Below are 72,089 nucleotides of genomic sequence, written 5' to 3'. Positions count from 1 at the left end.
TGGGAGGTACTCTTCTAGTTTATGAGACATTCTCTCCATCCCTTAAAGATTGCTCCACTTGACTTTTCACGTCTCCAAGACACGACTTAAAACGTAAATATCTCCACTTCTATGTTTTACATCTCCAAGACACAACTTAAAAAGCAAATGTCTCCACTTCTACACGCGTAAACTTTTTAAAAACTTGATGTTCTAAAAGTATACCTTGAAACATACTTCCTCTGTTTTTTGGTTGACCCGTTTTCCTCGGCACACATGCCAATGCACTATTTAGAACCTTTATATCTCTAATTATCAATAAGCAAAAATTACAAAAAGTTGATATTATGAAAATATACATTGAGACGAATCCAACAAGATGCCACGTGATTATATTTTTCCTTAAGTACAAATCACAAAAGGTAGTCAAAGTTACACATGTGAATAGTGTCAAAAGTCAAAACAAGTCATCTTAAAAAAAAAAACGGAGGAAGTATCTAATAAGATTGCACATGACTACATTTTTTGTTTATAGGTTAGTGAAATTGACAATTCTTGGCCAAAGTGTCTAAAGCTTGAACCAAAATAATACTATGGGGCAATCTTCAAGGGACTGGGGAAGTATTCTTCAAGTGCATTTTGTTTCAGTTTACTCATGCGTGTATGTATAGATATATTCAGGTGTTACTTCATTTAGTCTTTGTATCTACCTTTTGAGGACGTAAAATACACTCTCTGATTTTGACTTATATCTCTGTGACCCAGTTCCTGACCCTCACTGTGTGGTGGGCAATTCCAGTAATATGGCTTCCAGTTGTGTGCTGCTGCATCTCCATGTCTGTACGCATGGGTCATACTCTTCCTGAGATAGTGCTAATGGTGATTTTTGGTGTTTTTCTGTGGACATTGATTGAATATACTTTACATCGTTTCCTCTTCCACATCAAAACAAAAAGCTATTGGTTAGTTCTATCTCTTGGCTACATCTTCTCACTGTTCTTAATGGAAATAATGAAACTTTACATCATAGGTTTGTATTTTTCTGCTCTTAAATAATATTGTAACATATGTTAATTTCAATGGAGAATCTGTACAGGGGAAACACTATCCATTATCTTATTCATGGCTGTCACCACAAGCACCCTATGGATGGCCTGCGTCTTGTTTTCCCTCCTGCTGCAACAGCTGTCCTATGTTTTCCGGTTAGTTGCATTCTATCATGTCTACTCTATGTTTTGAATTTGGGCATATATAAGGTTTCTTTTTGACCTTTGATACTTAAGACTGTTGTTTATCATTTATGCAATAAATTTTTAAATCACCCATCTTGATGAAAGTACATGTGCTAAAGAGTACAGGAAATTGCAGTTACTGTTTTTTTGCTGGGAAGATATTCACATCTAATTATTGATACAGAGATGCAACGTTTATTGTTGGGGTAAATTTAGCTTCACAGCAATTAGTTATTTGTAGTGGGAGGACTCCTGTTTATTCTCTCATTACATTTCCCTCCTGCACTAATTTTGTCCTCGCAATGTTTCTATGACTAAGTTTTCCGTGGATGCCCGGGTAGATCTGCAATGATATAGGAGTTTGATGTGATTTTCGTGGTTGTTTCGAACTCTTTTTATGGTTTTGTGATTTATGAACGAACTAACTATTAAACTAAAGGGATATTACTCTTAAGTCGCGGTTAAGAGCATAGACAAACAAGTCTCGGTTGTTTGTTTTGGTTTAGTACTTGGAAACCAATTTGTTAGCTTATGCTCAACATATGCAATTACGCACTTTCTTTTACTAAAAAAAACTGATTTTGTTCATGAAGCTCATGTACTATATACACACGCCTAACATAAAATCCTAGCATACTTTAAATCCTATCACAATTAATAAGATAAATACAAACTAAGAAGATAAACAACAAAACTCTAGCACACGCCTAAGATAAAGCTTATCCACGTCTAGGATAAGAATTACCATATCCTAACTCACTTAGACTCCTAACAAGACTCAATGACAAAGGAATTAGACTCCTAAACATAATAGGATTCCTTTATCACTTAAACACCTAAAATAAAAATAAAGACTTATAAATAAAATAAATAAAATACAAAGTCTCCTAACAGAACTAGGACACTTCATAAAGAATCCAAACAGAACTAGGATTTATAGAAAATGACCATATCCCATATGTATCAGAGTTTAAAATATTGATCTTAGAAAAGTTGGATCTACATGTTCTTACTTTTCTACATGCAATTTTCGATGGTTAAAATATAAATCGTGTAATATTGTACAATGTACATTACTTGGGTCATTCGTCTATTTTATGCTGCAGATTGTGGGAAGAACATTTATATTCCATATACATCTGACTTATAAAGTAATCTGTTGTACATAGATATCGTACAAAGACAAGTGTAGTTGAGATACCACTACAACTCTGATTTCGTGTATGGATACCACTTCCATTCTCTTATGGTTGCAACACTTTCCTTCCGGACGTTCTATAATAGTTGCAACATTACTTTTTTTTGTTGGCTTGTGGTTCATATTTCTCTCTCCTATCACATGGGAACTTTTGCCATCTCTCTTTTTTCTCTCGTATAACATAGGTCTACTTATGTACCCCCTCCCTCCCTCCCTCCCTCCCTCCATGTAGCAACTATTAGAGAACATTCAATTTATAACTAGAAAGTAACCCCTCCTTTTTATAGGGCACACATGATTAAAGACGAATTTTGATCGTTTTATTACTCTCAAATGCATATATATTTGTAAGACAAATCAAATAATAAATAGGAAAATGTGTCAGAAACTAACTAATAGAAAAAATGCTACCTAGTAAAAAAATCTTGGTGAAAAACTACCGTATAAATTTTTTTGGTTATTGAAGGATACCAATGGCCGGAAACACAATATTTAAAGGCGAACTTTGATCGTTTATTACTCTCAATTTATATTGCTAAAGAATGATAAGAAAATAATATTATGAATATATATTTGTAAGACAAATCAAACAATAAATAGGAAATTTGTAAAGAAACTACCTAATAGAAAATAAAAACTAGCCAATAAAAAAATCTTGGTGAAAAACTTCCTTATAGATTTTTTTGGTTATTGAACGATACCAATGGCTAGAAAAGGAAGTTGACCAAAAAACCCGGCGTTGACCCAATACGTTCCCGTCACGTGTGTTTTTTAACCTATTCACCCCTTGTCCTTGTTTCCAGTGTTCTCTTCCCTGCCTCCGAATTTTACACTCTCTCTTCTCCATCTCTTCCCCCTCTCGAAAATTCTCCATTAATTAGCCTCTCTAATCCATAATTCTAGCTCTAAATCCATCATGTAAATCCTTTTAACACCCTTAAATTCAAACTCCATAAATCCGCTGTTACCCCATGTTTCTCTCTCCTCTGCTCATTATTGTTGTTCTCCCTGAGCTAGCGGTGTTGTATTCTGCTGCTGCCTTTCCTTTTTCCCTCTAGCTGCTCCATCTTCCCTTTCTTCAGCTTATTGCAGTTATGGTCAGGTGGTGCTGCCCGCTGCCACCACGGTTCTACTGCTTTTGCCGAAATTGGGTTCCCGCCCCATTCTTTCTCTCTCCCATGTTTCCATTGTTGATGGTGTGTTGGTTATGCCATCAGACTATTGGCGGTTCAGCCATCATGAGCTTGCTGGAAACCTTGACCACCCTCTGCTATGTTCTGTGCTGATTTTGTTTCTTATTTCTCCTTTGAAGAAAACCTGGATCAGTTTTTGGGAGCTGTAGAAGATCCCCCATATCAATTCCCGGTGGCATCAATGATTACAGGTAGGAGGAGAGAATTTGCTTGTATTTATCGAAGTCCCGAACAGCAATGAGGCTGTCTTATTGGGGTTATAATTTGGAAGAGAGAGGGAGAAGAGATGGAGGAGAGAGAGTGTAAAATTTGAAGGTAGGGAAGAGAACACTGGAAGCAGAGAAAAGGGGAAGGGGGGATGGTTAAAAAATGTGAGGGGCACATGCTGGTAACTTGGTACAACGTTGGAGTTTTTTGGTCAACTCTCGTTTTCTAGCCATTAGTATCCTTCAACAACCCCAAAATGTCATAAGGTAGTTGTTCACCATGATTTTATTATTAGGTTGTTTTTCACAAAAACTGTTTTTTATTAGGTAGTTTCTAAATTTTCCTAATAATGTTTTTATATACTTTTAATTTGTCATGTTATAAGAGATATTGTGGGTCAAAGCATATTGTTGAGAAGCTTTCGTGCCTCATACTCAGAAGCAGAGGGAGTAGTGAGGATCAATAAGTACATTATATATAAGTGGGCAAGACCCTACGTGATGTCTTGATGATATTACATTTTACCCCTAAATAGACTCTTCAATCTGAAAGAGTGAGAAGAGACTGAGAGAGGGATTTAGAGAGAGATACTACAGAAGTAAACTTAAAATTTTAACAATCTTAACTATTATAGCTCATATGTTAGTTGTAGCGTTCTTCACCGACAGCTTTTCGGCTTAGAAAAAACAATTAAGAGGGAAAATCTATATGGATTTGACTATTTATGGTCATACAAAGTTGGAGAACTACTGTCTTATTATATTTTTCCTTAGTATCATACTGCTTTATGTAAATTGAATGTTATATGGTATGCACTTTGGACCAGCGTTAATTGTCTAATTTTTGCTTCTCTTTCCAGTTCTGGAATTTGGTCAAGGTTTTTGCTACACCGTCCACTACTCCCGCTCTTTTTGGAGGTGGCTTATTGGGATATGTGATGTATGATGTCACCCACTACTATCTGCATCATGGACAACCTTCTAGTGATGTCCCGAAGAATTTGAAGGTATGCTTGCTTTTATGCTGTAGGGTCCAATAAACATGCAACTAATCAATCTCTAGCATGTTCTTTTGTGCGGAATTTTTTATAAAAAGGAGTCACTTGTTCTAGTAATACTGTCAGTTGTCACCTTAAAAATGTTAAACTCACCAAAATGGGTTTTTGATTATTGTGGAGAATGCTGAAAAGGAGTCACTTCCGGCTCTTTTCTTGTTTCATTGGTCAAGCTGACTATTTCCTATGACGACATGTTAGCCGACCCCGAATCATTTTGGGACTAAGGCCTTGTTGTTATTGCTGTATGGAGAATGCTGAAAAGTTTCTGCTACTCTACCGAATTTCAATTCAACAATCCAACTCTCAAGTTATGGGTTGAATATGTACTTGGGATTAAAGGCTGCTAAAAGGATTGGGATGAATTGGTATTTACTATTTAGAAAACAGCCGGTAATGCATTGTTTGGGATTCCCCTGCGCTGTGAATAATTTCTTGTTTGAACCTAGCTTTCTTTTCAGTATTGATGGATCCATTGGGGGAAAAACCATTATATGATTCCGACCTCTATTTTACTGCTTCAATATTTACTGATAAAGTTGAAGTAAAGCCTCAATTACTTGCTTTTTTTCCTTTACTCAGAGGGATGTTTTGTATCTATGTAGTGTGCTTTTTTTTTGTTTGTTCCCAGAGGTACCATTTGAATCATCACTTCCGCATCCAGAACAAGGGCTTTGGCATTACTTCATCAATCTGGGACAAGGTTTTCGGAACACTACCTCCTTCAAAATCAACTCAAGAATGTAGATGAACATTAATTTGAATCTACATTGATCGCCAATACGACATGATCACGCGTATCATTCTTCATCTTACTGGCCTTGGATTTTAGTTTGTTCTAGGTTTAGCATCTTCTGGACAGCTACGAAAAAGTTTTGATGCGTCTGTATAAACGAGTGAGGACTTAGCAGTCTTTATTGTCATTATTTATTTATTGGAAAAGCAATCATGCTCTACATTTGTATCTCTCAAATCCTTTGGCGGTGGAAGCTTGAGGTTAGGATCACGTAGTTCGTGTTTTGGATGCTGAATAGCTGTACCTACAAGAAAATGTAAAGCAAATTAGCGAGTAGTTTAGATGAATATATGTTAATAATTGGAGAAACGGCTCCCTTGCCCTTTTTTGTTATTTTGTATTTTTGTTTAATTATTTATTGTTTAACATATTGGCGTTGCTTGGTTGATGGCATTTCGTTAGCACCCACTTATTGGAGAAAAACTAAGCAAGGTTTGGCATAGTGGTAAAGATTTAGCTTCATAACCTTGAGGGATCCCACTAGGGGCTCTTTGGGGTGAGATTTCTCTTATCATCCCTCCTTTTCCAATGAGTTTGACCTGTCAACTTGAGTGGTTATACCTGTGCGAGGTGCTAGTTTAGTAGAGCCCATCTTACCAACTTGTATTGGACAAAAGGCTCAATTACTCCCTGTTTTTTGGATTATTTTTCTAACCATATTAGCCTATGCCTATCCACCAATTCGGGTAAATTGTTTTCTTTTCCTTACAAAAGCATGTTTCAGCGTTTTTTTTGGGATGACATTTGACGCTTTATCCAATTTTTACATACTAAATTCAACAAATGATTCATTGTCCCATTTAACAAATGATTCATCGTCACATTATGCTTTATTTGCTAAACATGCTTTAACTAATGATGTTTCTGCTATATATCTGAAACTTGCAGTTTTGTTGGACGAATTTGATGATGTTTTTCCCGAGGAATTGCCTCCAGGGTTGCCACCGGTGAGACGTATTCAACATGCTGTTGATCTAGTGTCGGACGGACCATTCACTAGTACAGATTTAACAATTTGTGTCGGACCTGGGACCACCATTTGTGTCGGACATTGGTTCGACAACACAAGTCTCGACATAAATTTGATAGATATGATCTGCGTCGGATTAAGACACGACGCAAATTTAGTGTTATTTGAATCGTATGTATTGCATAGTCCGACACAAGTGGCCCTTTTATCCCCAAGCCCAACAACACCATCTGCGTCGCATGGTAGTTTGTGTGCAACGCAGATCATCCATTTTATATTAAAAAAAGTCAATCTGGGTCGGACTTTGAACACCATCCGGCACAGATGACTGTTTTTTTTATAAAAAAAAAATTAATTTTTTTCATCCATTAGTGGATCTTTATTAAAAGAACCAACTTAGTTTTTCATTCAAGACCTACTTCCTAGTTCCCATATCCAAATAGAATTAGTGTTCATTGCCTTACTATAGAAAATTAAATTTCGTTCATCCATCAGAGGATCTTTATAATACCGCAAACACTAATTAAAACAATACAAAAATTACAGAAAATAAAAAAGATAAATTATAAAATTTTAAAAAACAAAATAAACGACTCAAATCTTCAATTCTTTCGATAACCCGAGATAACTCAATTGAAAGTTCAATTCAAACGAATTAAACTCTAAAATTGATAAGAAGTTGAATCAAAAAATTACCAAACTTATGATTTCCGAAAATTCTACAAAATTGCATCAAAAAGTTGCGAAAACAAAATCAATCAAATTTAATTTAACATACCAAACCAGCAATGATTAGGTTGAGTACGAGTGGAAGGCAATTTAGAAGACTGAAACTATTGGCTCAAAATCTTTCCGCCCACTATTCCTTTTAGGGCGAGTTTTGTACATTTTGAACCGCCGCACAGTGGCGGTGCTACGACTCGTACTACTACTCGCATTGATTTTGTAAACGTTGTGAGAATGTTTAGGCTTGCTTTCTTTCTTCTTCACTGCTCCTCTGTCGAATCTATAACCCTTTTACTTTCTTTCTCTCTCCTCCCTTCGTCGAAACCGCCACATACGCCACATAACACTGCCAAAGAGAGATGTGAAAGAGAGATGAGAGAGATGAGAGATGAAGGTGAGAAAACGAGAGATGAAGGTGAGAAAACCAGAGATGAGGAAGATGAGAGAGATGAAGATGGAGGTTCCGAGTGTGAGTAAGAGTACATGGCTGAAGAAGGTTGGGAAAATAAACCCTAAATCGCACCTTAAATTATGGCAAACCCATGATTTGCATTGTATCTCTTGGCCCATGCGACGCAAATCATGGCCCAAAAATTATTTTAAAACCCATATGCGTCACACACTCGGGCCCATGCAACACACATTATTGGATCTAAAATCTTGGGCTTATTTAATTTCCATATGCATTACACACTTCGGCACGTCCGACACACATTGTTGGATCATTTGTGTCGCATTCTCTAGATGGTCCGACGCAAATGATCTTTTTGTGATTATTTGCATCAAATCTTTTTTAACATTCGACGCAAATCATCTGTTTCTGAACATTTGCGTCAGTCTTTATTTTGTCCGACTCAAATAGGGAGACATAGCTTATCATTTTTCTACTAGTTATTACCAAACAAACCAGCTTATAGATGTGATCTTGTAGCTTCTAAGGAGCTACAAAGGCAAATAGAAGAGTTGATTGATCGAGGCTATGTAAGAGAAATCATGAGTCCATGCGCCGTTCCCACTTTGCTTGTTCCAAAGAAAGATGGCACTTGCAGGATGTGTATTGATAGTAGAGTCGTCAACAACATTACAATCAAGTACCGTTTTCTTATGCCTAAATCGGAAGATATACCGTTTTCTTATGCCTAGATCGGAATATATGCTTGATGAGTTACATGGAGCTTCCATATCTTCGAAGATAGACTTTAGAAGTAATTACCATCAAACGAGAATTCGTGAAGGGGATGAATGAAAAATTGCTTTTATGACCAAACAAGGTCTATATGAGTGGATGGTAATGCCCTTTGGTCTTTGCAATGCTCCTAATTCTTTATGAGACTTATGAATGAGGTACTACGTCCCTTTCTTAACAAGTTTATTGTTGTCTACTTAGATGATATTCTTGTTTATAGTACTATTATTGAAGCTCCTTTATCTCATATAAGATCTTTGTTTGAAAAATTTTGAGAACAAAAATTGTATGGAAATATGAAAAATGTAACTTTATTGTTCCTAGTATTGCTTTTCTTGGCTATATTGTGTCTAGGGTTGTCGCCTATAAGTGTGCATGAATGTCGAAGTTTCCATGGCCTAGCTTCCTTTAATAAGAGGTTCATTCGAAATTTCTCAACAATTATGTCACATATCATTGAATTGATGAAGACATGAGAGCTTTCATGGAATACTCATGCTCAAAGGGAGATTGGAGAGGTGAAAGAGAAGCTATGCAACACTCCTATTCTTCCTTTGCCAGATTTCAACAAGTTGTTCGAAGTTGAGTGTGATGCTAGTGGAGTTGGTGTTGTGATCAAAGTCAGTTCTTTAACATCAATGGGTCTCTGACCAAGGAACCCATGAAGCCTCCTTAAACTAAACACATGGAATAAAACGTGAGAAGACCCAAGTTCTGGTTGGGTGATTGAAGATGGACATGACAGGGTCCAAGTTCTGTTTGGGTTTTCAAAGATGGTTGTAATAAAGGAAGCCCGAGTTGTGTTTGAGTTCTTATTTTTTTCTCGTTGTTTATTTTCAACTTTGAAATAAAGCCTATTAATTACTACTTGTAATATTTAAGCTCCTACTCATTACGTTTCTTTAACTTTTCTTATAGGTCTTTCCAAGGGGATTAGTAGAAACGTGGATGTTACTCATTACGCAACATTTAGTGATGTATGTAAGCTAGCCATCAAGTATGAGTCACAACTAAAAGAACAAAAACCTAAGACTTCAATGGGTTTTAAAGGGTCTTACAAATCTAACTTTTCTTTTAAGTAAGTCCTTTCAACAAAAAATTCCTCCATCTTCGTCTAGTGCCACAAAGCAAGACAAGGGAAAAAAAACTGGTGGTGAAAAAGGAAGAGTATGATCAAAGAAGGAGGTGTTTTAGATGTCAAGGTAGAAGGCATATTGCATCTGAGTGTCCTAGCAAGAGTGTTTTGACCACAAGTAATTGAGAGTCATGGAAGAAGAAGAAAAAATATTTGAATTTATTCCCAAAGTAGAAAACAGGAGAGAGTGACATAGAAGAAATAATTCTGGTAGAAGAAGAAAATATGATTGGCGGGGTAACTAGGAGAATGTTGTATGGTGAAACAAACTGTGAATCACAAAGGGATAACTTGTTTCGAAGTCGTTGCAAGATTGGGAATAAAACTTGTATTGTGGTCATTTATAGTGCGGCTCAAGTTGATGTTATCTCACCTGAGGTAGTCCAAAGCATGAAACTTCCAACAAGATCACACGAGAACCCTATAAGCTTACTTGGTTGAATGAAGATTCTCATGCTCGAGTGAAGCAACAAGCATTGGTTGCCTACTCCATTGGCAACTTTCAAGAAGAGAGGTGGTGTGATGTTCTTCATATGGATGTGTGTCACTTACTACTTGGTAGGCCATGACAATTCGACAATGATTTCGAGCACAAGGGAACTTCAAATGAGTATCTATTGACCTTGAATGATGGCAAAAGAGTCAAGTTATTTCCTCTACTTCCACAAATAGCTCAAAAAGAAAAGAAAGTGAGCAATCATGTTGTAATTTGTAATGATTTCTATGATATAATGGATAAAGGGGAAGGGGGTTACTTGGGGGTTGATGCAAGGGGTATTTCTTTTGATAACTCATCTTCCTATGAGTTGTGGAAAGAAGCACCAACCATGTTACAAAAAACTCTATCCAAGAATAGCCTTTTGTTTTCATGATTAAGTGGCAAAGCTTTGAGAGGTCGAAAAACCAAAAAGAAACAATATGAAAAAACAAAAGAACAAGGAAAAGTGTTGAAACCCGGGGAATGGGTTTGGTTACAATTGAATGGGAGGTGTCCTAAACTCAAGTCTTTTCCACTAGACGAGGGATCCTTTGAGATATTAGAGAGATTTGATCATTAGAGCTATAAAATAGATTTTTGAGGCTTGAGTTCTACCTTCACAAGAGGTGATTTGTCTCCTTACACTGACGAAGAAAGTTTGGGGTCAAACTTTTCTTTAGAAGAAGAGAATGATCAAAGTCCGTTCTTTAACATCAATGGGTCTTTGACCATGGAACCCATGAAGCCTCCTTAAACTGAACACATGGAATATAATGTGAGAAGACCCAAGTTCTAGTTGGGTGATTGAAGATTGACGTGACAAAGTCCGTTCTTTAACATATCTCTTATATTTTCATCTCGGTTCATATCAAAAGTTTCATATTTAGACATTAGCATATCAACTTTAGATCTCCTGACTTCACTAGTGCCTTCATAGGCTAATTCTAGGGTTTTTCATATTTCCTTAGCAGTAGAACATACAAGATACGACTTACGTCATTTTCGGCAATACCTTGTTGAAGTAGTGACATGGCCTTTGCATTCTTCTCGAGAGTCTTCAGATCTGTAGTAGTGTACTCACTCTCCTTCTTCTCTGTTCCATCTGTATTATTAGCCACTTCCTTGGTCCATTTTATGATCATCCAACACTCATAGTCGTGCCAATGATCAGATTTCTCATGAATTTTCCACCAAGGATAGTTGGTTCCATTGAACTTTGGCAACCTTGATCCTCCGGGTCCACTGGTCATTTCTTGAGTAGTCATTATGTCTTCCTTCTCTAGGTGTTACCCTTTCAAGAAGTTAGGCTCTGATACCAATTGTAAGTGCAAGTGACACTCAAGAGGGGGGGAGGGGGTTGAATTGAGTGTTTGTCCGAATGTTGTAAAATTTTCGATTATAGTAAGAATAGTAAAAGAACATTTCTCTAGCAGCGGAAATAAAAGCAATGAATAAACACAACAAGGATTTAATGAGGTTCGACTTCTAATAAGCTACATCCTCCACTCACTCACTCTTTTTTTAATCAACTCAGAATAACAAAAGAATTACACTCAATCACTTATGCACCTATGCACAAGATGATTCCCCAACTTCCACCTATGGAAGTTCGACCCGACCACCAACTATGATGGTTCAAATGAAGTTGATCCCCGATCAACTTCCCCAGCAAACTGAACTCACAGAATGTTCAAATACAATCAGTTTTTCTCTCAAAAACAAGCAGCCTAAATACGCTTAGAATGAGAGTAGCTTTAGTCCTTATTGTGGTATTAGTGTTTATGCTAGGTTTGAGAGCTTGAGAGAGAGAATAATTTTGCTTAGATTATACTAAAAATATGCGTGCAAAAGCTCTGTTGTTTGTGTGCTAGCAGAACTCCTTAAATAAGCCTTTGGTAAGTAAATGTTACATGATATTATGAGAGTATATTTTCCTCGGAAGTATGGAAATTATTCCAAGGAAAATATACTTACTGATTTTATTTGATAAAAATAAAATCAGTATATATCATATAACACACTTACATACTTAAGAAATCTTGCTACACAACAAACCATGCATCCGTTATTTGAAAATCAATTTTGCGCGGAAAGAAAACTTTCCTAAAATACGAATGCATGAAATAAACCCTAGAGGACTGGTTCAGATCTGTTCCCAGACTATTCCAATTCAACCAAGTTTACTTGTAGTTGTGTATGACAAGTAACCGAGGTTTCTTGTCATCCACAAATGACTCATCTCTCTAGTTTCAAACCTTTATAGTGCATTAACACCTTTATACCACTTACATTGCATCTAAGACCTAAATGTGCTACAACATGATCTTGGTCTTCATGCAATTCTTCAAGACTTGGCTTCACAAGCTTCGTCTTTCGATCCATTGAACTTGTACTTTGGCACCTACACATGCAAACAAAAACATGCATGCAATATAATAGTTCAATGTGGTTTGTCATCACTCAAAACTTAAAACAGGGAACTCAACAACTATGATCATCAAGTTGGGGTTCATCATGATGTTCCTAGAAATTGTTTTCAAATATTTTTGAGTTTTTCGCTGCAGCATACACTATTTGATACAGTTCTTATTTCTTTTGATAAGTTTGTACTTTTGAGAATCGGCAAAATTCGAGGTCGAATTTATTTCAAAGAAAGAGAGAATGATACAAGTGCATCAACACGACACAAAATATTAAAATTAGATAATCTTTTAGATAATTGGATTTGGTTCATCTTATAATTCGATGTCGCAAAAGCCCAAGTATGTCACATTCACTACATGAATACCATGTGAAAAGGGTGAAGTTCTAGTCGGGTTTTTAAAACATGGTTGTAAAGGAGGCACGAGTTCTATTTGTGTAACAGCCCAATTCCCGAGCTGCTAGCTAAACACACTTAAGATTCACTTATCACAATTAATGCCTAATAAGTCTCGAATTAAATATTTACTCGCAGCGGAAACATAACCTATTCAACGATCCTAGACCTGTAGGTTATTGGCCCACAAATAAAATTCTTTATATATTAGACTTCAATTACATAGTCATTCAATCTCAAATTCCATGACAAAAATCCATATTGTAAGTCATTCTAAATGAACTCTTCCATATACAAACTTGAATCTCGAACTTTATCCCATAATACATGATTCGAATCATAACTTTGCTCTCAACTCGATTCTGGCTTGCAACACAATCCTGAACAAAGATTGACTCTGCCACCCACCAAGTGACATGCCACAGATGTGACAAAACAATCAGCAAAGCTGAGTATACACTGTGTAATAGAAAATACAAGTTTAGGTGTAGTTTGAAAAATAACAGATAGTTATGATAATAGATAATCACCCTTAACTTAGTTGCTATAGTTTGACAAAATCAATCGTTTGGCATGAACGCGAATGGAGAGGAGTACTACGCAGTACCAACTGTCTCCAAACTGTTGAGGGTCGTCACCCCACATTTCACTGTTCTGCTTGGAAGACTTAACCGGACATGTCCTAGAACGCAAGGAATTCGCCCTTCCTAGAAGGCAACAGTTAGGGACTCTACCCGCCCTAACTCGGGTGCATGTTCATGCCTCACTTTCATATTTATAATATAAGATATTTAATGATTCATACTTGAATCCTCAATACTCATAACATTACACAATATTCGGCCGTATCTGGTCTTAACTCATATTTGAATCATTTCCTCATTATCATACCAAATCATATTTTAAGAAACATAGTATTTTCGAACAAATTCAATAATTGAACAAAAGGATACTTTTATAACAATCTAATAGCAATTCACAACTAACTCATAGAGATGCATCTATAATCATGACCATTACTATAAACGATATATACTATCTAAAATTTAGTATAACGTACACATGAGTATTTAAATATATTTTGTTGAACATAAAGGTTACCTAAACTCAATAACAATTATACGAAACCTCCAAGCATCATAACTTGATTTCCCATATCATCTCGAATTATGTACATCTACATAGCCATCCTCCAACAACCACCTCACAATAACATTAATAATCAATAACCAAACTTAGATTGATCTAAACTAGAAAACATAATCATAACTAATTCCTAATTCATAAATTATCAAGCTTTAACATTATAATTTTTTTTACTCCTTAATTAATAACTATAATTTCGATGATATTAGCTACATCGACTAGCATCCCAATTCATAATCATAATTCTAAATTATATAATTAAACCAACTAAACATAATTCACAACCTTACCTAAATCAAGAACATAATTTGGCTACCAACAAATATAATGAGAATATAAAGCTAACTCGACACATAAATAAAACTCAATAAACTAATTCCTATCTTGCATTCAAATCCTTAACCAATCGAATAATAATTCCAATAATATAATCTCCTCCATAATTTCGAATGATACTCCATTCCAAAATCATCCTCCAATAATCACCTCATAACAATAACAATAATCAACAACGAATCTTAACTATTCTTATTAACTTCTTCTAACACAACCACTATGCTAATCAAACTAAATCCCGCAAATAGAAATTAATGAAGTCAATCCCATAACTCATAACTTGACTTCATACCACTACTCCAACTATAATAATTATAACAGACTCCCAATTCTAAGATTATGACTTCCCTCGCATCATCAACAACGACTATCCAATAAGAACGATACAACAACAACAGCACAAATAGTAGTTACAAACTCCCGAAGAAACTACGCAGCAACAAGAGGAACTGAATAATATCACAAACAACATCAACCACCACAACAACGCATCACCACCACCAACAATCCCAAACAACAACAACATTACAACAACGACAACAACATAATAACAACAACACCACCAACAATAATACCACCTTCACCACCAACAATAACACCAACACTAACAACACAACATTAAGCACAATAACAGAACAACAACAACAACAACAATACAGCAGCACAACCAACAAAAACCACCACAGCAGCAACCACCATAACAATAGTATACCACCAACAAGAACAACAACACCGACCAACAACCACAAAGCATTATGAACAATAGCACATCACCACCATCACTACAACGACACAACAACCAACACAACTACAACAACAATAACAATAGTGCAGCAACAACCACAAAGAACTTCACAACTCCACCACATCAACAACAACAAACAATAACAACAGCAACAATGAGCAAATAATAGCAACAAACAGTAGCAACAACAACAAATAACAACTTGGGGTTTGGATCACTAATTCCATAATCTGAAATTTAAAGAAAAAAGGCAAGAGGTGTGTACCTCTTCTTAAGTAGAGCAGGGACAAAAATGAAGCACAAGAGGGGAGCTGAGCTCCGGCGGTTCGTCGCGGCAAAGGCAACACAACATCGGCGACGGTGACATCACCTTGCTCGCGGTCGCGGCATCGACCAACCGCAAGTAACAACGGCAACACCGACAACCAAGAGGAGGGAGAAAACTGCAAGCAGGGGAAATAGAGAAGGAGAAAGCGTCGCGGTATCTCTGGTAGCCTCAGAAAACGCCGACGAGGCGCGATGCAGGTGAGCGAGAGAAACCGAATGTTCACGGGGAGGAGAAAGAGAGAAACAGGACTGCAATAAATAACGACGGTGTGGTGGCTTGCGAGCAGCACCACACGGACAGCAAGAACACCAGCGAGGCAATTGGATTCCGATGAGATAGAAAGCAGAGGACGAAAGAGAGGAATTTGAGGATCTGGGGTAACTCACGGGAAGAGAGAGAGAATGAGGGATGGGTTTGGGGTCTCATTTGTGTTTTATTTGCTTAATGGATCGACATAAGGAGTGTTGGGGTTTTTGGGTTTATCCAACCGACCAAGGAAAATGGGGAGGTAAATTAGTTTTCGTATTTTGCACAATAACCGACAAAGGGTTTTGGGTTTTGGGTTTTGGTTTCTTTTTTAGGCAAATACAACTCAACTAGTTGCACATAGAACTCAAATAACTTTTGTAATAATAGTAACCTCGTAAAATTAAACAAATAAATAGATTATAAACACGACAAATAGAAATCATATTCCACAACTCAAATAATATAAGAATTTTCGAAACATAATCAACTTAATAAATATATATAACATTTGAATAAAGGTTCTTAAAAACAGGGCTATTACACTCTACCACCCTTAAAATAAGTTTCGTCCTCGAAACTTCAAAACATAAACTCATAGATAAACCTTAAGTGTGCGTATATCAAGCACTACAGCCTCCAATAGTCCTTACTAAATTTCTATGAAAAGTTCCCAATATTCCCAACAAACAGATTTTAAATATCCTCAAATTACAACTTCGAATTCCATACTCTTATTCCCAAAGTTTTACACAAATCTAGACTTCTATTCTTATTCTATAGCTCAAAACTTGAACTCTAATGACCCAAGTAACAGACACACATTCCCAACGATCTTTTATACTCGCTAGGTAGTCAACTAGGTATAGGGTCGCAAGGTTGCTCTGATACCATTAGTAATAGCCCGATTCCCGAGATGCTAGCTAAACACACTTAAGATTCACTTATTACAATCAATGCTTAATAAACCTCGAATTAAATATTTACTCGCAGCAGAAACATAACCTATTAAACAATCCTGGGCCTGTGGGTTATTGGCCCACAAACAAAATTCTTTATATATAAGACTTCAATTACATAGTCATTCAATCTCAAATTCTATGACAAAAATCCATATTGTAAGTCATTCTAAATAAACTCCTCTATATACAAACTTGAATTTCGGACTTTATCCCATAATACATAATTCTAATCATAACTTTGCTCTCAACTCGATTCTAGCTTGCAACACAATCCTGCAACAAAGATTGACTCTGCCACCCACCAAGTGATAGGCCACATGAAATGACAAAACAATCAGCAAAGCTGAGTATACACTGTGTAATAGAAAATACAAGTTTAGGTGTAGTTTGAAAAATAACACATAGTTATGATAATAGATAAACACCCTTAACTTAGTTACTATAGTTTGACAAAATCAATCGTTTGGCATGAACGCGAATGGAGAGGAGTACCACGCAGTACCAACTGTCTCCAAACTGTTGAGGGTCGTCACCCCACCTTTTACTAATCTGCTTGCAAGACTTAACCAGACATGTCCTATAACGCCAGTAATTCGCCTTTCCTGGAAGGCAACAGTTAGGGACTCTACCCGCCCTAACTCGAGTGCATGTTCTTGCCTCACTTTCATATTTATAATATAAGATATTTAATGATTCATACTTGAATCCTCAATACTCCTAACATAACACCATATTCGGTCGTATCTGGTCTTAACTCATATCTGAATCATTTCCTCATTATCATACCAAATCATATTTTAAGAAACATAGTATTTTCGAACAAATTCAATAATTGAACAAAAGGATACTTTTATGACAATCCAATAGCAATTAACAACTAAGTCATAGAGATGCATCTATAATCATGACCATTACTATAAACGATATATACTATCTAGAATTTAGTGTAACGTACACAGGAGTATTTAAATATATTTTGCTGAACATAAAGGTTACCTGAACTCAATAACAATTATACGAAACCTCCAAGCATCATAACTTGATTTCCCATATCATCTCGAATTATATACGTCTACATAGCCATCCACCAACAACCACCTCACAATAACATTAATAATCAATAACCAAACTTAGATTGATCTAAACTAGAAAACATAATCATAACTAATTCCCAATTCATAAATTATCAACCTTTAACATTATAATTTTTTTTACTCCTTAATTAATAACTATAATTTCGATGATATTAACTACATCGACTAGCATCCCAATTCATAATCATAATTCTAAATTATATAATTAAACTAACTAAACATAATTCACAACCTTACCTAAATCAAGAACATAATTTGGCTACCAACAAATATAATGAGAATATGAAGCTGACTCGACACATAAATAAACCTCAATAAACTAATTCCTATCTTGCATTCAAATCCTTAACCAATCGAATAACAATTCCAATAATGTAATCTCCTCCATAATTTCGAATGATACTCCATTCCAAAATCATCCTCCAATAATCACCTCATAACAATAACAATAATCAACAACGAATCTTAACTATTCTAATTAACTTCTTTTAACACAACCACTATGCTAATCAAACTAAATCCCGCAAATAGAAATTAATGAAGTCAATCCAATAACTCATAACTGACTTCATACCAACAACTCCAACTATAATAATTATAACAGACTCCCAATTCAAAGATTATGACTTCCCTCGCATCATCAACAACGACTATTCAATAAGAACGATACAACAACAACAGCACAAATAGAAGTTACAAACTCCCGAAGAGACTACGCAGCAACAAGAGGAACTGAATAATATCACAAACAACATCAACCACCACAACAACGCATCACCACCACCAACAATCCCAAACAACAACATTACAACAACGACAACAACATAATAACAACAACACCAACACCAATAATACCACCTTCACCACCAACAAGAACACCAACACTAACAACACAACATTAAGCACAATAACAGAACAATAACAACAATAATACAGCAGCACAACCAACAAAAACCACCACAGCAGCAACCACCATAACAATAGTATACCACCAACAAGAACAACAACACCGACCAACAACCAGAAAGTATTATGAAGAATAGCACATCACCACCATCACTACAACGACACAACAACCAACACAACTACAACAACAATAACAATAGCGCAGCAACAACCACAAAGAACTTCACAGCTCCACCACATCAGCAACAACAAACAATAACAACAGCAACAACGAACAAATAATAGCAACAAACAGTAGCAACAACAACAAATAATAACTTGGGGTTTGGATCACTAATTCCATAATCTGAAATTTAAAGAAAAAAGGCAAGAGGTGTGTACCTCTGCTTAAGTAGAGCAGGGACGAAAACAAAGCACAAGAGGGGAGCTGAGCTCCGGCGGTTCGTCGCGGCAAAGGCAACAGCAACACAACAGCGGCGACGCCGATGTCACTTTGCTCGCGGTCGCAGCACCGACCAACTGCAAGTAACAACGACAACACCGACAACCAAGAGGAGGGAGAAAACTGCAAGCAGGGGAAATAGAGAAGGGGGAAGCGTCGCGGGATCTCCATAGCCTCAAAAAATGCCGGCGAGGCGCGATGTAGGTGAGCGAGAGAAACCGAAGGTTCACGGGGAGGACAGAGAGAGAAACAGGGCTGCAACAAACAACGACGGTGTAGTGGCTTGCGAGCAGCACCACACGCACAACAAGAACACCGGCGAGGCAATCGGATTCCAACGAGATCGAAAGCAGGGGAAGAGAGAGAGAATGAGGGATGGGTTTGGGGTCTCATTTGAGTTTTATTTGCTTAATGGATCGACATAAGGTGTGTTGGGGTTTTTTGGGTTTATCCAACTGACCAAGGAAAATTAGGAGGTAAATTGGTTTTGGTATTTTGCACAATAACCGACAAAGGGTTTTGGGTTTTAGGTTTTGGGTTTTGGTTTCTATTTTGGGCAAATACAACTCAACTAGTTGCACATAGAACTCAAATAACTTTTGTAATAATAGTAACCTCGTAAAATTAAACAAATAAATAGATTATAAACACGAAAAATAGAAATCATATTCCACAACTCAAATAAAATAAGAATTTTTGAAACATAATCAACTTAATAAATATATATAACCTTTGAAGAAAGGTTCTTAAAAACAGGGCTATTATAATTTTGGATCCTATTTATTTTTGTTGTTTTATTTTAAGCTCAAATAAGAGTGTTTCCATGCAACACTTAGGCGAGGAGGCTTTTCTTTTTCTTCAAATATTAGGCTCCTTAGTTGCTGATGTTAAGCTCTTGTAACAGCCCATTGAAGTAGAGTTATGAGGGGCGTGAATTAAGGAGGCTTTTTAGCTCCTCTAAATCGTTTCACTTAGGGCGGTTGTAGGGGGTGTGTGTGAAGCCTCTTGACTTTCTTTTGAATTAAAAAAGTGTTTGTTTATGAAACTTTCTGTTGAGTGTGTCTCAAAAAACCCCTATTACAACTTGAGTGTTTCTTGGTTGTTTAAGATTGATGGACTAAATTGAACCTGTCTTGTGTAGTTGTATCAAGATTCTACAGTGAGAAAGTGAGGAAGGAAATTGGACAATAGTTAAAAGAAATTTAACCTAAATTAAGTGAGAAAGTGAGGGTTGAAATTGGGCAATTTTGTATCGGAGATTTGGTGGAACGATTCGAGGATTTGGCCCAATTTTGGAGAAGAAAACAAACCGTTGGAATTCGAACAATTTTTCTTCTACTTCGAAGGACGATTTCTTGGGCTACAAGTTTCTGATTTGGGTGTTCAGTTTTTTTTTTATCTTGCATATCTTTTTGTCTAGAATACTGAATTTTATTTTTCAGATTATTGTGAATATTTACGTATTATAATGGGCAGATTTTTTGTAGACTGCGACAGGATCGAAGGAAATCAACACAGCGAATTTGAAACGAAGATTTCTCCTTCGCCCAGGAAGCTTTTAAGGAGTTTCGTTTTTTGAATATGCTTATTTTTTTTCTTGAATTTTCATAATTTGTTAGCCTATGAAAGTCTCAAGGCTATTTACAGTTTCGTTTTATTGTTTGAAGTTACAGGCAGATTCATGATTGTAACTGTAATGGTTTAGCAACATAATAAAATCATGGTTGATGGGGATCTTGTTAGGACGTTATAGGTTATCACTCAAAAGTTAGAAAATTTGGAGAAAAAATCAGAAAAGAATGATGAGAAAAGTAAGTAGGGAAAAAAAAAGACAAGATAAAAGATGGGATGGTATAGCCGAAATGACTTTGCAAGTAAATAGAAAACATAATTTCCCAAAAAATGATGAGACTCCAATCCTTAGGAAGCCTAGAGATATTCGGTCTACTTTTCGTGAAATAAAAGAAGCAGTGAGAATTTGTCAACAACTAGTTCTTGATGCATCTCCTCAAACCAATATCAGACAAAAAAATGAGGATGATTATGGTTTTGTACAACATCATATGGAAGAGAATATTGTTGTTGATCAAAGTAAAGAAAAAACTAAAAATGAGGAGATAAAGAAAGATTTGGTGGTTACTTCTTTGATGGTCGATGATGGTTCGGAGTCACCCAATGACTCTATTGTCTTAAACTTCCAAAAAAGGGTGTTTGCGAAATATTTTGATACCATTTTCGGACCCCCTCCGAATCTCTTACATCATACTTTTTGTGGTTGATGAGAGCATTGTTGATCATGTCTATGATCATCAATTCGGGGTTCAAGATGATGTTCCAAGAAATTGTATTGAAATGTTTTTGAGTTTTTCACTACAGCATACACTATTTGATAAGGTTCTCATTTCTTTTGATAAGTTTGTACTTTTGAGAATTAGCCAAATTCGTGGTTGATTTTTTTTTCAAAGAAAGAGAGAATGATACAAGTGCATCAAGACGACACAAAATATTAAAATTAGATTGATGCTCCCCCCTCTATATAAGGAGATCCACTAGTAGAATAAATGCTATTTGCTGCGGTTAAAAAGTGCCCTATTGCTGCGGTTTTGGGCGCGCAGCAATTAAGGGGGCAGCAATAGGTTAATAATATATTGTTACGGTTAAAAACTGCAGCAATATTTCAACATATTGCTGCGGTTTATAGCATAAACCGCAACAATATTATTAATTTATATCAGAAAAATCCAATATATTGCTGCGGTTTCTCGGCAAAACTGCAGCAATATTATTATTTTATATCAAAAAAATCAAGTATATTGCTGCGGTTTTTAGTCAAAACCGCAGCAATATACCCTAATATGGGAAATTTTTTTTTTTTTTTTTTTTGCATTTGCCCATTCAATTTTGTAATATTAAAATCAAACAACTAACACATTCACTATCCAGTAAATTCACATACAAACTACAGATGAAATGACATGAATCTCATTAATATATAACAATGAAAAATCTATTACATCAATATTACAAAACAATAAAAATGAAAAGGCAAAAAAAAAAATCTGAACATAACAATAAACAGATCTAATAATAATAAAAAAAACGAACTAAAACAAAAAATAAAAAACAACCGTGGAATGGAGGTCGAAAACCAACTACATTAAAACTTAAACATAAAAAAATGGAGATTTAAACCAACTAGATGCAAACTACGAATGAAGATGTTATGATAGCATAGTAATTCTATATATTGCAGAAATTTGAAATCCTGCATGAAATTTTGCTTGTTGATAATATAAAGAATGCATTGCTAGGTTCTAATTAAGCTTCAATCATACAACTATTTTCATTTGAAGAAGCAACCTATACTGAATTAACATTCATCAAGCTACCCTGTAGATCGTTCGGAGTGAAGAACGAACACGAGTGCACACGAATGATATCTGGAACGGAGAGTGAGGAACGAGTGACGAAGCGAAGCGCCGGTGTTGCGACGACTGGTGTTGGATCGGAGAGTGAGGAACGAGTGATGAAGCTCGCCGGCGAATAATGACGACAGATTAGGAGTGAGAAAGAGAGAGGAGTGAGAGAGATTATAGAGGAGAGATGAGAGGTTGATAGCAGCGTGAGAGAGGTGTTGAGGTTGAAGAGAGAGAGGCGTGTGGTGACTGGTGAGGAAAACAAAAAACCCTAAGTATGAGGCGTGTGGTGAGGAAATGCGTCTTTTATACTGTTTTTAAATATTTTTAATAATGTTGCTGCGATTTTGGTAAAAAACCGCAGCAATATAATAAAAAGTTATTTTTAATATTATTTTATTATATTGCTGCGGTTTTTTACCAAAACCGCAAAAATATTTCGGTCAGATAGTCAATTTTTTTTTCAAAAAATTTCCAGTAGACTATATTGCTGCGGTTTTAGGCTAAAACCGCAACAATATCTTTATTTCATAGTTATTTTTTATTTTCACATGCTATATTGTTACGTATGAGTAAAACCGCAACAATACCACCGCAGCAAATAGCATTTATTCTACTAGTGAGGCGCATATGATAGGTGAAGATCATATTTGACTTTGAATGTGCCTGGGTTGTTTAGGATTGATAGACTATATTGAGTTTGTCTTGTTTAGTTATATCAAGATCCTATAGTTCTTTGATTGTGTCTTGAGAACTATAGTTAAATTTTCAGTTTTCCCTATCTGTTCTAATTTATCAAAGGAGCAAAATTATTAAAAATTTTTTAACCTAAATTAAGTGAGAAAGTGAGGATTGAAATTGGATCATTTCGTATCAGAGATTTGGTGGAACGATTCGAGGATTTAACGCACTTTTAAATAGTTTTTTAGTCAACTTCGAAGGACTATTTCTTGGGCTAGAAGATTGTAATTTGGGTTTTTGTTTTTGTTTTTTGATTTTGCATATCTTTTTTTCTAGAATACTGATTAAAAAATTCAGATTATTGTGTATTTTTTAGATATTAAAATGGGCACATTTTTGTGGACAACGACAGGATCGGAGGAAATCAACAAATCGGATTTCAAATGAAAATTTCCCCTTCGCTCGAGAAGCTTTTAAGGAGATTCATTTTTTGAATATGCTTATTTTTTCCTGAATTTTCATAATTTATAAGCCTCTGAGAGCCTCAAGGCCATTTACAGCTTCGTTTTGTTGTTGAAACAACAAACATAATCATGATTTTAACTGTAATAGTTTAGTATTATAGAAAAGTCATGGCTGATGGGGATCTTTTTAGGATGTTAGAAAATTTGGAGAAAAAATCAAAAAAAAAAAAAAGGATGAGAAAAGTAAGGAGGAGAAAAAAAGACAAGATAAAAGATGGGATGCTATAGCCGAAATGACTTTGCAAGTAAATAGAAAACATAATTTCCCAAAAAATGATGAGACTCCAATCCTTAGGAAGCCTAGAGATATTCGGTCTACTTTTCGTGAAATAAAAGAAGTAGTGAGAATTTATCAACAACTAGTTCTCGATGCATCTCCTATAACCAATATCACACATAAAATTGAGGATGATTTTGGTTTTGTAGAATATCATATGGAAGAGAATATTGTTGCTGATCAAAGTAAAGAAAAAAAATAAAAATGAGGAGATAAAGAAAGATTTAGTGGTTCCTGCTTTGATGGTCGATGATGGTTCGGAGTCACCCAATGACTCTATTGTCTTGAACTTACAAAAAAGGTGCTTGTGAAATATTTTGATACCATTTTCGAACTCCTCCGAATGTTTTACATCATACTGCAGGGGTTGGTGAGAGCAATGTTGATCATTACTATGATCATCAAGTCGGGGTTCAAGATGATGTTCGAAGAAATTGTTTTGAAATGTTTTTGATTTTTTCGTTGAAGCATACACTATTGGATAAGGTTCTCATTTCTTTTGATAAGTTTGTACTTTGAGAATTGGCCAAATTCATGGTCGAATTTTTTCCAAAGAAAGATAGAATGATACAAGTGCATCAAGGCGACACAAAATATTAAAATTAGATGATCTTTTCAATTATTAGATTCGGTTCATCTCACAATTCGGTGTCGCAAAAGCCCAAGTATGTCACATTAATTATATGTATACAACTTGAGAAGGGCCAAGTTCTGGTTAGGTTTTTAAAACATGGTTGTAAACGAAGCCCGAGTTCTGGTTGGGATCATATTTATTTTTGTTGTTTATTGTAAGCTTAAATAAGGAAATAAGGCCTAGTGTTTATATGGAATATTTAGGCAAGTAGGCGTGTGTTTTTCTTCAGATATTAGGCTCCTTAGTTGCTGATGTTAAGCTCTTGTAGCAACCCATTGAAGTAGAGTTATGAGGGGCGTGAATTAAGGAGGCATTTTAGCTCCTCTAAATCGTTTCACTTTGGCCGATTGTAGGGGGTGTGTGTGAAGCCTCTTGACTTTCTTTTGTTGATCCTCCCTGTATATAAGGAGAGAATATGATAAGTGAAGATCAGATTTGACTTTGAATTAAAAAAGTGTTTCTTTCTGAAACTTTCTAGTGCGTATGTCTCAAAAAACCCCTACTACAACTTGAGTGTGTCTTTGTTGTTTGGGATTGATAGACTAAATTGTGTGTGTCTTACTTAGTTGTATCAAGATCCTATAGTTATTTGAGTGTGTCTTGAGAACTATAATCAAATTTTCAGTTTTCCCTATCCGTTCTAATTCATCAAAGGAGCAAAATTATTAAAACAAATTTAACCTAAATTATGTGAGAAAGTGAGGATTGAAATTAGATCATTTTCAGAAGGACGATTTCTTGGGCACATTTTTCAGAGATTTGGTGGAACAATTCGAGGATTTGACGTAGTTTTGGAGAAGAAAACAAACCGTTGGAATTCGAATAATTTTTTCAGTCGACTTTGAAGGACGATTTCTAGGGCTACAAGATTCTAATATGGGTGTTTTGTTTTTTTGAATTTGTATATCTTTTTTTCGAGAATACGAAATGTTTTTTCAAATTATTGTGAATTTTTTAGATATTAAAATGGGCACATTTTTGTGGAATGCGACAGAATCGATGGAAATCAACACATGAGATTTCAAACGATGATTTCCCCTTCATCCGGTAAGCTTTTTAAGGAGTTTCAATTTTTGAATATGCCAATTTTTTTCCTGAATTTTCAAAATTTATAAGCCTCTGAGAGTCTCAAGGCCATTTACAATTCCATTTTGTTGTTGAAGATACGGGCATATTAATGATTTTAACTGTAATAGTTTAGAAATACAACAAAATCATGGCTGATGGGGATCTTGTTAGGATGTTACAGGTTATCACTCAAAAGATAGAAAATTTGGAGAAAAAATTATAAAAGAAGGATGAGAAAAGTAAGGAGGAGAAAAAAAGAGAAGATAAAAGATGGGATGCTATAGCCGAAATTGTTACGTAGTGCTAGACTCGAAAACAAATACTACTATCCCTAACAATAGGTTCAATAATAGGAGACTTGTGCAACAATGTCTGAACTCAAATCCCGAACCTGAGCTCCGCCTTTAGACTTGCAAAAAGGGACCCACCCTGGAGGTTTGGGTGGTATTTTTCCCTCCGAAACTTAAGGCAGGTATCAGGAGTAGAAAAAGAAACTTTTAGAGAGAGAAAGTAGAGAAAGAAAGAGAGAGAATTTATGGCAGAATAACAATACTATGCTATGAAAAACGTACCTTTTCCCTGATTTTAAGGACTATTTATAGTTTCTGAAATGACTGTTGTACATTGATGTCACCCTCATTTGGGAGCATCTGATTGGCTAAGCAATAATGCTGTGACACGTGGCAACCACTGATTGGAGAGTACACATCACCATTTATAGAAATATGCTCTTTTTGTATACTGGGCCTAAGTACAGGTTGGGCCATAAGAAGGGCTTAATACACCTTTCTTTATTCAGAAAACGTACAAGCTTATGATCCATGTACTTTATTACAGAAGAAGAGTGCCACTTGTAGGGTTGTGATAGAGCCATGTGTCACATTTATAGTCGTTGGGTTTTAGGCTACAACATTTACCCCTTAAAAGAGGAGTCTACCATTTAGGCGCCAAGTCGGTTGGTATCCTCTTTTAACCGACGAGAACTGCTCGTATTCTTTTTCAAGATGAAAAGGGAGCCATTTAGCTGGTCTCATCAGGTCAACCTTCAAAGGTTTTTAGCATGCAAAGGTGACTTTTACCGGAGGAGGAGGTCATTTTCCCCCCTCTATAAATATGCCCCTTTGTCGTTTGTGAAATCACTTTTACATCTTTGAGAGATTTTCTAGAGAGAGAGACTCTGGTCCATTTTTACTGAACTTTAGAGAGAGAAAAAGCTTTCGTCCAAGATCTCGCTAAGTTTCTTCAACTCGTCCAAGGTTTCATCTAGCTCGTTCTCTCCATCCGTCCAAGTAATTTCAATAGGTATCCTTTTCCTCTGTTTAATTCTTACTTTGCACTTTCCTTTTCACATTTTTTAAGAAAACATGGTTTCGTCTTCTTCATCGAATATTCCGGGCCGCTCAAGGGTTGATCTTGACCCTAAAACAAGGAGCCTTTCTTCCTCTGCACAATCTAGAGTTGGGCCTATCTCGGCCGACCACGCATTTTATTATTTTGGACATGGACGACAAAGTCAGACGACCCAGTCTTTACCTGTGCACTAGACGAGGGGTGAACCTTCTAGCCTCCACCACATAAATGGAGGTATCAACCGGACGAATTCCTGCTGACGGGGAACGCGAAGTTCAAAGCTCCCGACCAACGAACCAAATTACTTCTCTTATAATCGTCAGGGAGGAAAGTTATATTGAAAGGCCTTCAGAATCCAGCCCGTCCGGATAAGATATGGTGACGGACGAGGCCAATGAAGTGGAGGTCTTCTCTGACCCGTATTGTGACTCGGAGGAACCGCCCACTACATCTTCCGAAATCAGACGCCACTTAGGCCCTCTGTCTGACCTTAGGTTCATCCTGGCCGACAATAGTTGGGTCGGACGAGTAGGCCCAAACCTTAAACATTTTTCCTCGGCTATGCCTATGCCAGGGTACCGCTTCGGTCTTCCTGGCCAGGAAGACACTATACTTTGTGCTCCTTCCGGCCATTTCGCTGTCTATCGGCTGGCTTTGGATGCAGGGTTGCGATTTCCCTTGCATCATTTCATAAGCTGCCTTCTTCAATACTACAACATCGGCCATAACCAGCTTACCCCAAAATCCTGGCAAAACATCCTGACTTTTCTAGCCGTTTACGAGTTGAAAGGCGTTGACCCTTCCTTGGCCGCCTTCTCCCAAATACACTACGTCTCCAAGTTTCGTAGAACCGTGGACGGAGCCTGGTTCAGCGTATGTAATCGCCAAGGCTTTTTGACGACCTGGGAAAAGACGTCCAAAATGCATGCCTGAAAGGCCGAGTTCTTGTTCGTCTAAGCTTTTAATGAAGCTGTGGCTAGACGGTATCGTTACTTTAGCCGGGCGACTGCAAATACTGGTCGAACAACATCTTTCTTAGAGCTGGAGGACGATTCGGCCGAGGTGATGATGAAATACTTCAGAATATCCGAGTATTCCACTCCAAACAATTCATCCTTCAAGGGCCCGTCCGACTGGATCCCCTTAAAGGAGATGTTTTACAATGATAATTTTTTGGTCGCCGCCGGCTTGCGTCAGGCCGAGGACAGAGGTATATTTGTTCAGATTTCTCTAAGTAAAAATAGCGTCGTCTTACATCTGTATCTTAACCTTGATCTATTTTCTCCTTTTCAGCTGCAGCAAAAGCCGTCATGAAAAAGTCTTGGCTGGGACACATAAGCATGTCTAAATTCACCAGCACTCTGTGGAAGGAATACATCAAGTCCGGCTCTGAAAAGATGACGGATACCTTAGTAAGTAAATCACTTAGCAAATATTTATTTTCATTCCTCTTTTTTTATTTTTTTCTTGGACGGACCCTTCTTCAGAATAGAAATCGTCCAGGATGCCTCATGCCGGTCTTCTTTGACCGTTAAGGTTCGTCCAGGGGATTGCCATGCTGCCTTATTGACGAGCTATGCCCCTGGACGCCCCTTGCTTACGAGAGGAAGACGACCAGCTTTTATTAGGCCGACTTCCCTCTTTTAGTGGACCTCGTCCTGGATATCAAATAAGTTTTTACATTCTGGACGAGCTCTTTCTTTTGGATGCTTGGAGCTTCTAAGAGAAAGGCGTCCAAATCTTTGATGGCCGGCTTCCTTCCTGGAGGAAGTGTCATCCACAAGACTCCCTTGATGACGGTCTCCTTTTTGGGAAAGAGCTCGTCCTAATATTTGGGAACTTTAGTTCAATTATTGGTGTATTTAAGGATATTTTTCCGTTGCAATTTTATTAATTAAGATTTGCATTCTAGTTTATGGTTGTTGAGTGTGTTTCGCTAGCAGCTCGGAAGAGCGGGCTGTTACAAGATGGTATCAGAGCAACCTTGCGACCGTATGCCTAGTTGGCTACCTAGCGAGGGTAAAAGATTCTCGGGATAGTTTGAAATCAATTTGGGATAGATTATTAGGGGTTGAGAATTGCTGATAAGAAATTAGGAATGTTAAAGTTTGAGTATATGACTGTTGCGCTTTCGCGTGTGCTATATGATTTCGTTTATGAAGGTGTATTATATTGTATTATCTATAATACATGTTTTGAGAAAAAGTTCTATGATTTGGTTAAGTAAATGAATTTCAAACTAGATCTTTACGAATGAGATGGTTGGAATCCTATGCTGAAAATTTTGCCCCTTTTGTTTTCTTTGCTACTCGATTCTGATATTGATTTGAAGTGAGATACAAAAGTTGATGGTAGAATTGAGGTTGGACACTTGATATCTTATGTGTTTGAGATTTTGGTTTTATTTAAATTATTATTTTCAAGTTTCGAGGACGAAACTTTAAATAAGGGTGGTAGTATGTAATAGCCCTGTTTTTAAGAACGTTTATTTATTGCTAATTATATTCATTAAGTTAATTATGTTTCGGAAATTCTTATTTGAGTTGGAGTTGAATTATATTGTCGTTTTTGTAATATACTTATATGTTTAATTGTATAAGGTTATTATTATTTAATATTATTTTATATTTTGAACTTTGTGCATTTAGTTGAGTGGTATTTGGCCCAAATAGAAAATCGAAGGTGTTGTCGGTTTGTCTTGGAAGATAAACTCTAAATTTCCCCTTCTTGTCGGTTGTTTTAGAAAACCCAAAGAAACCCAACATGAAACCCTCCCTTGTTGTTTTGCTCAACGAACCAAAATCCCCAACCCCAGCCATTTTCTCTCTCTCTCATCCCCTACTCTCTGCCTCGCCGAAGTTACGCCTCTCCCCGCTGGTGTTCTTGAAGGTCAACCGGAGCCGCGTCTGCTCCTCTGCTCGTGCGATGTTGCGGCTGTGATAGATCCCCTGTTCGCGATTTTTCTCTCTCGTGTTCTGTGGTTGTCGTTCCACTTCGCTACTGCCTCGCGTCGCGCCGCCTCACCGTCCCTACTTCTGCTCATCGGCTTCGCCACCGTGCACTGAAGCTTCGAAACTCCCCCTCTCTATTCTTCGCGTTGCTGCTCTTGTGAGCAGAGGTAAATAATACCTCGTTATTTCAGTCTTTGATTGCTTGTTAATATTTACAAATGTCAAGCCCAAGTTGATATTGTTATTGTTGTTGTAATTGTGATGGTCGTTATGGTAGTTTGTTGTGGTGGTGGTGATGTGCCACGATTTTGGTTGTTGTTGTTGATTGGTGGTGTCGCTATTGTTGTGGTTTCTCGCTGGTGTTGATGTTTTGTTGCGTGGTATGCGTCCCCTATTTGGGTTTCTGCCTCCTTTCATTGGTGTTGCTGCCACCTTTTGTTGTGGTCGTGTGTTGGTGATTCTGCCGCCATGATATTGCTGTTGTTGTTATTGCTCGTTGTTGTTGTTCTTTTTCTTGTGCGTGCTGTGGAATCCGAGTAAATAGAGGTAGTGAATTCATTATTCTTTCTTTGTTAATTTCAGTATTTGTGAAGTTAGCCAAATCATTTTATGGTTGGCTTAATTAAGATTTCTTTGCTATGTTTGGTTGTTAGAATTGATAGTTAGTTGGGTTAAGGATTTTGAGTGCAAAATAGAAATCAGATTTATTCATGTTGTGAGTTAGTTTTATCTTCTCTTTATAAGGTTGTTAGTTAAGCTAGGTTAGTTTGATTCAATAATTTAGAGTTATAGTTACGAAGTGAGAATTAAGAGAATATTAAGGTAGATAATTTACGTATTGGAATTGGTTATGGATTCACTTTGTAGTTTAGATTAGTTTAAGAATAGTTGTCGATTATCGTTATTGTAGTGAGGTGATTGTTGGAGGATGATTTTGGAGTGAAGAATCATTAGGGATTATGAAGGAAGTTGTATTGTTCAAATCTGGAATGCGTTCAGGTAACTTTTATGTTTAGTAAAATCATTTACTCATGCCCATGTGTGTGTGATCTCTCTATTCTGTTTTTGATACTTAAGTTCGTACAATGGCCATAGTTATGAATGTGATGTTATGAGTTGATTCTGGAAATGTTATTAGATGAGTATGAATACGAAAATTGTTTTGCTGGCTTAGTTTATGAATTGAAAATAGAAAGTGGGCAAGGTATGGGTGGAGGACGATTACTCTTTTGACCTGATACGATCGGCTACGCTCCATAACGAACCTTGGGGTAGTATTGCTGGGCTCCAAAACGAACCTCGGAGGCAGTGTTTGTCCTTTGTCCAAAGCCTGTACTTGCCACTGATTTGTTTAAGAGATTGAGCTATAAATGCCAGTGTCGTAATAGAAAGAAATGATTAGAGAAATAAAATATTTTTAACGGGCTGAAGTAAAGGTTACGAGTTTTCCACTCATTTTGGAATTTTGTTTGTTTTGTATTTCCTCCCTGAATTTGCAGGTTTGGTATCAAGAACTCGAGAATGGAAGTGAAGCAATATCATGATGTTGTCCTAGATTAAGGATTGAGCTTGTATCTAGTTAGTTGATTGGAGAATAGTTATTTATATTTCATTGTATAATATCTGGGAATTTTAGTTCAATTATTGGTGTATTTAAGGATATTTTTCCGCTATGATTTTATTAATTAAGATTTGGATTCTAGTTTGTGGTTGTTCAGTGTGTTTCGCTAGCAGCTCGGAAGAGCGGGCTGTTATAGGTGAAGAAATTCCACAATTGCGAACAATGTAGGTTATTTCAAGCTTCAACCGTGTTCCTTAACCTTTTTCTTCAAGAAATCTCCCCCAAACTTCAACTTTTAAGTGATGACAAATTTTTGAATTTGAGCTTTTGGACGAAAGTGGGTTCTTTGTGTAGAGGAGGAGAAAATTTGAAGGTTTTGTGAAGGAAGTGAGTGAAAATGTTGAGAAATGATGAAGGTATGGAGGTTTGAAGGTTGAGTTTTAATGGAATTTAGAGAGAGAAAAGGGGGTTTGAATGTGAATGAATGAGTGAAAGGTTGGGGAAAGTGAGTGAGTGAGAAGGGGGGTGAATGAAAATGTAAGGGAGAGTGGACGGATGGGAACTGGGGGTTAATTAAAAAAAACACGTGCCAAACACAAAAGACAACGAAGGGGCGTGTCAACGAGCTGGAGCCCCCGCTCCAGCTAAATGGGAGCGCCCGCTCCAAGCCTGGAGCGAGGTGCTCCTTGAACGCTCCCCAAACGCTCCAACATTCTGCTTCCCTTCCTTCTTTTTGCGGGGGACGGAGCGGGCTCCAGTTTTAGAGGAGCGTCCGCTCCTCTTGTGGGGCGCCCATCTTATAGAGGACTTGCTTCAGAGGTTGGTTAGTATAGACGAGGATACTATGGGCTAGACTGTATGGTGTTATCTTCTGGCTGACCACACTAGTGGAAAAATAAGGAAGCACTGCGGTTCAAAAGGCCCTTAGGGCTGCATTTTTAGATAGCAGCCCCTTTCATAGCAGCCCTTCAACATAAAGGAAGGGCTGCGGTTTTACACACAAACGCAACCCTTTGTAGCTAGAAGGGTTGCGTTTTGGGACTAAAAACGCAACCCTTCTTCAAGTAAAGGGCTGCGTTTTTAGTCCCAAAGCACAGCCCTTTGATACCGAAAGGGTTGCGTTTTATAGACCGCAACCCTTCTTAAGGTGGAGGGCTGAAGTTTTAATCCTAAAACGCAGCCCTTTGAGTTAAGTGGCTGCAGTTTTAATCCTAAAACGCAGCCCTTTGAGTTAAGAGGCTGCGGTTTTAATCCTAAAACACAGTCATTTTAGACCCGAAGGGCTGCGTTTAATAAACCACAACCCTTCTTATTGTAAAGGGCTGCAGTTTTATACCTAAAACGCAACCCTTTGAGTTAAGAAAAGCTGCGTTTTAGGATTAAAACCGCAGCCCTTCGTATTAGATTTTTTTTTAAAAAAAAAAATTTAATCTGATGCATCAGCCCCGCAAACCCTGCCAACTGCCCCCTTACCACCCTAGCCCATCCATCCCACCCTTCCCACCCCAGCCAGCAGCCTTGCCCACCCCAGCCAGCAGCCCTGCCCACCCCCTTCACTCCCCTGCACCCCTGCACTGCCCCTTCACTCCCCTGCGCACCCCTTCACTCACCTGCACCCCTACACAACCCTTCACTCCCTACACCCCTGCACACCCCCTTCACTCTCCTGCACCCTTGCACTCCCCCCTGCCAGCAGCCCTGCCCTCACCTAGGCCCACTCCTGCCAGCAGCCCTGCTCACCCCCTGCACTCCCCCACCCAGCCCACCCCGGCCCACCCCCTGCACTTCCTCCTGCCCTGCCCTGCCCCACCCCATCCCACCCCATTCACTCACCTGCACCCGCATCCCCTGCCCACCCTCTGCCAACCCCTTCACCCCGCAGCCCCACCACCCCACCCCCACCCAAAACCTCCCTTCGACACAAAAAACCCTGATGAAATTGCAATAATATATGACAAGTTTTTGAACGTAATAATTAACTTTAAATATATATTTAATGATGTAAAAAGTGTACATAGAATTGATACAAACTAGTAGCTTCGGGCTAAAATGTATCATAAGTAATCATCGGTAATGTGGGACGCCAACTTATCCCAAACTTCATATATTTGTTCTTTGGTGAAGGCCCTCAAACTTTGGGGCTTTTGGACGAAAGTGGGTTCTTTGTGTAGAGGAGGAGAAAATATGAAGGTTTTGTGAAGGAAGTGAGTGAAAATGTTGAGAAATGAAGAAGGTGTGGAGGTTTGAGGGTTGAGTTGTTATGGAATTTAGAGAAAGAAAAGGGGGTTTGAATGTGAATGAATGAGTGAAAGGTTGGGGAAAGTGAGTGAGTGAGAAGGGGTGAATGAAGATGTAAGGGAGAGTGGACCGATGGGAACACATGGTTAATTAAAAAAAAACACATGCGAACCACAAAAGACAACGAAGGGGCGTGTCAATGAGTTGGAGCGCCCGTGGTGATGGTACATAGCATTAGTTTGTACCGTCATACCACTCAAGTCTTCTCTCATGCCTTGGATCGTATTTATCATACGATTTTAGTTGAGAGCAAGACTGTAATAGGCCCCCTCGTAGTCAAAAGTGCAAGACGACACTAAGGCACGACGGTCGGAACTCGGCTCCTCTTGATGGAGAGGAGGAGCTAATTCGACACGTGCGACCTGGGCTTCCCCGACGGTGGGTTTAAAAGGGATGAGAAGAATATCAGCATCCTCCCCGTCGCGTTCAAATCGAGTCACCTCCGGATTTGGTAGGTAATAGTGATGACGACCCCTTACCTTCCAAACAAACCGCTCGGGGTCTGGGGTAAAATCAATCCACTCGGCGGCTCTAATATATTTCAAATCAACAAAGGGGTTCTCATCAACTGGAGTCAACAAAGAGAGTTGCTCCCCAGACCCACAATGAATATCGTATTTGAATATTTCCCCACGGCGTATAGCAAGACATCGTTGGAGAAATAGAAATCCGAAATTCAACTTGCCCCCAATTTCTTCAGGGTGATGGGCGGCAATGTATAGTGCACTCACCTCCTCCGATGCTACCTTATTCGAATCCTTTTTTGAGTAAATGGCGGTAACCAAGAGGCGGTGAATGTATCTAAAGTTTGGGGAATGCATATGAGAGGAGTAACCTGTCTTTGGACCAAAGGGGGCGTATCCGGCAATGTCGCGCCAAAATACGTCCCTTTGATAGAAGACGGGATATTGCCAAGTCTCGGGGTTGCGAATGGCGTTTCAGGCATCACATTGGAAAATTTGATTAAGTCTCGCCAAAGAGATGCATTGGGGTTGATTGAACAATTGCAAGGAGATTTCATACTCCCCCTCATGTCCTTCAACTTCACATCTCTCGAGAGAGGCTAAGAATTCCAAGGTGAGGCGCTCATACGTCAAAGCGCTAAACGTGTAAAAGTGTTCCATGCCTAGAACAAACAAGGCACGCCTTACATCACACTTATCCCTAGATTTTCAAGGGTGTCACCATGGAAAAACTTAGAAGCTTTAATCTTCCAGTGCTTAAGTTCGTTATACCAACGTTTATGTTCGGGGTTGACGAACTTAAGGGCCGAAAGGGTTCCCTTTGGGTTCTTTTGGGAAGAGGATCCATGATCTTTCTTACTTTTTTTTTGAGCAAACGAAACATGCTTGGAGTTTACATAGAATAACTCAACCAAAGTGATGGTTTTGAGAAATCAAAAGACACGAGCTCAACCCACAAATAAGCACAAAAATGAGGGCAACAACTAAGACAAACATTTCAATAAACAAAATAAAATAAAGAAAAAAAACAAATAGTCACACAAAAAAAAATTCAAAGTAAAAATTAAGAAAAATGGAAAAGAAACTAGAAAAAATATAAAACAAAAGAAACTAGGAAAAATTAAGCTAAGTAAGCTAAAAGGAGTAAGCAACTAAAAAGAAAAGAATGAAAGAAATCACACAAAAATTCCGAAAATCAAAAAAAAAAAAATCGATCTAAATCTACCAGCTAAGTCCACAAGAAGCACCACAATTATCATATATTCAAATTTCCTAACCAAATCTAGAAGAAAAATGAAAGTTAGGGTTAGGGTTTTACCTCCCTCTTTAAGAGGGGTGAAGAAATTCCACAATTGCGAACAATGTAGGTTATTTCAAGCTTCAACCGTGTTCCTTAACCTTTTTCTTCAAGAAATCTCCCCCAAACTTCAACTTCTATGTGATGACGAATTTTGGAATTTGGGGCTTTTGGACGAAAGTGGGTTCTTTGTGTAGAGGAGAAGAAAAGACGAAGGTTTTGTGAAGAAAGTGAATGAAAATGTTGAGAAATGAAGGAGGTATGGAGGTTTGAAGGTTGAGTTTTAATGGAGTTTAGAGAGAGAAAAAGGGTTTTGAATGTGAATGAATGAGTGAAAGGTTGGGGAAAGTGAGTGAGTGACAATGGGGGTGAATGAAGATGTAAGGGAGAGTGGACGGATGGGAACACGGGGTTATAAAACACAAAAGACAACGAAGGGGCGTGTCAACGAGCAAGAGCGCCCTTGATGATGGTACATAACATTAGTTTGTACCATCATACCACTCAAGTCTTCTCTCATGCCTTGGATCGTATTCATCATACGATCTTGGTTCAGAGCAAGACTGTAATAGGCCCCCTCATAGTCAAAAGAGCCGGACGACACTAAGGTACGACGGCCGGAACTCGGCTACTCTTGATGGAGAGGAGGAGCTAAGTCAACGCGTGCGGCCTGGGCTTCCCCGACGGGGGGCACAAAAGGGATGAGAAGAATATCAGCATCCTCCCCTCCGCAATCAAATCAGGTCACCTCCGGATTCGGTGGGTAATGATGATGACCCTTTACCTTCCAAACAAACCGCACGGGGTCGGGGATACAATCAATCCCCCCGGCGGCTCTAATATAATTCAAATCAACAAAAGGGTTCTCATCAACTAGAGTCAACAAAGAGAGTTGCTCCCCAAACCCAAGGGCGGAGGCAATGATAGTAACCATCCCCCCACAATGAATATCGGATTTGAATAGTTCCCCACGGCGTATAGCAAGACACCGTTGGAGAAATAGAAATCCGAAATTCAACTTGCCCCCAATTTTTTCAGGGTGACGGGCAACAATGTAGAATGCACTCACCTCCTCCGATGCTACCTTACTTGGTTCATTTTTTGAGTAAATGGCGGTAACCAAGAGGCGATGAATGTATCTAAGGATGGGGGAATGCATGTGAGAGGAGTAACCCGTCTTTGGATCAAAGGGGTCTATCCGGCAATGTGGCGCCAAAATACGTCCCTTTGATAAAAGACGGGATATTGCCAAGTCTCGTTGAGGCATCACATTGGAAAATTTGATTAAGTCTCGCCAAAGAGATGCATTGGGGTTGATTGAACAATTGGAAGGAGATTTCATACTCCCCCTCATGTCCCTCAACCTCACGTCTCTTGAGAGAGGCTAAGAATTCCAAGGTGAGGCGCTCATACGTCAAAGCGCTAAACGTGTAAAAGCGTTCCATGCCTAGAACAAACAAGGCACACCTTACATCATGCCTTATCCCTAGACTTTCAAGGGTGTCACCATGGAAAAACTTAGAAGTTTTAATCTTACGGTGCTTAAGTTCGTCATACCAACGTTTATGTTCGGGGTTGACGAACTTAAGGGCCGGAAGGGTGCCCTTTGGGTTCTTTTGGGAAGAGGAGCCATGGTCTTTCTTACTTTTTTTTGCGCAAACGAAACATGCTTGGAGTTTACAGAGAATAACTCAACCAAAGTGATGGTTTTGAGAAATCAAAAGACACGAGCTCAACCCGACAAATAAGCACAAAAATGAGGGCACCGACTATGACAAACATTTCAATAAACAAAATAAAATAAAGAAAAAAAATTGTCACACAAAAAAAAAAATTCAAAGTATAAATTAAGAAAAATTGAAAAGAAACTAGAAAAAATTAAAAACAAAAGAAACTAGGAAAAATTAAGCTAAGTAAGCTAAAAGGAGTAAGCAACTAAAAAGAAAAGAATGAAAGAAATCACACAAAAATTCCAAAAATCAAATAAAAATCAAAATCTATCTACATATAACAGCTAAGTGCACAAGAAGCACCACAATCATCATATATTCAAATTTCCTAACCAAATCTAGAAGAAAAATGAAAGTTAGGGTTAGGGTTTTAGAGGTGAAGAAATTCCACAATTGCGAACAATGTAGGTTATTTCAAGCTTCAACCGTGTTCCTTAACCTTTTTCTTCAAGAAATCTCCCCCAAACATCAACTTTTAAGTGATGACGAATTTTTGAATTTGGGGCTTTTGGACGAAAGTGGGTTCTTTGTGTAGAGGAGGAGAAAAGATGAAGGTTTTGTGAAGGAAGTGAGTGAAAATGTTGAGAAATGAAGGAGGTATGGAGGTTTGAAGGTTGAGTTTTAATGGAGTTTAGAGAGAGAAAAGGGGGTGTGAATGTGAATGAATGAGTGAAAGGTTGGGTGTTGTTTCACTATTTTGATAATGACAAATAGTTAACTTTATTTAATTTTAGTTTTGTTTTTATTCGCATGTTCCTAGTTTATTTTGTTAGACTTAATCACTTGTGTTTTAACTTAGTTTATAGTTTAACATTTTTTCCTTTAGTTTAAATTAATTTTAGATATCACAAATAATATGTTAAATAACTTATGGAGAATTGATTAGGAGATTAATCAAAAATTAAGTTGTTAAACGTTATTTGTGACAAAACCGTTTATATTATGGAGGTAAAAATTATGATATGTTGTGATTGCATATAATTTTCTGTTTAGTTAGTTTGTGTGCAGCCTTTTGTATATTCATAAACAAGGAGCCGCCAAAATCTAACCTAAACAAGCGCCTAAGAAGGATGCGTTGTGGTAGTTCCTATATTTTAGGAACCACAACAATCCATCTACTAACAAGGCGTGGGAAAATGGGGATGCGCGTGTTAGTGGCTGAATTTGTGGACATTAACCAACTAACTCCCAACTGATATTTGAAACGGAAGATCATGGAAGAAGTGGCTGAATACAAGCTTCATGGGATCATGGAGAAGATCGTGGAAAAGATTGAGCTCTACAAATAAGTTGTTTGTAACAATCTTTTTATATATGCTTTCAGAATTTGAAGTGTAATATCTTAGTGAAAGTGTATTCGGTTTTACTCTTCTTTCATTATTACTTAGAGTATTATAGATTAGGTTGAGTGAATCTAAACCTGTAATCATTTCGAGTGAAACAGAGAAAGAGAAAGAGAAGAGAGAAAGTGAAAAGACTTCAAGTGAAGTCAAGAGAGAAAGCCAACTGTTCAGGGGGAACAAGCTGACTGTGAACCAGTTCCTAGAGGAACAGAGTAGGTCCGAGTTTAGGTTCTACAAAAGTTAGTCTTTTAGCCTAAAGTTATTAAAGAGAATAGAGTCAAAATCCCTCGTGGTCAAGGTTTTTCTTCCTATTGGACCTCGGAAGTTTTCCTTGTAAAAACTCCGTGTTCCTATTTCTTTCTTGTTCATGCAATTACTTCTTTCGTATTCAATCATTCTTTTCATTTCCGCAAAAAGTTTAAGAATCTCCCCAACTACAATTCATCCCCCTCTTGTTGTTGTTTAAGTGTTCGTACTTGACTAACGTTTGGTATCAGAGCCTGGTTCCTCCAAAATCTGAAAATTATCAAGTTTGGAAGAAGGTTACTCAACTCAGTGTCCACCCATGTTTAATGGCAAGTATTATCCATATTGGAAGAATCGTATGGAAATTTTCATTAAAGCTGAAAATTATCAAGTTTGGAGAGTGATAGAGATTCGTGACTTCTTCGAAGTCACAGAGAAAAATGAAAAAGGTGAAGACATCCCCAAACCTCTCTCCAAATATGACAAAGATGACTTCGACAAAATGGAGATGAACAACTTGGCCAAAAAGATTCTCCACTGTGGCCTTTGTCCCCATGAACACAATCGAACCATGGGATGCAAATCAGCCAAGCAAATGTGGGAACTTCTTCAAGTTACTCACGAAGGAACAAACGAAGTCAAGAGATCAAAAATAGACATGCTCATGCACAAATACGAGCTATTCCAAATGAAGCCTAAGGAGTCTGTTCAAGAAATGCTCACAAGGTTCTTCAACATAATTAATGAGCTTGAATCCATAGGGAAGATCATTACTCTGGAGGAACAAGTACGAAAAGTTCTGCGAAGTCTTCTTCAGGATGAAAAATGGATGGAAAAGGTTACTACTTTACTTGAAACAAAAGATTACACCACATTCAATATCGAGCAACTTTCCGGCTCCTTGTTAACTCATGAAATCCATCTAGGAACTCATGAGGTTGACTCTAGTAGACCTAAACCTTTGACTCTCAAGTTCGATGATCTGGAGGATTCAGAAACTGATGATGAAGAGGCAGCATTGATCGTGAAAAGATTCAAGAAGTTCTTCAACAAGAACTACAAGGGAAAGAACTTGAAGAAGTCCGGGAAGCTAAGCTATCACAAGTGTGGAAGTCTTGAACACTTCATAAAGGAATGTCCTCTCTGGAAAAATGAAAAGAGCAAAGGAAAATACAAGGAGAAGGGAAAGGAACAACAAAAACCTTTCTCAAAAGTTGATATGACAAGGGCCATGGTTGCTGAAGGGGGAGAATCGGATTCAGACGAGGAGCAGGAACAACCAGAAGAGGAAACAACTCATTTGTGTCTCATGACAAAGACAGACGAGGAAGAAGACTTGCCAAACAACAAGGTACGCATTAATGTTATCGATTAATAATTAAAACAACTTTCAAAGAATCAATTAATAAAACTTCTTTTGGAAACTTTGGATGACTACAAGGCCATTTGCGTTAAAGAAGAAAATTTAGAAAAAGCCTTAGAAGTCTCCAAAGGTCATTCAAATTGGTTTAAAACTGTGAATGTAAATATTTAGGAACGATTCTTTGAAGTTTTTGATGAAAATCGACGTATTGGAGAAGCTTTTTAAAATGCTAAAAATGAAAATTATTTCTTGAATATGGAAATGGCTGAATTGAAACTATTTGTTCCTGAAGGAACAAGTTCCTCTTTAATTACCAAATCCGAGTCCGAAAATTTAAAATTTGAACATGAAAAAGTTTTAAGCAAGTATCTGGTACTTAAAGAGAAAATGGAATCCTGAAGAACAAGTTCGAAAAGGGAAGGTAGGAGAGTCTAAGTCACATTCGATAGATAATGTATTTTTGGTCGAGGGTTTGAAAAACAATCTACTTAGTATTTCACAATTTTGCGACAAAGGGAACAGTGTGAATTTTACTGATAAATGTTGTGTAGTAAGTAATACAGGAACAGGTACCAAGATTCTGGAAGGAACTAGGAAGGGGAACACATACGTCGTTGATCTCAACCTTGTTCCTAGGGACAACCTAACTTGTTTAAGTGTCATCGACAATGAACCACTTCTTTGGCATAAAAGGTGTGGTCACGCAAGTATGACATTGCTCTAGAAGCTAAGTAGTAAGGACTTAGTTGTCGGATTACCAACAATCAAAGTCTCAAACCATGAAGTTTGTGGACCATGTGCTAAAGGTAAACAAGTTAGATCCCCATTCAAACCGAAGAAAATGGTAAGCACACAAAGTCCATTTGAGTTGATTCATATGGACTTATGTGGCCCTGTTCGAATCCAAAGTCGATCTAGTAAGAGATATGTACTTGTTATAGTTGATGATTTTTCAAGATACACTTGGGTTATTTTTCTTCATAGCAAAGATGAGACATTTGATGAATTTGTTAACTTTGCAAAAAGAACTCAAAGAATAAGTGGTTTTAAAATTAAGCACTTGCGTTCTAATCATATTAAGGAGTTTGAAAACTCCAAATTTGATGAGTTTTGTAGAAACGAAGGACTCGATCACAACTTCTCATCTCCTAGGACTCCACAACAAAATGGTGTGGTGTAAAGGAGAGTTGCACGTTGGAGGACATGTCAAGAACAATGATCATAGCCAGCAATCTTCCTAAGAATTTCTGGACTGAAGCAGTGAACACAGCATACTACATCGTCAATAGAGTCATGCTAAGCCCCATTGTCTTGAAGACCCATTATGAGCTGCTCAAAGGAAGAAAACTAAATATCTCATACTTTGGAATCTTTGGTTGTAAATGCTTTGTACATAACAATGGTAAAGACAATTTAGGAAAGTTTGATGCTAGAAGTCATGAGGCAGTTTTTATAGGATATGCTTTAAATAGAAAAGCATATAGAGTTTACAACAAAAGAACAATGTGTGTTGAGGAAAGTGTCCATATTATTTTCGATGAAACTAACTCCCTGCAGGAACTAAGTCATGAAAATGACTTTGAAATAGGACTTACTCGTTCTGAAGAGTCAGTGAACATTGATGAGGAACTAACACCTGCAGGTACCGACAAAAACCATATTCCTGAAGAAGAGATAGTTGTTCTTGATCCTGTCATTCAGGAGGAACAAGTAGCAGAAATTCATCCAGAAAATGAAACGAATGAAAATCCTTAAGTTGGAGGAACAGAGATGAGAAGATTTTAACCAAGACCATGGAGGCACCTGAAATCCCATCCAATGGATTTAATCGTAAGTGATATTGAAAAGGGAACTCAAACGAGATCTCAATTGAAAATTTTCAGTGCTTTCCAAGCCTTTTTGTCTATGACAGAACCACGAGATCACAATGATGCCCTTCTGGAGTCTGACTAGATAAATACCATGCAAGAGGAACTAAATGAGTTCCAGAGGAACAAGGTCTGAGACCATGCCTGAAAACCAAAAGGTAATTGGGCTGAAATGGGTCTTCAGGAACAAGCTGGACGAACATGGAACAGTTATAAGGAACAAAGCCAGACTCGTAGCCAAAGGGATAATCAACAAGAAGGTATTGACTTCGATAAACTTTTGCTCATGTAGCTAGAATATAAGCAATAAGAATTTTGATTGCCTTTGCAGCATTCGTGGGTTTTAGGTTGTACTAAATGGACGTCAAATTTGCCTTTTTAAATGAGTATTTAATTGAAGACGTCTATGTGGAACAACCTCCTGGATTTGAAAACCCGGATCTTCCTAACCATGTCTATAAGCTATATAAGGCTCTTTATGGGCTTAAGCAAGCTCCTTGATCATGGTATGTAAGACTTTCAAAATTCTTACTTTCAAATGGTTTTATACAAAGAAAATTTGATAGGACCCTGTTCCTTAGATCAAAAGGAATAGTTATCCTAGTGGTTCAGATTTATGTAGATGATATAATTTTTTGGTGCAACTAACGAATCTCTTTGTAAGGAATTTGCTGAGTTAATGCGTAGTGAGCTTAAAATGAGCATGATGGGAGAATTAAACTTCTTTCTCAGCTTGCAAATCAAGCAAACTGAAAGAGGAACAATTACCCATCAACAAAAATATATAAAGGAGTTATTGAAAAAATATGGACTAGATCAAGCAAAAACCAACCATACTCCAATAGGAATAGGAACAAGGTTAGATGAGGACCAAAGTGGTAAGTCCGTAGATTAGAAACTCTACAGAGGTATGATTGGTTCCATACTATATCTAACTGCTAGTAGGCCTGATATCTCCTTTAGTGTTGGTTTATGTGCTAGATTCCAATCAAATCCTAAGGAATCTCATTTGACAGCTGTCAAACAGATCCTTAGATATTTGAAAGGAAGTGATGATCTTTGTTTGTTCTATCCTCGAAGTGACATCTTTGATCTAGTGAGCTATTCTGATGCTGACTATGCTGGAGACTTGGTGAATCGAAAAAGCACCTCGGGTATTGTCCAGTTCCTAGGATCAAGCTTGGTCTCTTGGAGTTCAAAGAAACAGAATATTGTTGCTCTTTCCATAGCTGAAGCTGAATACGTGGCAGCTACTGCTTGCTGCTATCATGTATTATGGATCAAGCAACAGGTACGTGACTTAAGCATAAAATTTAAGTGTGTTCCTATACTCTGTGATAATACTAGTGCCATTTGCATTTCCAAGGATCCAGTTCATCACTCTAGGGTCATGTATATTCACATTCGACATCATTTCCTAAAAGACAATGTGGAAAAGGGATTAGTCAAAATTGATTTTTGTCCTACTGAAAATCAAATAGTTGACATTTTGACTAAACCTCTATCTAGGGACAGGTTTGAAAAAATACGCTTGGAACTAGGAATGATAAAAATAGTTTAAATGTACAAATGATGTTGATTTCCCTAATAGTATTTCTTACTAAGTATGTCCTGCAACTAGTGTAATAGCCCTGTTTTTAAGAATGTTTATTTAAATGCTAATTATATTCATTAAGTTAATTATGTTTCAGAAATTCTTATTTGAGTTGGAGTTGAATTATATTGTCGTCTTTGTAATATACTTATATATTTAATTTTATGAGATTATTATTATTAATATTATTTTATATTTTTAATTTTGTGCATTTAGTTGAGCGATATTTCGCAAATTGGAAAATCAAGGTTGGTTTCCTTCTCGAACCACTCAACCCTTTTGTTATCTTTATCCGTTAATGAAACCAAAACACCCCCCCTTGTCGGTTTAATGAAACAAAGCCCAACCCAATTGTTTTCTTCTTCCCCGTAAAACCACAAATCCCAAAATTGAAACCCCAAACCCGTGAGAACCTAAACCCCCAAAACCCCGTGAAACCACGGCGAACCTGACCCTCCCCTCTCTTGTTCGCCAGCGCTGCTCACGGAGCTCCTTTCGTGCGCGTTGCCGTCGGCTGTTTTCAACTCGCCGGAGACTCGCGCTGCACCTCGCATCCCTGTTTGTCTCTCTCTCGTGCGTCGGTGGTGTTGTTCGTGTTCGTTGTTGCCCTGTTTCTCTCCCTCTCTTTTGTTTGTTCATGATTACTACTGTGGTGGCGGTGTCGGCGCCGTCGTGGCCTGCTGCTACCACGCTGGAGTTCAACAAGCCTCGCGAAGCTCCGCTGCTAAAGCTTCGAACCCCCCTCAACCCATGTGTCCCAGTTTTTTGTTACTCCTAGCAGAACAGAGGTATAATATAACCTCCTCCTCTTGTTTCTGATTTCCTAATTTGTGAATTAAAGCCCAAGTTGTTGTTGTTAATCTTGTTATTGTTGTTGGTAGTTTTGTAAATTGTTGCTGTTGTTTGTTGTTGTTTATTGTTACTGTTATTATGGCGTTGTAGTATTATTGTTATTGGGTCCTTGTTGTTTAGTTGTTGAGATTGGTTGTGGTGATGATGCGTTGTTTTAGTGGTGTAGTTGGGTTGTTCTGTGGTGGTTTATAATTCATAGGTTATTGAATTGTGGTTGGTTTGTTGTTGTTGTAGTTGGAGTCGTTATATTGAAGATAAATTTAGAAATTATATAGAATTAGTTAGTTTCTATTGGGAGATTTAGTTTAAATTAGTTCTTATCTAGTGAGGATCCTATTGATTATCGTTGTTGTTATCAGGTGATTATTGGAAGATGATTTTGGAGTGAAGAATCATTCGGGATTATGAAGTTGATTGTGCTGTTGGAATTGGATTGCGGTTCAGGTAACTTTTATGTTCAGTAAAATAATTTACTCATGCCCTTGTGTGTGGATCGTTGTTCTGTTTTTGATACTTAAGTTCGTACTATGGCCATAGTTATGAATGTGATGTTATGAGTTGATTCTGGAAATGTTATTCGATGAATATGAATACGCAATTGTTTTGCTGGCTTAGTTTATGGACTGAAAATAGAAAGTGGGCAAGGTATGGGTGGAGGATGGTTACTTTTTGACCTGATATGGTCGGCTACGCTCCATAACGAACCTTGGGGGTAGTATTGCTGGGCTCCATAACGAACTTTGGAGGTAGTGTTTGTCCTTTGTCCAAAGCCTGTACTTACCACTGATTGTTTAAGAGATTAAGCTATGCCAGCGGTGTAACGAGATGAAAATGATTTGAGAAACAAAATGTTTTTAACGGGCTGAAGTAAAGGTTACGAGTTTTCCACGCATTTTGGAATTTCGTTTGTTTTGTATTTCTTCTCTGAATTTGCAGGTTTGGTACCAAGAGTTCGAGAATGGAAGTGAAGCAAGATTATGGTGTCGTCCTAGATTAAGGATTGAGTTTGTATATAGATAGTTGATTTGAGAATAGTTATTTATTTTTCGATGTATAATATTTGGGAATATTAGTCGAGTTATTGGTGTAATTAAGGTTATTTTTCGGCTGCGATTTTATTTATTAAGATTTAGATTATAGTTTATGGTTGTGAAGTGTGTTTTGCTAGCAGCTCGGAAGAGCGGGCTGTTACAACTAGGGTCAAGTATAAGTACTCACATATGTCTTTGAATATTACCCTTCTTGCACATACTTGGTGCGTACGTTACGGACACATTTTATCATATGCAAGAGCAATTTTTTTTCTTTTTTCTTTTTCTATTTTTCTAATTTTCCCTCCAAACTTCCTTGCTTATTCTTCTTTTCACAACTTCCCTTCCATGATTAATTACATTAACATGCATTATAACCACGATTACACGTTCGATTAATCTAAGTTAAATGAAGAAACTTCATTAAATGCCTTCCAAAACCCAATAAACCGTTTCATTGTACCTAACTCTCCAGTTCTCTTTCACACGATAACAGGATTACTTTATAACCCAACTCATCACATCACTGACCCCTCATAATTTCCAACTCTCACATCAACTCATTTCTCTCTCTCATCGCTCATCTTCAACCTCCCTCCAAAACACTTTCACCATGTCTTCCAAAACCCAAAATACCGGTATTATGAAAATTTCCCCAGAGAGAAAACACCATCCCTTGATGAAATTAGCGCTCAAGAATCATCTAAGACTAAAGAAGATTCTACCGGGTCAAAATCCGAATCCTCTGCTCTTGTTTCTCTCTCTCCGAAAAAAGAAGATGGTGAAAATGAGGGTAAGAAAACAAAATCCTCACAATTTCTTGTGGGTTTTTGTATTGATGTTGCATGGTGCAAAAAGTCCAAGTGGTCAGAATTATTGAACATCCTAAAGTTTCAAAAATGGTGGAAAATTGTTAGTTTGGATGCAGGTCTTTATGAAAAAGAAATGAGGGTGTCTGTGTGTCTGTTGTGAATGGCTGTGTGGTTACACTAACTGAAAAGAAACTGGGGGAAAGGTTTGATGTCCCAATTGAGGGTTACAAAGAATACATTAAGGATAGGGAAAAACTGAACATAAATGGAGTCATAAATGCTAAAATTCTTGCTTCCTTCAACAGTAATTCTAATGCATTATCTTTAGATCAAAAAGAATTGTCCCCATTTCACAAGTTATTATTCCAGTTTGTTTGGCGTTTCATTCTACCCCGTTCCTCAAAAAGAACTCAGGCTAGTCTAATGGATCTCTCCATTATGTACTGCCTTATTGCTAACAACATCAAAATCAAAGTGGGTTATGGAAATCTTCTCTTCTCTGTCTTCAAACACTGCAAAGTTAAATTGCCTGCGAGTTCCTCATTTTGCCTTGAGCCAGAAAATTATCTTACTAAGGACACTCTGACCAGGCTTAGTTTGAGGTTGGTCAATGGGAAGATAGATTTTGAGAGGGAAGACACGCCTGTCAAGGTTGAGGTTGGTAGTAAGAGGAAGATGGGTGTAGAGGGAGTCCTAAGTGGGTATGTGAGGAAGAGTTAAGTCTCTGAAGGAGCAGGATCAAGGTGAAACAATGTTTATTCACCTAGACGCAGTTCCAGTTCCTTCAACTGCTGTGGATTTTCCGTTGTTGTCTACTACTGGGCTAAACAAGTTACTTCGGGAAATTCAGGACTCCCTGACCCTTCTGCACACTAGGATCAATGCCATAGAGACCATTGTCTCTGCTCTGGATTCTCAGCAGCAACAACAAATGATAGCCATCAAGAATGCTGATAGGGGGATGAGGAACAAGGTGGATGGTGTGCTCTCTAAAATTGACTTTGTGGTCTCCTCTCTCTTCAAACGCTCCAAGCCCTAACTTTCTTTAACTTTGGAATATTTGAACATGTTTTTTTGTGGCTGTAATTATTAAACAATTTCTTTTGGATCTCTCTTCTTGTGTCCTTCTGAGACACATGAAGCACTTTTAATTTCTTCACTTTCTCTGCTTTGCTCTGCATATTGCTTAAAATTTGTTGTCCGTATTGTTGCTTTCTGCATGGTTATTCTTTTTTGTGTGTTTGGATGGCTAATATTATGAGATCTATGTTTGAGCAACCTGCTTGATACCTAGACTGCTGAATCTCTAGTGCTGCAGGTACATTACTTGGTTTTGATAATGACAAAGGGGGAAGATATATTGTTGTGTATAAAGTTTTTTTCTCTTAGTTACTATGCAAGTTTTTCTCATCCCTATTCCCAGTCAAGCCTGATCCTATTCCCAGTCTTAGTCATAGTTGAGTTTACTTAAGTCAAGTTTGTGTGCTATTTTTTTTTTGTTTATATATTTCTTTTCTTTTTCTTAAAACATAAAAACATAAAAAAATTCCAATTATTTGTCATAATAAAAAAGCGGGAATATTGTTGTTTCACTATTTTGTTAATGACAAATAATTAACTTTATTTAATTTTAGTTTTGTTCACGTGTGTTTTAACTTAGTTTATAGTTTAAGATTTATTCTTTTAGTTTAAATTAATTTCAGATATCACAAATAATATGCTAAATAACTTATGGAGAATTGATGAGGAGATTAATCAAAAATTAAGTTGTTAAACGTTATTTGTGACAAAACTGTTTATATTATGGAGGTAAAAATTATGATATGTTGTGATTCCATAATATTCTGTTTAGTTAGTTTGTGTGTAGCCTTTTGTATATTCCATAAACAAGGAGTCGCCAAAATCTAACCTAAACAAGCGTCTAAGAAGGATGCATTGTGGTAGTTTCTATATTTTAGGAACCACAACAACCCACCTACTAACAAGGTGTGGGAAAATGGGGATGCGAGTGTTAGTGGCTGAATTTGAGGACATTGACCAACTAACTCCCAACTGATATTTGAAGCGGAAGATCATGGAAGAAGTGGCTGAATACAAGCTTCATTGGATCGTGGAAAAGATTGCCTCTACAAATAAGTTGTTTGTAACAATATTTTTATACATGCTTTCAGAATATAAAGTGTAATATCTTAGTCAAAAGTGTCTTCGGTTTTACTCTTCTTTCATTATTACTTAGAGTATTATAGATTGGGTTGAGTGAATCTAAATCTGTAATCATTTTGACTGAAAAGGAGAAAGAGAAAGAGAAGACAGAAATAGAAAAGACTTCGAGTGAAGTCAAGAGAGAAAATCAACTGTTCATGGGGAACAAGTCGACTGGGAACCAGTTCCTAGAGGAACAAAGTATGTTCGAGTTTAGGTTGTACAAAAGTGAGTCTTTTGGCCTAAAGTTATTAAAGAGAATTGAGTCAAAATCCCTCGTGGTCAAGGTTTTTCTTCCTATTGGGCCTAGGTAGTTTACCTTGTAAAAACTCCGTGTTCCTATTTCTTTCTTGTTCATGCAATTACTTCTTTCGTATTCAATCATTCTTTTCATTTCCGCAAAAAGTTTGAGAATCTCCCCAACTACAATTCACCCCCCTCTTGTAGTTGTTTAAGTGTTCGTACTTATAAACTGCAGCCCTTCTGAAGGTGAAGGGTTGCAGTTTTAATCCTAAAATGCAGCCCTTTGACTTAAGAGGTTGCATCCCTTTTAGACCCGAAGGGCTGCGTTTAATAAACCGCAACCCTTCTTATTGTGAAAGGCAACGATTTTAATCCTAAAACGCAACCCTTTGAGTTAGGAAGGGGCTGCGTTTTAGGATTATAACCACAGCCATTCATATTAGATATATTTAAAAAAAAATATTAATCTGATGCAGCAGCCCCGCACATCCTGCCAGCAGCCCCCTTCCCACCCCATCCCACCCCTGCCAGCAGTCCCCTTCCCACCCCAGCCTACCCTAGCCACCAGCCTTGCCCACCCCATTCACTCCCCTGCACCCCTGCACAACCCTTTCACTCCCCTGCACCCCTGCACAACCCCTTCACTCCCTACACCCCTGCACTCCCCCCTCCCAGCAGCCCTGCCCAAACCCATGCCCACCCCTACCAAAAGCCCTGCACTCCCCCCATCCCCAGCGCACCCTTGCCCACTCCCTACACATCCCCCTGCCCTGCCCTGCCCTCACCCCAGCCCACTCCCTTTACTCCCCTGCACCCCCATCCCCAGCCCACCCTCTGCCAACCGCTTCACCCTACAACCCCCACCACCCCACCCCCACCCAAAACCTCCCTTCGACACAAAAAAAAACCTAATGAAATTGCAATAATATATGACAAGTTTTTGAACGTAATAATTAACTTTAAATATATATTTAATAATGAAAAAAGTGTACATATAATTGATACACACTAGTAGATTCGGGCTAAAATGTATCATAATCAATCATCGGTAATGTGGGACACCAACTTATCCCGAACTTCATGTATTTCTTCTTTGTTGAAGGCCCTCAAACTTTGGGGCTTTTGGACGAAAGTGGGTTCTTTGTGTAGAGGAGGAGAAAAAATGAAGGTTTTGTGAAGGAAATGAGTGAAAATGTTCAGAAATGAAGGAGGTATGGAGGTTTGAAGGTTAATGAAGTTTAGAGAGAGAAAAGGGGGTTTGAATGAGAATGAATGAGTGAAAGGTTGGGGAAACTGAGTGAGTGAGAACGGGGGTGAATGAAGATGTAAGGGAGAGTGGACGGATGGGAACAGGGGGTTAATTAAAAAAAAAAACACGTGCCAAACACAAAAGACAACGTAGGGGCGTGTCAACAAGCTGGAGCGCCCGCTCCAAGCCTGGAGCGGAGCACTCCTTAAACGTTCCCCAAACGCTCCAACCATCTGCTTCCCTTCCTTCTTTTTGCAAGGGACGGAGTGGCTGCTACAGTTTTAGAGGAGCGTCCGCTCCTCTTGTGGAGCTCCCATCTTATGCAGGACTTGCTTCATAGGCTGGTTCGTATAGACGAGGATACTATGGGATAGAAAGTATGGTGTTAGCTTCGGGCTGGCCACACTATTGGAATAATAAGGAAGGGATGCGGTTCGAAAGGCCCTTAGGGCTGCATTTTTTGACAGCAGCCCTTCAACATAAAGGAAGGGTTGCGGTTTTACACACAAATAGAACCCTTCGTAGCTAGAAGGGCTACGTTTTGGGACTAAAAAAGCAACCCTTCTTCCAATGAAATGCTGTGTTTTTAGTCCCAAAGTGCAGCCCTTCGAGACGAAAAGGGTTGCGTTTTATAAATCGCAGCCCTTCTTAAGGTGAGGGTCGCGGTTTTAATCCTAAAACGCAGCCTTTTGAGTTAAGAGGCTGCGGTTTTAATCCTAAAATACATCCCTTTGAGTTAAGAGGCTACAACCCTTTTAGACCCGAAGGGTTGCGTTTAATAAACCGCAACGCTTCTTATTGTGAAGGGCAGTGGTTTTAATCCTAAAACGCAACCCTTTGAGTTACGAAGGGCCGCGTTTTAAGATTAAAACTGCTGCCCTTCAAATTATATTATTTTTTTTAAAAAAAAATCTGATGCAGCAGCCCCCTTCCCACCCCAGCCCACCCCAGCCCACCCCTGCCAGGAGCCTCCTTCCCACCCCAGCCCACCCTCGCCCACCCTTCCCACTCCAGCCAGCAGCCCTGCCCACCCCCTTCAATCCCCTGCACCCCTCCACACCCCCTTCAGTCCCCTGCACCCTTGCACACCTCCTTCACTTCCGTGCACCTCTGCACACCCCCTTCACTCCCCTGCACCCCCGCACTCCCCCTGCCAGAAGTCCTGACACCCGGGCCCACCCCTGCCCACTCCCCCACCCCCAGCCCACCCCTGCCCACCCCCTGCACTTCCCTCCTGCCCTGTCTTGCCCCCACCCAGCCCACCCCTTCACTTCCTTGCACCCCCATCCCCAGCCCACCATCTGCCAACCGCTTCACCCAGCAGCCCCCACCACCCCACGCCCACCCAAAACCTCCCTTCGACACAAAAAAAAAACCCGATGAAATTGCAATAATATATGACAAGTTTGTGAACGTAATAATTAACTTCAAATATATATTTAACTAGCCTTATATGCACGCGATGCGTGCGAAATTATTTTTGAAATTTAATTAGTTGCGAAATTATATTTAGAAAAATTATTTGATCTAAGGCAAAAAAACATTCATGATGTAACAATATAATAACAAAATTAGTAAATGAAATATCAATTGTTTCAACTATGTAATTTGTTTTGATGGTGCTTGGTTAACCACATGCACTCTTCAGCCCAGTCGACATGCAACACGTAGCTAACAGTATAAGAATGATGTGGATTGAACTCTTCAATAGGTGGAGGTATAATCCAAGAGAAGGATTTTTTTCCAAGTTTAGAAAATATCATCTCCATGACTCGGGTGCGTCCATTTGGCTGCATTAAAAAAAACAACCGTACAATTATTTTGAAAGCAATGCAAGCTAGTTTGTGATAGATGATAACCTGTTGAAGTAATAATTTTATCTCCGTAGCTGGGCATCTCAAAATGTTTTGTGCAAGATCATGAAGCATTGTGACCTTTAAACAACCACTTATATCACATGTTATAAACCGGAATAACAATCTGTTAATAAGAAAGATAAGTTTATTAGATTAAATAAAGATTAATTTTTTTTTTGATAGAGCTCAAAATAAGTTCTAGAATTATACCTTGGAATGGTTAGAACATTCGTAAGATCGCAAGACTCACATTTGGGAACCCCTTGGAAAATAACCACCTTTTTGAGACAACGATGACATGCTTCATATATGAAATTGTCAGCCTGCTCTAGATGACACACATTGGCAATAACTCGACAATATTGTACCTGCAAGATGATTCAAAGTTATTTATTCATGTATAGGTTTATTGTAGTTTTAAAAAGGAAAATTAAGGGTTTCATTACATTTCTCACGGCATAGAAGGTAGCTAATCGTATCCGAGGAGCATTTGAAATATCAATAAATGATTGTAAGGAGAGAGGAGTGGAGCGAAACCCCGCAACCCTTTTTTTCGCTAATTTATTCGATTCATACCTATAAATTTAGAAGATTAAATTAGTCAATAAAAAATTAGTAAGTCAAGATACACATTGCTATAATCATCTTGTGAATACCATGTAGATAAGGAAGTAGTTACGTTATCTACTTTGTTAACATAAAGCCTGGAGTAAAATCCTGTTGTAAGATATGTCCGACCTATATTTAAGAGACACATCCAAAATCACTATCACGTATTAATATGATAATTTTAAATATGAAAATAAAATTCTAAATACTAATAATTCATGTAGATCAATAGTATACCACGAAAGCTCTTTACATGTAAACCACATGCAAAAAGAATTGGACAAAAATTAGAGTCAGTATTAAGATGCCCATCTCCAAGTATGTGCACAAAATCATTCCAAAGAGTTAACTTAATAGTTGTCCAACTGCAATTAGGAAATAGGATTAGTGTTAGGAACAATCTCTATTAAATGATTACAAAGATGGTTTACAACTAAGATTTAATTTCTTGGAATATACTTACGTTTTATCCATTATCGCGAAATCTCTTTTAGCTGAGTGTTCTCCAACATACTCAATTGGTGAAGCATACAGAACTAATCCTATTGCATCTTTAAAATATAAAATTAAGTAAGTAAAGTTAGCTTCCTTAAAGCAAAGAATTTTAATGTAAATAGATGGTTAGTAAAGTACCGAAGACCATATCAGTACGATTGGCATGAACATGGAACTGATTGAAAGCAACTAAATTGTAGAAGAATGAAGGAATTGCAGTGTCATCATGCTCTTCACGTATCACAATTGTTTCTGCTGCTATCGTCATTTGTTTCCAGTTTGGGACGATATTATTGCTCTCATCGGCGGGCACTACTTGCACCCCACGGAGTACATAAACAAATCCCTCGTGAAACTTTCCTATGAAGTGTTCAACATGAGGCGAGAATATAGTGCATTGTATGCACTCACCCTATCATCAAAACCAAAATGGAAGTTGATAAGAGTGTATTGTATCATTGTAAGATAAATTATAAAACATTATTTAAAATTTATTTTACCTCGACATCAATGAAAAGCATTTTCCATATCTGCTTAGTTGTTCCGCGGTGATTGTAATTGAATATGTCGTAGTTACGAACTAACCGAGCCCTGACATTATAACGTCGAACCCCGAAAGGATATAAATGCATAAAGGGTGGATAATGGAACTTCATCCTGAAAAAAAAATGTTAGAGATAAAAATGAGGTTATAAGAACATGACTAACATCTCTAGTTGTATACCCACATCACATTACAATATGTTTAGGTTATGAAATAAATCATTATCATAATGATGCAATTAATCGATGCGCTTACGATATGAACATGAGATTATTATGAAGTAAGTCATAACAGTAAAGTACATAAATTGAGTAGAATCATGATTATTTTTCAATCAGTTACATTGTGCTATTGTTACAAAGTGGTATTTCAAGATTGTACACATTGAATACAACTATTCAGAAGACGATAAAACTCTTTTATATACACTGTTCTTGTTACAAAGTGGTATTTAATGATTGTACACATCCCATACAACTATTCAGAAGGTAGTAAAACTTCTTTATATACAATCTTCTTTGTAAACACCCCTTGATGTCCTTGTACTTTTCCCTTTTTTACTACAATCTTTGTTGTATTCTCTGAGGTCCCTCGTGATAATGCCCCATAGAGCTGGCCGTGGCTGAATACATGATCTGGTAGGTATATGCCTACATGGGGTATAGTTTGCCCCTGAGACTTGTTTATTGTCAAGGCAAAACTAACTTTTACTGGAAATTGCTTTCGAACCAGCTCAAATGGCAACTTTATATCTTCAGCACTCTTCAACGGAATTCTGGGCAGGAAAACTCTATTTCCCCTGGAATGCCCTGTTAAAATCTCAGCATCTATAAAATGGTTGTTGAGTGAACGACATAGCAACCGTGTTCCATTGCAAAGGCCATTCTTAGGATCGATGTTTCTTAAAAGCCTTAAAGGTACCCCAGGTTTCAGAGTGAGAGCATGAGGAGGCAATCCCGAAGCTGAAATTGAATTCAAAAACTCTTGCTGGTACAAATTTCTCCTATCTTCGGGAACAGAATCAATCGAATAGTATGTTTTTCCTTCTCCAAGAAACTTCTCAACAACCTTATCATTTATCTTGTCAGCATCTTCGTTAAGGGGTGTAATGATGGCCTTGTCAACCATATAATTTCCTTCTCCCACATGCTGACTTAGATTTGGAAAAACCTGGTCAATCAACATTTCAATCGAGACATCATCAATTGATGGTATGACCATATGGTTTGGCAATTTTATCATTTGATCTGACACGGTAGGTTCATCTCCGTTGCCAATTGAGAACAATCGAGTAGCAAATGTGTTGTCATCTCTTGATCTCATATTTTCCCTCAAATGCAAAATATTTACGTGTCTCCAAATAGGGGACTTGACAAAGGATGCATCTATCATCTGAGTCCTTGTTCCGTTTCGAACCACTGGTAACACTTGTCTGAAATCACCACCAAACACAATAATTTTTCCCCCAAACGGTAAGTCGTTTTCCATTAAATCTCTCAGTGATCGGTCAACAGCTTCAAATTGATACCTGTGTGTCATTGGAGCCTCATCCCATATAATTATGGTATAGTGTTTTAGAATAGTGGCAGTTTTGGAACGCTTCGTGAATGAGCAAGTTGAGTTGCTATCAGGCTGCAATGGAAGCTGAAAAGTCGAGTGCGATGTTCTTCCCTGATGCAACAACGTTGCTGCAATACCAGATGTTGTCGTGGGAACAACAATTTCACCTCTTCCTTTTACGGTAGCTAGAAGTGCTCTGTATAAGAATGTTTTGCCTGTACCTCTTGGGCCATCAACGAAAAAAGCTCCTCCAGCTTTTGAAGTGACAACATCCATAATTGTGTCGAACGCATGTCGTTGGTCACTATTAAGATTGTTTACACACATCATATCCTCTTCTGGAACTGGCACAGAAAAGTACTCCTCCATGATTGCAGGAAGATCGTCGATGTCCTCAGTTCTTTCTGGTAAACTTGGCAACTCTGTGAAGTCAGAAATTGTTTTTCGCAGTGGTCGTAATAAACGGTCTAAGTCTTGCAAAAGCTTGTGAGTGAGAACATCATTGTTAGTTGTCGTGCTTGAAGATGGATAATCCTCAACCATGAAGGTGAAGAACTCGTCCCATAGGGCACGTAATCCAGATGGTTGACAGTATACCAATATGGTTGCAAATAATCTTCGCAATGATGATGGCATTCTTACAGTAGATGCTTCCAGAAGACACTGACGGATGCTTTCATCACTCTCAATTAGACCGAGGGATTCCGCAGCAGCTCGGAATGTTGGTTTTGTGATACCATTAATTGTTCTTAAATCTTCAAATGATTGAGGACCTCGCACATGGTTGAGCATTAATCTCAAGTAAAATCTCTCTCCTTCAAGTGGAGAAGCTACATACAATCGGCCCATAACCCGCTGATTACTTCTCCTTCGCTGCCACTCAGACGAAGACTTAAGCCACCTGTAATGCTCTGGAAATTCTCTTTAAAGATATCTTCTTGCACCTGGATCAGTTTCATTCATCTTGAAGAACTGTGTTAGCATTGTTTTCGAGTTTCTCGGGTCTTCTAATACATTTGAGATTAGGTTGTTCCCTTCGAATCTCACTTGATGCATGTTTGGCAAATGGACTTGCAAACGATCGACAACTGGACACATTCGAGTCAAAGGGAATTTGTAAAAATTTTCCAAAAAGCTTCGGGTGCACAAATCCATCTTGCGTCCACATACTGTGCAACCTCATCACCATTTTTAACTTCCATGGATACTCTATCTGAACCCTTATGTATATATTTGTAGAGATATTTGACACACTTAATGCTACTGCATATCTCTACATTGATGTGACAATCATATTTTTGGAGCAAAAATGGATTATAGGGAACTACCCATCGGTTGTCTACATTGATCCGAGAATATTAGCGCAATGGAACAGGTGGACGATCTTGTCGGCGACGGTATAGAGGTTATGAGTCATTTCCCTGCATTGTTGCATCATTAAAGGACTTGGGAAATCCTTTCTTACAACTCCCTTGTTTCATGCATGAAGAAACTCTATTCTGAATACCACATGGATTATGAATCATGTGTTTTAGAACTCTATTGTACAGTTCTAGTTCTTGTTGTTCATGTGGTATTTCTGCTCTCACAATCATGTCGTAGTCATCAAGAGTTGTTAGCTTGTCATTTTGGTCTAGGATCAACAACATATGAACATGGGGAAGACCCCTCTTTTGGAATTCAACAACATATACATAAGCAACCACCTTTCCAAGGATCCCCTTTCTAGAACATCTTTTTTTAACTCTTCAAATTTGGCATGAAATACCCTTGCTATGAGATCTGGGCGATCATTTGATACTTGTCCAGACAATAATTCTGATTGTATTTCAGACCAAGATGGATTGCATGTCATTGTCAAAAATATATCTGGTTTGCCGAATTTCTGTACCAACGCCATAGCATCTTGGTACCTCTGGTGCATATCACGTGGGCTTCCTACGAATGAAGACGGTAATATAGTCCATCGACCAACATTATCTGCATATGAGAATTTAAAGATAGAAAATTTAATGTTCATTGAAGTGACCGGTTTAAGTGCGAAGATAGTTGGTTAGGTAAATCAAACTGCACCTGTATTGTGCTCTCCAGCATTTAGAGAATCCTCTAAACCTTTATACAAATAAGCATGTATCATGTCTTGATTGAGTGCAATCCATCTCAAGCTGGATGCTTGCATTTTCACGCAATTATCAACAACATATTGTTGTAGCAGACGACCGCCTCTTAAGAGTAGAGAATCAAGATGTTGCCTCATCTAAGAAATAAATCAAATGGTTTTTGTTAGAATGATATGACCACAAAAAATATAGGAAAATGAGTCATACACATGGCCAACCCAATATAATTTTCACCTGAAACATGTATGCGTAGAATTCCCGACATGCCAGCTTTCTGCCATTAGTAGTACGACTGTTTATATCCCAACCATAAGAGCCATAAGGAAATAAGAGGGGATACTGTAGTGGGTCATAATAACCCGCGGTATCTTTGATATGCATCAACCGTCCACTGACAGACTCTATCATAATATCTCGCTCTTTTAGGTTAGCCATGTCATCCCCTCCAACGACGACTGCTGCCACCTGGGATGCCGAAGGCATTGAGTATTGATGATTATTGGCAGGTTGCTCTTTGATGACAAACTTGCAATCTTGTATGTCATTACATTGTGCAAGATGACGAAGATTATGGACAAAAGGATTATGAGCATTCAAAATATGCTTAATTCTGTCAATGATGTCAATCCGTAATGAGGAATTTTCAGCTGCACGGTTTTCATTTTCATGATCAGTGTCATAAATGTAGAGTTGAAGGAACCGAGGACGATCATTTGAGTTCAAAGGCAGTAGACCACCAATGCGGTGATAAATTGACATTTGAGCACGCTAAGTGTATACACCTCGACAGGCATTGGCCAATTCGTCGTCTATTTCTACTCCCATTGAAGTGAACGCAAAAACATGGTTATACTTACGGATGTTTTGTCTAAAATGATTACCATCATCCGATTGATCAGAGTATATGTGAAGTAAATCAGATGACAAAGGTAAATCAGGTAGATTAACCTTCCCATTTAAGCAGCATAGTTCAGGACTCTCAGACCGGAACAGGCGTGCTTGACAGTGTGGACATATTGTCATCGTAGGCAAGTTGAATATGGGCACCCCTTCTGACTCAGTGTAATTTCTTGCACAATTTCGATAACCTCGTCTCCCCACTTTCCAGACCCTTATATCGTCAGAGTTGAGACCTGGCCTATCGTTGGCATTGGATATGTTGTGGAGACCAATATCTAATAATTGATCGGGCAAACAACTTTCACTTTCTATTTCAGGTAAGTGTGAAATGTCTATTGCGTCTGATACAGAATTCGATATATTTGCATTGGTTGTGCTACTTTCTCCAACACAAAAGAATCGATTGGGCAAGTTGCTTCCATTTGCGAAATCCCCATTACTTTCAATGACCATTTGATTTTGAAATTCAATGTCGGTGCGCATGTTGAGTGAACGGAGTTCACCAATTGGGTGTGCTGCATGATTAAAAATAAGATTTATATTCTGATTACACTAAATGGTCGTCTGTCACTACTTGTAATATATTTACTTTAGAGCTCTTACAATCATGTGTTCCTCGTCCATCTCCATTGACAATGTGATCATAGTTAGTAATGTCTGCCATGGACCTTCTAACATTTGGAGTGTTTGAAGAATCATTCGGATTTTGAATAATGAAATGACCTTCTACAGAGGTTATTTGAGGTTGATTTTCGTGAGAATCAACTACGTTGTCTTCACTTCTACTGGCATAAGTAGATCGCCTTTTTGCATTCTCGTGTCCTCTTTGTTCAATTGTAAGAGACTGTCTTTGACGTCTTTTCTTATCACTCCATTTCCTCCTTTGTTGTTGCATTTTTTATCTTTCATTTTCATCCATTATGAAATTACAAATAACAATCTTAACTTTGTTACTATAAACAGATTAGTGTGATAGTATTTTATATAATTAGGTTCTTAGGTTATAAGCTATGTATTGTCATATCACTATTATTTGCCGAAAAATTCCTATCCAAGTTTAACTTTAAATTTTAAGGTTTAATAGCTTAACTTCTAACTTGTTTAGCAATGATAACCCTAAATTTGATAATTTATAATTTTGTTAATTTGTTAATCTTATAATGTAATTATTGATATCGAAATTATGTGGATTCTTATAGGAATTTGACGTCTTGTATTTTAGCCTGATTCTAGAAAATATGATTTATCACTATTAGAAATGAGTAAAAGAAATAATCTTAAACTTTTTATATAGTCCCTTTGAATGGTAATTTATAGGTTTATGTCATTAGTTTTAATTAGATATCATTACATGGGAGTTTGGATGTATTTTTTTTGCTTTTCTTTTCTTTATTCTATTTTTTGGTGTCCTCCTGGTAGTTCATAGGTTTATGTTTGACATGACAGTAAAATATAACTTTTCAGGACTACTAGAATTACAACTAATTAGAGTTAGGTTCCGAGCAGTGTTGTTCTTTATACTACATGTTGTCTACAATAGTTACCTTTAGAATAGAGATATTAATATGATTACCCATATTTGATATATAATTAATTTTTTAAATATATTTTTATCTTCTAATCTAAGTATCACTTTTAAGAACTAATAAAGCTACTTGTACTTTAGTATACTAGCATGATCCTAATAACCTTATTGTATGGGTTCTTGTAGGAATTTTACGTCTTTTATTTTAAACTTTGTTTCGTGCTAATAATAATGTTTTAACATATGCATAATCGTTTTATAATCCGTTTAGGCAAAACAAATTTGAAATATGATTATTTCATATTTAAAAATATTATGAAACAAAAACATAATGTTACAACATATATGTCAATCGTGAGATAGAGAGGCAATAAAAATGTGAATCTCTACAATAATAAGATCATATTAGCTAACTATTTAATAACATTGAATGGATTCTACCCAATTCGGCCCATTTATAAACATTAGAAATCGAGAGCCCATTTCCCTCTTTAATTATCTCCGCCTCTACCACCCCAATTCAGCACATTTCTCTTTAACCCCCCATGTAATTGCCTTTTGTCGTCTACCACCAAGCAACCAATCTCCTTCTTTAATTATCTCCTCCCCTACCAAATTCAGCACATCTCTCTTTAAACCCCCCCCCCTCTAATTGCGTCCAGATCTTTTACAAAGAAGAGATTGAATATGCAATTCAACAATGGCGTCGCGATTTTGGTTACATGCTTACTCAATCAATCTCCGCATTCAATCCATCAACTTATTATTTATTTATTTATTTATTCAATTTTCTAAAACTTACACAATCAATTTTAATTTTTAATCACTACTTGCCAAGATCTTATTTTCTCATATACCAACAAACCATTTGTGGAGTAGGCAAGTCAAAACATAATGGGTTGGCCCACAACAACAATTGAAAGCATCTTGTTGGATTTGAAGCTACGTGGGTCCCAAAAATTTTCACCTCTTTTCTTGAAATCTTCATCTAGTAGTCACATTTTCTTTTCTTTTTTCACTCCCTTTGGTGATAATTTAATACTCCCTCTCACATTTGACCTGTTTTGATTTTATTGTTCTGCCATCATCTTGCTTTTTTACTACTTATCTTCCTTTACTTTTTTTGGGTTCTTTCTTTCTCCCAATTCCAAACAACAGCAAACTTCCAGAGCTTCAAAATTTCGGTGATGTTCAAATCGAGTTCATTTCCCTGTTTAGACCTCTCCTTCCTCAATTTCCCCCAAATTCAACAATGGCATTCTCTGCAATTCTTCGTAATTCCGCAAAAAAGACGGCCCCTTTCGCCGCCCGTATGATCGGATCTCAGAGCAACTGTAAATCTTCCGCCGCCGTATTCTCCGCCGTCAAACGCGCCACTGTCTCTCCTCGATTATTTCACTCTGTATTTAGTTATAATTTGTTTTTGTTTTCGGCGAATCAAACAACCGAGATAATTGAAGGTGGAGGAAGAAAAAATGGGAGAAGAAAATGAGAATTCTAATTGCAATTTAGGTGAGTTTGAAATCTCTTTGCATGCTAGTAAAATACAAAGTAAAATGCAAAAAATTTAGTTCTTGCAGTTTTTCAGTTTTATTTTCGTTTTCTTTTTCAAATCTGAATAAATAATCTTGGAAAATGATAGGAAATCTTTTTTTATAATAGGAGATTCGCAAAACATCAGTTTTGGGAAATGAAGTTTTTTTCGGAAATTCGTTTTTGAAAAATTAATTACGGAAAATATTTTTTTTTAATAGGAAAATAGCAAATCATCTGTTTTGGCATTGAAAAATGAAGTTTTTTTTCGGAAATTCGTTTTTATAAAAGAATTGTGAAAAGCTTTTTTTAATAGACACTGTAATTTAGTTCATTTTTTTATAACAGGAAAATCGCAAAACACTGTAATTATTAAAAGTTATTTTTCAATCAAAGACAGTTACTGTAATTGAAGCCAAAAGTTGTTTTTTTTTTCATTCACTTTATTCTAAGTTAGAAATGAATGGATAATCATGTAGGTGATTGAGTAGAAATATTATCTAAAATCACATTGATAATACAAAGACCAAGTGATTGATTAAGAATTACCTTTTAGCGACTTCCCCTGTTAGTATATTGATCCTCCTATTTTGGTTCGATTATATGCTCCTATTTTGGTTCGATTATATGCTCAATTTTGCCTGACTTTGCGCGTCTTCTGAACTTCACTGTGTATTTTGGCGAAAACAATTGGAAATGAATGATGTATTTAGAAACATATCATGTATATTTTTTTATGAGTATGTCATTGTAAATTTTTAATTACCTTGTATTGATGAAAACAATTGGTATTATGATTTATGGTATTCTGATTGGCGCTTGTGAAACTCAAAGTAGCCTGTATGGAAAAGAGCTATGTATTAATAACTTAGAATGTATAATTTTTATGAAGAAATCATTGTAATTACCTTGTAGTGTGTCAAAACAATTGGTATTGTGAAATGTGGTTTGTTGATGTTGTTATGTTGTTCACAGAATCAACAAGTAGAACTGAAGTGGAATAGAATTGAGAAATGAAAGAATCAAAAGTGTAGAGGCTGCCGAGTTGTTTTGCAGTTATCCCCTCTTATTTGGGGGATTTAATTAGGTGGTTATTTGTTAAGTTTGCAGTTTGTGTGTAATTATGGTTTTTTGTTTTTTAATTACCGAGTTGTGTTGCAGTTGGTTTGCAGTTGGTTTTTTGTTTTTGTTTTGTTTCTTGTTTCTATTTTTTGTGCAGTTTGTGTGTAATTTTTATTTTTGGTTTTGTTTTTTAATTGACGTTTTGTGTTGCAGTTGGATGGTTTTTTTTTATTTTGTTATTTTTTCTTTTTTCTATTTTTGGTGTCCCCCCCTAGTTGCCTTATAGAATAGAGATAATGTAAAAAGTGTACATAAAATTGATATAAACTAGTAGATTCGAGCTAAAATGTATCAAAAGCAATCATCGGTACTGTGGGACGCCAACTTATCCCGAACTTCATGTATTTCTTCTTTGGTGAAGGCCCTCAAACTTTGGGGCTTTTGGACGAAAGTGGGTTCTTTGTGTAGAGGAGGAGAAAAAATGAAAGTTTTGTGAAGCAAGTGAGTGAAAATGTTGAGAAATGAATGAGGTATGGAGGTTTAAAGGTTGAGTTTTAATGAAGTTTATAGAGCGAAAAGGGGGTTTGAATGAGAATGAATGAGTGAAAGGTTGGGGAAAGTGAGTGAGTGAGCGAGAAGGGGGGTGAATGAAGATATAAGGGAGAGTGGACGGATGGGAACAGGGGGTTAATTAAAATAAAACACGTGCCAAACACAAAAGACAATGTAGGGGTGTGTCAACGAGCTGGAGCGCCCGCTCCAAGCCTGGAGCGGAGCACTCCTTGAACGCTCCCCAAACGCTCCAACATTCTGCTTCCCTTCCTTCTATTTGAGGGGGACGGAGTGCCCGCTACAGTTTTAGAGGAGCGTCCGCTCCTCTTGTGGAGCTCCCATCTTATGCAGGACTTGCTTGAGAGGTTGGTTAATATAGACGAAGATACTATGGGCTAGAAAGTATGGTGTTAGCTTCGGGCTGGCCACACTAGTGGAATAATAAGGAAGGGATGCGGTTCGAAAGGCCCTTAGGGCTCCATTTTTTGACAGCAGGCCTTCAACATAAAGGAAGGGTTGCGGTTTTACACACAAACACAACCCTTCGTAGCAAGAAGGGCTACATATTGGGACTAAAAACGCAACCCTTCTTCAAGTGAAGGGCTGCGTTTTTAGTCCCAAAGCGCAGCCCTTCGAGACCAAAAGGGTTGCGTTTTATAAACCGCAGCCCTTCTTAAGTGAGGGTTGCGTTTTATCCAAACACAGCCCTTTGAGTTAAGAGGCTGCGATTTTAATCCTAAAATACAACCCTTTGAGTTAAGAGGCTACAACCCTTTTAGACCCGAAGGGTTGCGTTTAATAAACCGCAACGCTTCTTATTGTGAAGGGCAGTGGTTTTAATCCTAAAACGCATCCCTTTGAGTTAAGAAGGGCCGCGTTTTAAGATTAAAATTGCTGCCCTTCATATTATTTTATGTTTAAAAAAAAATAAATCTGATGCAGCAGCCCCCTTCCCACCCCTGCCAGCAGCCCCCTTCCCACCCAAGCCCACCCCCGCCCACCCTTCCCACTCCAGCCAGCAGCCCTGCCCGCCCCCTTCACTCCCCTGCACCCCTCCACACCCCCTTCACTCCCCTGCACCCCTGCACACCTCCTTCACTTTCGTGCACCTCTGCACACCCCCTTCACTCCCCTACACCCCTGCACTCCCCTGCCAGAAGCCCTGCCCACACCCAGGCCCACCCCTGCCAGCAGCCCTGCCCACTCCCCCCACCCTCTGCCCACCCCCTGCAATTCCCTCCTTCCCTGTCCTGCCCCCACCCAGCCCACCCCCTTCACTCCCCTGCACCCCTATCCCTAGCCAACCCTCTGCCAACCCCTTCACCCAGCAGCCCCCACCACCCCAACCCCACCGAAAACCTCCCTTCGAAAAAAAAAAAACCCGATGAAATTGCAATAATATATGACAAGTTTTTGAACGTAATAATTAACTTTAAATATATATTTAATAATGTAAAAAGTGTACATAGAATTGATACAAACTAGTAGATTCGGGCTAAAATATATCAAAAGCAATCATCGGTAATGTGGGACGCCAACTTATCCCGAACATCATGTATTTCTACTTTGGTGAAGGCCCTCAAACTTTGGGGCTTTTGGACGAAAGTAGGTTCTTTGTGTAGAGGAGGAGAAAAAATGAAGGTTTTGTGAAAGAAGTGAGTGAAAATATTGAGAAATGAAGGAGGTATGGAGGTTTGAAGGTTGAGTTTTAATGAAGTTTAGAGAGAGAAAAGGGGCTTTGAATGAGAATGAATGAATGAAAGGTTGGGGAAAGTGAGTGAGTGAGAAGGGGGGTGAATGAAGATGCAAGGGAGAGTGGACGAATGGGAACAGGGGCTTAATTAATATAAAAAACACGTGCCAAAGACAAAAGATAACGTAGGGGGGTGTCAACGAGCTGGAGCGGAGCACTCCTTGAACGCTCCCCAAACTCTCCAACATTATGCTTCCCTTCCTTCTTTTTGCCGGGGACGGAGTGGCCGCTACAGTTTTAGAGGAGCCTCCGCTCCTCTTGTGGAGCTCCCATCTTATGCAGGACTTGCTTCAGAGGTTGGTTAGTATAGACGAGGATACTATGGGCAAGAAAGTATGGTGTTAGCTTCGGGCTGGCCACACTAGTGGAATAATAAGGAAGGGATGCGGTTCGAAAGACCCTTAGGGCTGTATTTTTTGACAGCAGCCCTTCAACATAAAGGAAGGGCTGCGGTTTTACACACAAACACAACCCTTCGTAGCTAGAAGGGCTACATTTTGGGACAAAAAATGCAACCCTTCATCAAGTGAAGGGCTACGTTTTTAGTCCCAAAGCGCAGCCCTTCGAGACGAAAAGGGTTGCGTTTTATAAACCGCAACCCTTCTTAAGGTGAGGGTTGCGGTTTTAATCCTAAAACGCAGCCCTTTGAGTTAAGAGGTTGCGATTTTAATCCTAAAATACAGCCCTTTTAGTTAAGAGGCTACAACCCTTTTAGACCCGAAGGGTTGCGTTTAATAAACCGCAACGCTTCTTATTGTGAAGGGCAGTGGTTTTAATCCTAAAACGCAACCCTTTGAGTTAAGAAGGGCCGCGTTTTAAGATTAAACATGCTGCCCTTCATATTATATTATTTTTTTTAAAAAAAATTAATCTGATGCAGCAGCCCCCTTCCACCCCAGCCCACCCCTGCCATCAGCCCCCTTCCCACCCCAGCCCACCCCCACCCACCTTTCCCACTCTAGCCAGCAGCCCTGTCCACCCCCTTCACTCCCCTTCACTCCCCTGCACCCCTCCACACCCCTTTCACTCCCCTGCACCTCTGCACACCTCCTTCACTTCCGTGCACCTCTGCACACCCCTTTCAATCCCCTGCAATCCCCCCCTGCCAGAAGCCCTGGCCACACCCAAGCGTACCCCTGCCAGCAGCCCTGCCCACTCCCCCACCCAAAACCTCCCTTCGACACAAAAAAAAAACCCGATGAAATTGCAATAATATATGATAAGTTTTTGAACGTAATAATTAACTTTAAATATCTATTTAATAATGTAAAAAGTGTACATAGAATTGATACAAACTAGTAGATTCAGGCTAAAATGTATCAAAAGCAATCATCGGTAATGTGGGATGCCAACTTATCCCGAACTTCATGTATTTTTTCTTTGGTGAAAGCCCTCAAACTTTGGGGCTTTTGGACGAAAGTGAGTTCTTTGTGTAGAGGAGGAGAAAAAATGATGGTTTTGTGAAGGAAGTGAGTGAAAATGTTGAAAAATGAAGGAAGTATGGAGGTTTGAAGGTTGAATTTTAATGAAGTTTAGAGAGAGAAAAGGGGGTTTGAATGAGAATGAATGAGTGAAAGGTTGGGGAAAGTGAGTGAGTGAGAAGGGGGGTGAATGAAGATGTAAGGGAGAGTGGACGGATGGGAACAAGGGGTTAACTAAAAAAAACATGTGCCAAACACGAAAGACAATGAAGGGGCGTGGCGCTCTAGCTAAAAGGGAGCGCCCGATCCAAGCCTAGCTTCCTTTAAAAAGAGGTTTATTCGAAATTTCTCAACAATCATGTCACATATCATTGAATTGATGAAAACATGGGAGCTTTCATGGAATACTCATGCTCAAAGGGAGTTTGGAGAGGTGAAAGAGAAGTTATGCAACGCTCCTATTCTTCCTTTGCCAGATTTCAACAAGTTGTTCGAACTTGATTGTGATGCTAGTGGAGTTGGTGTTGTGATCAAAGCCAGTTCTTTAACATCAATGGGTCTCTGACCAAGGAACCCATTAAGCCTCCTTAAACTAAACACATGGAATACAACGTGAGAAGACCCAAGTTCTGGTTGGGTGATTGAAGATGGACATGACAGGGTCCAAGTTCTGTTTGGGTTTTCAAAGATGGTTGTAATAATGGAAGCCCGAGTTGTGTTTGAGTTTTTATTTTTTTTCTCGTTGTTTATTTTCAACTTTGAAATAAAGCCTATTAATTACTACTTGTAATATTTAGGCTCCTACTCATTACGTTTCTTTAACTTTTCTTAAAGGTCTTTCCAAGGGGATTAGTAGAAACGTGGATGTTACTCATTACGCAACATTTAGTGATGTATGTAAGCTAGCCATCAAGTATGAGTCACAACTAAAATAACAAAAACCTAAGACTTCATTGGGTTTTAAAGGATCTTACAAATCTAACTTTTCTTTTAAGTAAGTCCTTTCAACAAAAAAATTCCTCCATCTTCGTCTAGTGCCACAAAGCAAGACAAGGGAAAAAAAAACTGGTGGTGAAAAAGGAAGAGTATGATCAAAGATGGAGGTGTTTTAGATGTCAAGGTAGAAGGCATATTGCATCTGAGTGTCCTAGCAAGAGTGTTTTGACCACAAGTAATTGAGAGTCATGGAAGAAGAAGAAAAAATATTTGAATTTATTCCCAAAGTAGAAAACAGGAGAGAGTGACGTAGAAGAAATAATTCTAGAAGAAGAAGAAAATATGATTGGCGGGGTAACTAGGAGAATGTTGTATGGTGAAACAAATTGTGAATCGCAAAGGGATAACTTGTTTCGGAGTCGTTGCAAGATTGGGAATAAAACTTGTGTTGTGGTCATTTATAGTGCGGCTCAAGTTGATGTTGTCTCACCCGAGGTAGTCCAAAGCATGAAACTTCCAACAAGATCACACGAGAAGCCCTATAAGCTTACTTGGTTGAATGAAGATTCTCATGCTCGAGTAAAGAAACAAGCATTGGTTGCCTACTCCATTGGCAACTTTCAAGAAGAGAGGTGGTGTGATGTTCTTCATATGGATGTGTGTCACTTACTACTTGGTAGGCCATGACAATTCGACAATGATTTCGAGCACAAGGGAACTTCAAATGAGTATCTATTGACATTGAATCATGGCAAAAGAGTCAAGTTATTTCCTCTACTTCCACAAATAGCTCAAAAAGAAAAGAAAGTGAGCAATCATGTTGTAATTTGTAATGATTTCTATGATATAGTGGATAAAGGGGAAGGGGGTTACTTGGGGGTTGATGCAAGGGGTATTTCTTTTGATAACTCATCTTCCTATGAGTTGTGGAAAGAAGCACCAACTATGTTACAAAAACCTCTATCCAAGAATAGCCTTTTGTTTTCATGATTAAGTGGCAAAGCTTTGAGAGGTCGAAAAACCAAAAAGAAACAATATGAAAAAACAAAAGAACAAGGAAAAGTGTTTAAACCCGGGGAATGGGTTTGGTTATAATTGAATGGGAGGTGTCCTAAACTCAAGTCTTTTCCACTAGACGTGGGATCCTTTGAGATATTAGAGATAATTGATCATGAGAGCTATAAAATAGATTCGAGAGGCTTGAGTTCTACCTTCACAAGAGAATTGATCATGTGCATTAATATTAATAAGTGCGCATATATTGAGTTTCGATTAGGCTACCTATTTAACAATGATCTGATTAGTAAGGACTGTGGTGGTTGTCGACGCAAAGAATCAAAATGGTAAACTTCGTTACGTGACAAACATATCGCAAGCAGTGTCAAATGAGCCATACAACAATAAAATATAGTTATTATTAATCGTAGAACAAGTAATAGGTCAATTTAATTATTGAATAATAAAAGTAAAGTGAGTTTAAGAAGCATACTTTTCAATATAAGGAACAAGAATGATCTTATATCCAATACGAGAAGATGCTTTGAAACGCATACCGAGATACTCTTTCAATTCGGTTTTGTTTTGTAAGCAACTGTCATCTCGTATAATGCATGGACATAACCAACCAAACATTGACTCAGTACTAGATTTTGCAATCAATTCATTGTATAATAACCTGAGAAATCATATTGATTAAAAGAAAACTTACATATTATGGAAGTTGAATTGAAAACTACTTAAGACATATGTATATGAATATTTAATTTATATACTAAATTATTACCTCATGAATGTTTGTATCATGGAAACATTCAACTGTACCCCACATAAGAATTCTTTAATATCAAGCTTGGAAAATGAAGGTTGATGAATCCTCAAAGTAGTGGAATTATTTGTCCGACAAATGAATCTCAATGATATTATCATTGGCTAAATCGCTAGCGCACTCATGTAACCAAAAGCATGGAGAACTAAGGCCTTGCACCACCTCTAGATCGATAACAAGTGGATTCTTTGTCATAGAAACCTTTTCCTTCTCCACATTTCGTTCACCTTCATCACGTCGGCCTTCCTCAGTGAACATGCCTTCTTTCCCTTCCTGTCATGTGAGTCGGATTTCCCGAAACCTAGTAATTAGTGAAAAGTAAAGATATTACTGACAATCATGGGAACTATAAAAAGAAAACACGCATATATATACATATATATACATACATATATCTATACATACATATACATACATATATACACACATATATACATACATACATATACATACATATATATACATATATATATATATAATATACTCCCTCCGTTTCCTAAAGATCTTCCCACTTACTGTTCCTACAGATAACAAGGTAAATCAAGTTGTGTGGGGCATGGTGTGAGTAAAGTAGGAGAGAGAAAGGGGTTAAGATAAATAAACAAATAAAAAGGGGTTAAAGTAGAAGAGAGAAAGGGAGTAAAATTGAATTAATAATGTAATAGTGGACCATATCATAGTGACATGAGAGGGTACATAGGGAAATTTGTTTTGCCAAATAATGAATAAAGCAAAAGAGGGAAGATCTTTTGGAAACACCCTTAAACGGAAAGAGGGAAAATCTTTAGGAAACGGAGGGAGTATATACATATACATATACATACATATATATACATATATATAGACATATATATAAACATATATATACAAATACATATATATACAGATACATATATATACATAAAAAAATATATACATATATATAGACATATATAAATACATATATATACAGATACATATATGTATACAAATATATATACTTATATATATAGACATATATATATACATATATATACATATACATACAGGTACATATATATATATATATATATATATATATATATATATATATATATATATATATATATATATATATATATATATATATATATATATATATATATATATACATATACATACATATACATACATATACATATATATACATATACATATATATACATATATATACATACATATATACACATATATATACATATATATACACATCTATATACATATATATACATATATATACACATCTATATACATATATATATATACATATATATATAGACATATATATATACAAATACATATATATATATACATATATATACAGATACATATATATACAGATACATATATATAGACATATATATAGACATATATATATATACATATATATACAGATACATATATATATATACATATATATACATATATATAGACATATATAAACATATATATACAGATACATATATATACATAAAAATATATATACATATATATGTAGACATATATAAATACATATATATACAAATACATATATATCAATATGTATATATATATAGATATATATATACATATGTATATATATATATATATCTATATATCTATATATATCTATATAGATACATATATATATATATCTATATATATAGATACATATATATATATATATATATATATATATATCTATATATATACATATATATATATTATATATATATATTATATATATAATATATATTTATATATTATACATATATATTATATATGTATTATATATATGTATCTATATATATAGATATATATATATAGATATGTATATATATATTATATATGTATATATATATATATATATATATGTATATATATATATATATTAATATATGTATATATATATACACATATATATATATATGTATATATACACATATTATATATGTATATATACACATATTATATATATATATATATTATACCATATATATATATATGTATATACACATTATATATATGTATATATATATATATATATAATATTATATATATATATATATTATATATATATATATTATATATTATGTATATATATGTATCTGTATGTATATGTATGTATACCCCTTATCCTGGTATCAGAGCCAAGGGGTTGTAGTATTTTTGTTCCTTATAAAACTTTATCTTTCTGGTTATAGTATTTTCCATTCTTAACTCTTGCTCCAGTCCTTTTATTTCGGCCATTTTTAAGGTTTGTAGAGGCAGTAAGTCCCAAAAGTGGCGGTCAGACCATAGGGCCACACCTTCTCTATGGCAGGTAGATTATAGGGCTTGTACCAAGTGTTAACCCTGGTCTAAGTTTTTTAACCAGATTCATGAGTTCTATTTGAAGAAGAGGAACCTCATCCTCTTCCCATGGTAGTAGTAGTAAAGCCAATAAGCTGGTAAAAAATGAAACCTTTACTATAGAAAATCTTGAACAAAGTATTGACAATTGGGAAATACCCAGAGTCAATAAAGACCAAATTTACAAAATGAGTAGATATAACATTTTAAAACAGATTATATTATCAAAACCCAAGAACGTGATATACATTTAACAAAGCCTATTGATACTATAAAATTGTTTTCAGCTAAAACCTTGCAAAAACATGTTGAAAAGGGATATTGTTACATCCATATAGGATTGGTTCAAGTAGGTTTAAAACCTCTTACAAAAGAAGGATTGAATTCTTCAGTCCTTGTGGCTCTCAGAGATGGCCGATTCAAAGACTTTAATGATTCCTTATTAGGAACAATAGAGTCAAGCTTATGCATGGGTCCAGTCTCGTTCGATTGTTATCCAAATTTCAGTGTCTCTTTAAGTGATAAAAATATCTTATCCTCCTTGCTTTTGCAAATCAAAACTCATAATTACAAAATGTTCGATGGTTCTATACCAGTAGCTTTGATTTATAAAGTCCACTACAAAGCCATGATGTCTGCTTTTAATACTAAAAACATACAACATAGCAAGAAGGAGAAACTCTCCTCCTCCAAACCGACCTTTCTAGGTCTAACATAAGAATCCCTAGACCAATACAATGGAATGACGTCAGTCTTCCTGATGATTGGTTCCTCGAGGGAGCAGCTGAACCTGAAGAGCAATCCCCAGCTCTTCCAGA

General features: G+C 37.4%; 3 protein-coding genes across 6 annotated transcripts in view; 1 reads left to right on the top strand and 2 right to left on the bottom strand.

Moving 5' to 3' along the window:
* LOC104901225 (dihydroceramide fatty acyl 2-hydroxylase FAH1) overlaps positions 1–6,991 on the top strand; it is a 9,118-nt gene extending 2,127 nt beyond the window's left edge. The window contains exons 3-7 of one of the 4 annotated variants that reach the window (XM_010688773.4): positions 1–6; positions 745–941; positions 1,076–1,181; positions 4,669–4,815; positions 6,548–6,991. The exon at positions 1–6 is cut by the window's left edge and continues 87 nt beyond it. In XM_010688773.4, the coding sequence (XP_010687075.1) occupies positions 1–6; positions 745–941; positions 1,076–1,181; positions 4,669–4,815; positions 6,548–6,610 (519 nt within the window). In that variant the 3' untranslated portion in view covers positions 6,611–6,991. Of the gene's footprint in view, positions 7–744; positions 942–1,075; positions 1,182–4,668; positions 4,816–5,468; positions 5,993–6,547 lie in introns of those variants that run through there. The other 3 variants (XM_048634484.2, XM_010688772.4, XM_048634485.2) reach the window with 3 other exon arrangements.
* Positions 6,992–51,826: 44,835 nt separating this feature from the next.
* Positions 51,827–53,459, bottom strand: LOC130589885 (uncharacterized). The gene is made up of 8 exons (XM_057391515.1): positions 53,330–53,459; positions 53,160–53,238; positions 52,934–53,061; positions 52,744–52,825; positions 52,543–52,663; positions 52,298–52,455; positions 52,091–52,211; positions 51,827–52,021 (listed from the first exon to the last, which is right to left on the bottom strand). The coding sequence occupies exons 1-8, from the start codon at positions 53,457–53,459 to the stop codon at positions 51,827–51,829; spliced, it is 1,014 nt and encodes a 337-aa protein (XP_057247498.1).
* A 753-nt stretch (positions 53,460–54,212) lies between these two features.
* On the bottom strand, positions 54,213–56,144 carry LOC104901240 (uncharacterized). Its single transcript, XM_010688790.3, has one exon. It carries the CDS (start codon positions 56,142–56,144, stop codon positions 54,213–54,215), a length of 1,932 nt encoding a protein of 643 aa, XP_010687092.3.
* Between the last annotated feature and the right edge of the window lie 15,945 nt (positions 56,145–72,089).

The sequence above is a fragment of the Beta vulgaris genome, chromosome 8 (genome assembly GCF_026745355.1).
Source record: "Beta vulgaris subsp. vulgaris cultivar EL10 chromosome 8, EL10.2, whole genome shotgun sequence".
NCBI classification, from domain to species: Eukaryota; Viridiplantae; Streptophyta; class Magnoliopsida; order Caryophyllales; family Amaranthaceae; genus Beta; species Beta vulgaris.
This window is presented reverse-complemented; position numbering and strand designations above follow the sequence as displayed.

Bases quoted from the DNA above. Each gene is read 5' to 3' on its own strand.
- LOC130589885 (XM_057391515.1), bottom strand. From the start codon at position 53,459: ATGACGATAGCAGCAGAAACAATTGTGATACGTGAAGAGCATGATGAC. The intron at 53,239-53,329 runs GTACTTTACTAA...AAGATGCAATAG, and splicing joins TCGTACTGATATGGTCTTCG to GATTAGTTCTGTATGCTTCA. The intron at 52,212-52,297 runs GTATAATTCTAG...TCTTATTAACAG, and splicing joins AATGTTCTAACCATTCCAAG to ATTGTTATTCCGGTTTATAA.
- LOC104901240 (XM_010688790.3), bottom strand. From the start codon at position 56,144: ATGGGCCGATTGTATGTAGCTTCTCCACTTGAAGGAGAGAGATTTTAC.